Raw genomic sequence first — 70464 nt, forward strand, 5'->3', positions numbered from 1 at the left:
AGACTATCTTTTAGATAGTGTGCAAACACATAAAATTAATGAAACTTCAAAAGAAATGTATTTAATTGTGGAGATTTTATTCATGAGGCATTAGCTATTTAATTCTGTAGTTTAATTCAATGAAATTAAAAGTACATGAGCAAACTTAGGGGTAATAATTGATTTTCTCTCCAAACACTTATTTACGTAACCAATTTTTCTTCCAAAGTTTGGATTATATTCTTCAACTATATATTACACTTTGGTTATATTTACTCAACGGTAATAAACATTGATGTAACTGTAATAAAATTTTAATGATGGATAAATGGTAATAAGCTTGAATCATAACTGTAATTAGATTCTTTCTTTGATTGCTTATATCGTAATATTATGAATTTTGCAAAATTTACTATTATTGTTACTGTTATCTTATAATCAAGCAGTATTGCTATCGGTATCGATAACAGTAAATATATCATAATTGAAAATTCTCTACCATATCGTTAACAATAACGATAGCTATAACATTAACGATATAACATAATTCTCAGACGTAATCAAATTGAGCACTTTGACCCATCAATCGAATTGTGTTATTTCATCAAAGATTTGAATGTGAGCTCCATGTAGGGGTGTTAAAAAAACCCGATAACCCAACCAAAACTGTAAGAGTTGGGTTGGGTTGAGTTAAAAAAATTGAGTCGGGTAGTCAGGTCGTGCAAGTAAGGGGTCGGATTGACCTAGCCCAACCTAATTATGTATATAATATATATAAAACTAAAACCTAAAATTAAATCTCCTTTTGAATGGACATATTGTTCACTTGTAATTTGAATGTATAACACACATATATATATGTTTATATGTCACCTTACATCTCAAATGACAATTTGTTTACCACGTATATTGAAAACAACATGAAAATTTGTCTAAATTATGAAAGGATGAAAAAGAAAAAAAAAAACAACCCAACAACCCGAACCCGGAGTTTTCTAGGTTGGGTTGGGTTGACCGTGCATATTGAACCGTTAAGGGTTTATTTTTTTATTTTTTTGTCAATCCGAATACTTTGGATTGAACCATAATTTTCCTCGAATCCAACTTATGTATACCTCTAGACGTATTAGGTCTCAAGAGGACCTTAGATTCAAATTGTAGGTTAATAAGATAGTTAAGAAGAAGTTGGCATAACATGTTGATTAGTGTTGAAGCAAATTGTGAGCTAACATCACAACAATGTTACCATCACATGGCGATATAGTATCCAAAAATCTCAATATTAAATTGATACATACATTAATGCAATGTAGGTTTAAAATGTAGAAAAAGATAAAAGGTGTTAGAAGGACACGTAGAGATGTTTGAAAATGAATGAAAAGAAAGGATGTGGTCTCCAAAGTGAACGTACAAAGTGTTGCCAACTAAATTAAATGCAAAGAGAGACCAAATTAACAACATATAATGAATATGACTCTTTCCCACACATCCATTTTTGCTCTATTCTACATTCCTCTTTTCTTAATCTCGTAATCATTTAAATTCATATAATTAGTTTTACAATAATTCGTTGCTATTAAAGATCGATTGTCTTTGTTTAACTAAAATAGTTCTTAAATTAAAATTTAGTTGGATATGCAACCCGAGTCTTCAATCAATAAAGTTTAATTATGTCAACTTCATAAATACAAAGTAAGTTTCCATCCAAAGTAATACCAACTGTACTACGATATAAAAATAGATTGTTAGATAAAAGAAAAACTCTGAAAGTCTACTATATTTGTGATATCAACTATTGAATCTATCACGGCTGGATTTTGATATATTTACAACTTTTAATATTATTAGCAATGGTATTTTTCATCTCATCTTTTGTTAGTATTACTTTTTCTTTATCATTCTTCCACTGCAAATAAAGATCCCTTGAAGGGTAGTTTTCAAACAATCAACTGATGACAAGTAAATTTGATAAAAATTATTCTTGGGAGAATTTCAAAATACATCAGATTTTGGAGAGCAACTAAACATAAAAAGAAAGGTCTATTTAATCGCATAAATGTACTTTTCAAAGAATCAATAGAAAGATACTTATAACAAAAGCAATTTTGAGAAGAAGAAGAAAAGTACTTTCTGGAGAGAGAAAATTGTGAAGACATAAAAAATATGAAATTATGAAGAAGAGCACTTTTAGCCAATATTAACTCAACATCATGGAAGAACAAAACAAGTGCATTTTTTCTTTCTCTTCCAATAAATAAAAATAATAATTAAAATAAAGAAAGAAATAAAATTTTATAATCCAAAGAAGGGTCATTGTCAAGAAATAGTGATTATTAAAATGGACGTAAGAATAACAACCAAAAATGTCAGCCACATGAGGTTTTCCCTTAGATGCAGATTTAAGGGGTGTTGGATTATAACCCTACCATGTGGCCTTTAATGGCAGCTCTATGAGGGTCCCTAAAATGACCCTTCAAATGTGGACAATTTAGTAATTTTGCTTGTCCCATCAACCTGTATAATACAAGGGGATCAATAACAAATGAACAACAGAGAGCATTGAATACAAAATCATCATCATCATCATCATTGTTTTAGTTTTCATTCAGAAATTTAAAAGAACCACAAAATGGTCATTCTCATTCTCAGGATCTTTCAATATTCAAACTAATCTATATAGCTGCAACTATGGACCAAGCTATGAGTTGAATAATGAAGAATGAACAAATTACTTTACCAAAAGAAACAATGTTTTTTTTTTTAATGACAGCAAATGCCAAATGGGACTATGAAACAGAATTCCAGCCGAGAGAGCTTCTCTTTCTATCACAAGAATAATTTTGTCTCACCCGTCGAGTTCCCCGAACGCGAATTAATGAAGAAAAGAACGAACAACGAACAAATGTGGGAAAAAAAATTTCTGTCAACAGGGTCAATCTATGAACAAGCCATATTTTCACTGGGAGGTTGAAGCATAGGTTGGCAAAAAAATTGGGTTAAAATGTGCTGCTACTTTCACTGACCGATATCGAGGGGCCTTCGGGCTTTATTTCTGTGCCTCTGCTACCAATATCAAGACCCTGCAATCGGGTAATAGGATCCTGCTGAAACATTTCTGTTAAGGCATGAGGCTGGTGCGATGCAACAAACAAAGCCTGATGTGGGTTTGGTAAATTAGAATGGAATGGTTGAACTTGGGGTCTTTGCATCGTCATCCTCTGTGGGTTGTGTCGCCCAGGTTGTGGTTGGTGTGAAAAGGAAGATTGGGGATATGAAACTTGAGGCATTCCAAAGTTATACGAATCCGTTGCTGTCATTACTTCTCCCGTCGCAATCTTGAGCCGCTCAACTTCTTTTTTCAAAGCTTCATTTAGAGCTGTATATTACAAAAAGTCATAAAAAAAAAAATTAGATTGCATTGTCTTTCGTTCAACCGTAAAGCAAGAATATCATTATAATGCACAATAAAAGCTGGTCCAACGGCAAGACTTTCTCATGCAACCTAAGGTGAAGATGAAGCATGGGGATGACAAGATTAATGTGCAAATATAGACATCAAACAGCTCTTAAATTCAAACATTTATTCAAGATCATCAAAATCTAGATAAGGCAGCTTCTAAGTAGGTGGATTTGAAACAGACCCTACTTGGACAAGTGAAAGTTATGAATAAAGAAAGAAAAACCAATAGCAGATGTGAAGAAGTGGATATCACATTATTCATGACACCTAAAAGCTAAGCAAAGAGGGTCAGGTCGGGTCAATAATAATACATAGACAGGGTATACGTGGATACGTACCATCGCGTAAATGAGCTTGCTGTTCCATAGCTTGTAAACGAAGTTTGAGCTCTGAGTTTTCAGTTGAAAGCCCAGTGGTATCTCTCTGAAAGAAAGAACATGAACAAAAGATGAAATGATCAAAGGAAAACTACTGTGAAGCCTGTTTTCATTCATATGCTCGTGACAAACTCCTAACCATGCTCACTTCACAAACATCACAATATATGAAAGTTAGATGACAAGTTATAACTTGGGGAACTAGGATTAGCACATGACTGTAACATGCTCGTCAATAAAGCTTTTAACAAAATGGGATGTTGAGTAGCAGTTAGAATTAAAAAAAATAGTAGTGGTAGTAATATAATTTTGTAATGTTATTCTTATTGTAATTTTGACAATATTCATGTCAGCACTCTAGTTCCTTTATGACGTGATTTTTGTGATCGAGTAAGATGAAGAAATGATACTTAGAAGGAGATATGGGGAAAAGGGAAGCCACCGTGAAGGTAGATTTTGGTGTTTATGAGGAGAAAGTGGAGGTCGAACTTAAAAAAAGACAAGGAAGAAGGAAAAAAGAAAGAAAAGGTAAGTGATGTGATGGATGGACTAAGAACTCTTTTGGAAACTCTACTAGGACACTATACAATCATACCTCAGTGTTACCACCTTTTTCACTTTTTCTATTTGCTAAGAAACCTTTAAGTAATTCCCATAATTGTATCCTCTTTCCTTTCCATGAAAAAGAAGGAAAGTCTCCGATCTCCATCATTACCTCCTCTAAAAGCATCAACAACCTTTTTAAGTGAAGGCCACTAAACAAAAAGGCAAAATATATGAAATAAAAGTGACTCTACAATCATATTTCAAATTTTAGAGAAAAAGTCAACTCTATAATCATATTGGAACTTTCGCCTATTGCTTTTTCAGGAAAAGCTAAAACCGTAATTGTCAATGTGAGTATACATTCAGCAAGTTTCAGATTAGCTGCCCTTGTCCATTTTATTGTGGAAAACAAAGGGTTTTCTTTCATAACCAGGGTATTAGAAGGTAATTATAAGAGACAAAAAGAGATAAATTATTGAGTTCTATCAATTACTGGAGGTCAACTGATAGCTATTTGATTTTTGAAAATTTAGCTGGCCCTGTTATCTAATTCTAAAATTATTAAGAAAGTCTAAGCCAAGTTTTGAAGACTAAAAATGTAGCTTTTAAAATTTATTTTCTTTTGGAATATGACTCATAATTTCAAATATATCTTTAAGAGATGAACTCATCATAAGAAAACATGTAGAATGTTTAAAAACAGAAAATTATAAATGAAATCTTTATCAACTTGAACCATCATGGGTTGGTCTAGTGGTAAAAAATGAGAATAGTTTCAAGAACTAAATAAGAGGCTATGAGTTCAATCCATCGTGGTTACCTACTTATGAATTAATTTCCTACGAATTTTCTTGACACCCAATGTTGTAGGGTCAGGCATGTTGTCTGGTGACATTAGTCAAGGCATGCGTAGGCTGATCCAAACACTCACGGATATAAAAAAAATAGTTATCAAACATAACCTAAGTTTTCCACCTGGGGGATAGAACCCTATATCCTAGAGGGCAACTCTAAACATCTCAAGCCCTCGCCCCTACACCCTAAAGGTTTTAGATCTAAAATTTTAGAAGAGGAAAGGTTACAAAATGTACACCAGCTCGAAACCCTTGCAGTTCTGTAAAGGGCTTTAGTTGAGAAGATGTCCCTAAGAATTTGGCTATTTCTCTCCAACCAAATAGCCCAAATAACCACACTAAATCATCGAAAAACCACATTAGAGCAGATAAACAAACCGAAAAGTAAAAATCGACACTAAAATGCTCATGCAAAAATAAAAAGCATCTGAGGTGAAGAATCAATAATAGCAAAAATGGCATAATATGGCCACAAGAATGTAGGTCAATAAATTGATTATAAGGACCAAATGTGTTCATAATCTATGAAAACTATAATTGTTACACAATAAAAATTGACACTAAACTTTGATGGGTTTTTCACCTTACATATTAAATTGTTACAAATTTGAAATATGTGACTTAAAATTTTACAAATTTACCAAATTGTTATAAACCAAAGTTTAAAGAATCAAACTATAATTTAGTAAAGTTCAAAGACTAAATAATTACCTTTTATAGAAGTTTATGGTCCAAAACTGTTTTTCAAAAAAAGAATATCTATGTTTAGTAAAGAGAACATGAAAAGTTGTAAAAATATAAATTTTAAATGATTAAAATAAAACTACAAAAGTTCAATTTTGTTTCAAGAATTTGGTAAGAAATTAAATTTCTCCATGATAGAAAAATAATTACATCTAACTTTTAAAAGAATATGTTCAACAATAATAATAGTAACAACAATGATAAATAAATAAAGCTTGGACAGGGGAGGGCTCCATTGCCTCCCCCAAATTCCAAAAGAAACTTTTCAGAAGTAATAGAGACGGAAAATCAATGTACAAAATCATAATTGAAAATTCATCTAACTTAAATGACAAGGGATATTGTTTTAAATAACAAAACTGCGTAAAATATTGACAAATATAGTAAAATGTTACCATCTATATGCAATGCAACAGCCTATAGATAAACACATATAGTAGTCTATCACCGTCTATCACAAATAGATTGCAATATTTTGCTATATTTATAAATAGTTTGGTTCATTTGGTTTAAAAGGGCTTTTGCGATATTTTGCTATATTTGTAAATAGTTTGGTTCATTTGGTTTAAAAGGGCTTTTGCGATACTTTGCTATATTTGTAAATAGTTTGGTTCATTTGGTTGAAAACAGCCCTTTTAATGCAATGAACATTGTTTATGGTGAAGAAATAGGTACAAAAATTCCAAACTCTCAAGTTTTTCTCCAACCAAAATTTATTTGTTCATTTCCAGAAGAAATTTTTATAGTAAAAAAAAAGTTACACACAGATGTAAGAAAATAACTTTCAGAAACAACAGCACTTTTAAAGATTAGTGTAGAGCTTTTCTTCTTTTATCTTTACTGATAATTTTGGGAGAATGTATTAAGTCCTCTTCCCACCCACCACTTTGCATAGGGACTGTTATGATTTCTCTACTTTTTTTCATCAATCTTTTAAAGTGGTTACTCCTATAACTTTAATGCAAATGTATTACATCTCTTACCAACAAAAGCTAAGAAATTTCATAGCAAGGGACATCTAGTGTTTCCACTGAAGTGTACGAGGCAAATAATGGCAAGAAAATAGCTTTCCCAATGTTATATCTACTTTCAGACTGTAAATATGTAATGTGACCTTGATCGTTGTAAGAACAAAAGATGAGATAGGTGAAAAATTAAAACCTGATACAATGTGAGCTGTGCAGAGAGAGTTGTTGCTTCGGTCTGAAGGCTTTGAACTTTTCTCTCAAGTTCCATTATGTAGCGAGCTTTCCTCTCTTTTGACCGAGCAGCAGACTGTCTATTTGCCAAAATCCTGCAAGTGAAGTACCAAGAACAGATTAAAACTAGTTGTAAAAGTTTTAGAAACAGAAAAAGACGACACAGACTGAGACAGCTGATTAAGAAGATATCGATTAACATAATACGTGTTTTTCCCTTTCCTTGATTGATAAGGTAGGGACCTGATTTAAAATTATTGAACTTGAAGAACCACTATGAGCTGGCCTAATGGTCATTAAGGAAAATGGAAATATGGTTAAAGATGCTTTGAAATTTTGAAGAATAGGTTCAAACCCCACATAATGGCCTACAATATCTGGTTGTCAAAAACCTAGTAAGATCTAATATCACAAGAATCTCTCATATTAACCAACTAAAACCAGTCTATACATATACATATAGCTAAATCCCCCCAACATTTAATCAATCATTAAAACTTCATCCAACCATCAGAATTGAACTAATTCCCATTTACTCAAATGAAAACACAAAGTACTGTCCTAGGAGAAAAGGCATTCCTTAACTCGATCTTCCAGCCATGAATCAAAAGTCCAATCAACAAGCAACACATTTCAAGAATGAGATTAACACAAAACACATTGCAATTGGAGAACCTAAACATAAATTGAAGCACATTAGAATAGAATAGTACAAAACCTCTTGGCACGTTTAGGATCAATAGTCCACAACTCAGCGAGCTTATCAGGATCCATGGCCTTCTTAGCCTCAATAGACTCCAAAATGGAAGACCCATCAGCAGAATTGCTATGACGATGCCTGGGGCGTGAGATTTTCTCCCCTTCAACATTCACCCCCCCAGTACCACCGGCAGCCATTGCAGGATTTGACGAAGACCCATTGTCGATTTTAGATCCGATCTTCTCGATGTCCATGAAAGTACACAAGAGATCATCCTCAAAGCCCAGATCTTCAAATCCAGAAGAAGGGGCGTCGAAAGGGTCGGAGACAAGATCGAGATCGTCAGGAATCCGGAAATGGACCTCGGAATGAGCTCGACGGTGGAAGGAACCGCGAAATGGGGGAGTGGGGTTGGAAGAGGAAGCCATTGGATTAGTGGGATTGGGGAGTTCCATGGATTAAAAGGCTTCCTCTTACAGAAATCGAGAGAATCTGTTGTTTATATTGTTCCCTTGTTGTTTTTGTTCTTCTTCTTCTTCTTGTTGATGGGTAAATCAAAGTAGCTCATGTTCATCCAAATCCATTGTGCTCGTGCTTTGTTTATGGGCGCAGAGAGAACTGTTTTGGTTTCTTACAAATTTTTTTTTTATAGAAAAGGAACAGACATAGAAGAACACGTTGCGGTTGGAAAATTTGGATTTGTAATTGTATAATCTTTATAACTTTAAATCCAAATCTAAATCTCTCTCTCATTCTTACAATTCAAAACTCAAACCAAATTACGTCTTCCTTAACTTCCTAGATTGCAAGTTTATGTCTTTTAACTTTTAACTTCAAAACAGCAACATCAAATCATTATCCCAATTTTTATTTCATCTTCTTTCATTTATCCATTTTTAACTTTATTCATTCTGTTGGGTCCAAATTCACTCATCAACCAATTTTAATGTATTAAATACAAAATTGTAACTTCCAATTACCCAATTAGACACCAATATAAATTTTAAGAACTAAGTTCATAATACAACATTTTTCATTTCTTTTCTTATTGAAAATAATATTCTTTTAAATTTTGAGTTGAACAATTATAGACGTGGAAATTCAAACCGGTAACGTCAGAGATAATAATAAAACCAAGCTCAATTTGATTCGTTATATAGATATTAAAAAAATAAAATGACGAGGCGTAGACTATCTATACAAATTTTATCAAATTGTAGAGACTATTTACGAAATTTTGCACAACTATAAAGATTATATTCTAACTTTTTATTTTTTAAAAAAGATCTAACCTTTTAAATAGAAAAATGCATCAAATCACGAAAACATTTAGAAAAAAAATAACTCATAACACCAATTTTTTTGCATATTACGAATATGACAAAATTAGTGATGACAGACGGTAATTATAGAACTATCAAAGAGTCATCACTTTTAAATTTGTTACTTTTGCAAATTTAGAAAATGTTGTAACATAGACTTTATTATCATAGATTTTTTTGTTTTGCTATTTTTGTAAAAAATCATTTTTAAATCACCATGTCTAAATGTTGAGGATAGAATTAACATTTTAGATTTATGTTTAATTTTCATCCCTAGTATTAAGAAGGTATTTATTTAGTTCTTAGGTTTATAAAAAAAAAATTATAGTAAATAACATAATTTAATTTAAGAAGTAAACTAAAATTATAGCCTAATGATAAAATATTTGTAAAAATAGCAAATGTTAACTAGTCAATTGATAACAAAAATTTAAATTGCAAATCTTATGAATGATAACTTCTATTAGCACATTTCTCAAATTGAAGCTATCACTATTAACATTTGTCAGTGATAGCAACTTATAACAACTATCATTCGTTATCTCTGGTAACTACTATCAACGATAACATTCAATTTAAGAAATCGGAAAGAAGCACTCATAATAGTGGCAAATAGCAAGTTATCACTATAGTAACTATCAATGATAACAACTAATAACAATTAATGGTGATAACAACCATTAGTGATAACATTTATCAGATATAACATCATTAATAACTTTCAATTTAAGATATTCCAGAAGAAGTGTCCAAAATGATAATTATTCTTGTGTTATATATGCAATTATTTTATATCGTTGTGTTGTATATTCTATGATTTTGGCTTAAATTCTATTTATGTGCGTCTTCTTTTATAAAAATAGATTCATGTGGTTCTTGAGTTTTTAAAATGTACCTTTTTAGGTCCCGAGTTTTAAAAATAGGTTTTAAAAAATAGAAAAATAATTTCTAAAAATCATATCCTCTCTAAAACTATTTTAAATTTTTTTAAAATTATATAATTATTTTTAAAAATCAAACAAAAACTAAAGTCTTTGCTATTTTTGAAATAATTGTTTATTTAAAAGGTAATTTTTCTTAAAATAATTGTTTGAAATGAAAAAATTGTTAAAAAATATTTGAAATATAGAAAAATGTAGTTTATTAGTGATAGATAATTATGGACTCTAATAGACATCTATTAATGTCTATTAATGATAGATGATGGTAATTTATTCAGCAGTAGACAATAATATTTTGCTATATTTATAAACATTTTTGTTCATTTTATTATATTTGATAACATCTCCTTCCATTCGGTGTAATATGAATAAATAATTAAAACGAACCTAATAAATGTGGATGGATAATTGTTGTTGGAGAGTTGAATAGTAAGAAAATAATAAATATAACCAAGATCAAACCCTCTTTGATCCTCTAGAGTTGCAGGTTAATGGGTATCATTTTGAAAATATAATATAGCAAATATAATATATTATTTTAGAATTTTGCAAATATGACAAAATTTTCATTTTTAAAGATACTCTTCATCTTAAATATTGTTATTATTCCTAAACTATCTTTCAATAACTTATTTCTCTGTTTTATTAATGTCCTAATCATCCTTTGTTTTTGCGTCTACTTTTCAAGACATTAATCATCCTTTCTTATATATATGCAATATAAAATATAATGGTTGTTATTCAGAGTAATTTAACTTCATTTGTGAATTTTCTTTACTTTCTTAGATGTGTATTTTGAGTTGAATCTGATTTCAAATGATTTTGTTTTATTTTTTTTACATTGATGTTGTTTTGATTTTACTTTGTTTCAATTTTGTATATCAGTGTTGTGATGTATTTATATTATATGTATTAGTTGGTTGATATACTTATTGTATGATTTTCATTTTTTCAAATTTTATACAATTCATTATAATATTATAAGTTTATGAATGCTATAACTCAGTGCATCGTTATAAAGTATATGAACAATATATTATTAAAGCATATCAACTTATCATTAAGGTGAATCATTATCAAGTATATGAACCAAGTTTACAAGTGTATATCAATAGTATATCAAGTGTATAAGTAGGACTTCAAACATATCAAGTATATTTGATCAATCAAATGTATAAGTAAAGAATACTAAGTGTATCTGTAGTACATCGGGTATATCAAACATATCATGTGCATCAAATGCATCAAATTTGTTGAGTGTACCAATAAATCATAATAAGTTTATTAGCGGTGCATCAAGTATATCAAACTTATAAGTGAAGCCTTTAAGTGTATAAATGCCTAAATGGTATAAAGTGTATAACAAAGAATCAAGTGTAATAAGGAGTAGGTATATCAAATGGTATCAAGTATATCAAAGAGTATCATGATACATTAAGCATATCAATGTCCAAAGGTTATCAACAAGGTCTAAAGATCATCAAGAAGTATCAAATGTGCATTAAGTGTATCAAGGGATATTAGGTCTATCAAGTGTATCAAATATATCAAATGTGTATCAGTGACAATGACATTTGTGACATTTTACATCTTGTACATGTAAATTGGACATTGTTTTTGTAATTTTTGCAAACAATAAATTTGTGTGCTGTGGATTTAATTATTATAACTTGTTTTGCTTTTTTTTTTTTTCTTTTTGCAAGTGTCCCTCATAACTTCTTTACTATAGTTTCATCTTTCTTAAATAAATATTTGAAATATTAGCTTAATTAAAAAAAAAATACTACTTAAGCATACATCTTCAACCAAGAGTTCAAATATTATTCAAAACCTAAGCTCACCACTTCAACAGTAACCACTGTTACAGTAATTAAGAAAAGAAAGAAAAAAAGCAAGCATTGTGCAAAAGAAGTTCAAAGGTGGGGTTTAGGGTTCATTTAGATAATTCAATGGCAAGATTGTTAGCCAATGATGATATGGTTGGTTGAGACACACCTCTAGTCCCACCCAAGTACCATTTCTTAATCATTTCAACCACATTTCCATTCTCAACTTTCATCTTTGACTCCTCTTTCTCATCACTTGAAAACTCTATCTGCAAATTCCATGTAACAAATATATATATATATATCAGATATACTCTTTTACAAACTATATGCACTATGGAAACAATTAATTGTTACTTGAATTTCATTCAACACAAATTGAAAGTTCAAACACATGTTTTAGATACTCCCCAGAATCGCACCTCAAAAGCCAACTATTTGGAGTTCCATTCTAGCTAACGCGGAACAAAATCATTCCATACTTCCTTGTCTACTAACAACTTATTAGACGCCTTTTAAACTTTAAAAGTCAATTAAACACCTCAAAATGTATGAACTAAACGGATAAATAATAATTTATATAATAGGAACGGGACTATTGATTAGATTTAATCAAACAAAACTCTAACATTTTCTAAATAACGTAACCAAATTTGTAATTAAAACAAAATTAAGAAAATAAACAAAAATAAAATGATAATCTCTTAGAGAAGTTAGTTACCTCAGCAATGGTTGAAGCTGGTGGGAAATGGAAGTTTATAACAGAATGTGTCTTCAGATATTTGGACTGAAAAAATTCAACAATTTTTTCCAACTGAGCTTCCTCTTCATCTTCATATTTGTCATCAGCTGCCAATCTATCCCTAACTGCACTCTCCAACTGCACTCCATATTGTGACCCTTTGATCTCTTTGATCACCACTACTCTTATAACCTTCTCCACTGGAGCTGTCACCATTTGAATTGAAGCATTTAAGGGTTAGAGTTTAGCTTTTCCCAGTTCAAGTTATGAGTTGAGATTTTGGGAGAAATATTCGATAATTAACTTGATACACAATGTCCTCTTGTTTTGAGTACAAAACCTCACAAGTTTGAAATCTTCTTATATCTATCTATTTTCTATACTTTCAAAAGTCGCAATATATATTTTCATTGAAAATTTAGAACGCTCCAAAAGTACTTTTAGAGTATAAATTTTCAGAATGGTAGATGAAATAAAGTGGTAACAGTGACGTAGAACAAAACATACAACATTTAATACATGTTCGAAATTCTAAAGGAATTATCTTATATTTATGAAAAATTAGGACTCATTTTACCATTTTTGAAATGATAAAAGATATTTTTTAAACAAGTGACAAAATTGAAAGGTGTTAGTTATATAATTTAAACTTAATTTAATATATGTTTTTGGAATCTATGAAGTTAATTTATAATAATTTTACATTTTGCTTTTAACTTTAAAGTATATTGACAAAATAGTATATTTAGATACGCTTTCATTTTTTTTTAAGTATGTTAGATGAAAATCAAATCTTTGACTTTGAAGCTCATAATATTCTTCCTCTGTCTACTCAACTACACTTATTATATATATATATATAGAACATGAGAAATTCAACGAGGTAGTATATGAACATGATAGATATGCAACATTATGATCTAAAAATGGAATATGTTCAAATGGATCTAAGTAGTCCTTGGCACACATGATGAGTAGTATATGAACATGATAGATATGAAACATTATCATCTAAGAATGAAATATGTTTGAACAAATGGTCAAGTTCTTCACATAATGGGACACAGTTAAATAGGATGATTAGGGAGATACCAGAAATAATAGCCTGAAAGAAGTCATCGTCTTCCTCCAAGTCCTTAGCAGCTTTTCCCTTCCATTGTTGCAAATGCTCCACAATTGAAGGCTCCAAATAAACTCCAATCGCAGTCAACTTTATTTCTAGAAAGTGAATCTCTATCTCTGTACTTCCTGTTACATACACACACACACATATATATATATATGTATATCCCATACACATCAATCAAAATTAAAACTATCACATTTCAACTAATGTTAGTTACTCACTGTATTAAGTTAAATATAAATTATTATTAATTAAATAAATTTATGAACAAGTTTGTGTTAAAACTTTTTGAATATTCATTGTTTTGCATAACACGATATCTTAACTTATAATATATGATAATATAGAAAGTATGTTAGTTTCTAAAGTTATACGAAAGTAACAATTTAGTTCCTAAGATTTTGATTTTGTGATGATTTAGTTGATCATATACTTTCAATTTCTTCAATTTTGTAATGATTTAGTCATTTGGATTTAAATTGTTACAAAATTTGAAATTAGAGTAACTAAATCAAAATACAAACCAAATTTTATTCATTAAATGGTTCATTATAAGAAAGATTTTTTTTTTTTACAAAAAGTGACATATATATTACATATTGTAATTTAGAGAAAGGAGAGAAAAAAAAGTGAAATGAAAGGAGGATGAACTCAACTCACCATGACCCAACAGAGATAACGGCTTGGCCTTAACGATCTGCTTTGGGAAATCAATGTCTGCTACCACTTCCACTTCACTTCCCACTGCTCACAAGGTTTTCCAAACACCCAACACAAAACAAAACCATCAGCCAATTCACACAAAATCAAACAAAACCCCAACAAATCCATCAATCACTTCGAATTTCAAAGGCCATAAACGCATAAAAATCCCCCAATCTGGGAGCAGAGAGATAAATTAGAGTGAAATCACATGCGAGTATTCTTTGAGACATTGACACAAACAGTGGATATTCATAAAAACAAGAACAAAAATTGCTGTGTCTTTAAGAGTAAAGGAAAGAAAACCATGCAATTCCGAAGGCCATAAACACATACAAAAGGCCCAATTTTGAGAGCGGAGAGACAAATTAGAATGAAATGGCATGTGGGTTTTCAATGAGACATTTACAGAAACAGTTGATAAGCATAAAAACGAGAACAAAAATTGGTGTGCATTTAATAGAGGAAAGGGGAAAGAAGAGGTTACTGATCGGCGAGGGAGAAGGAAAGGAAGACGTTGAGAGGGAGAGAGAAAATAGGGTCGCCGGTGAAGGAGATGGGATTTTAAGCTTGGTAATTGAGGCCATATATAGAGCTCTGTCATTTATCAATGCGGAGGCAGAGTAGGTTGGTAGAGAGGACGATACACACACAGCTGAAGAGTTTGGTTTGGTGCTTTAATTCTTGCTTTTCCCTTTCTAAAACTTTCAGTATCTCTACGTTTGTTTGTTTTATATGTAACCGTTTTTCTAATGGCTAAAAAAAATCTTTTAACTTTATACCTTCCAGATGTCCTAATCCCTTCACTCAAAATACCAAATGTCCCATTAAAAAAATTTCCGTTCAATCTTCTACCAACGATAGAAACACAAGATTACGAACTTTGCTCTCACCTTATGTGTCTCTCTCACTTCAACTTCAATTCATGATGTGATTGTTGGACAAAGTACGAAACTATGTATGAAAAGTTTGAAATATTGAAATCAAAGATATGTGCGAGAGAGTGTTACTAAGAGATAGTAAGAGGGATACTAGCAACAACCAGACATGGTGACTATGAGACATAAAGAAAGTGAAACATAGCATAGAAAGACTAATAAGTGGCGAGAGTTAGTGGGTTTGTAATACACTTATTTTTAGTATCCTTTCTAGTTTAATTAAATTTTTAAAAAAAATTAAAGATAAATATTACTAAAATTGCACAAATTTATTGAAAAATACTAAAAATTTTAACATCGTATGGAAACACATATTTTTTAGAACTAGAGAGGTTGTAGAAGTAAACTTGTAAATTAACCATTTATATATATTATATTATATGTTGAATAATTAATTGGTTGCATTGGAAAAACATCCCAAAGTTGTAATTCATTTAAATAAAGAATTTACGAATAATTATGGAGGTGTAGTTATTGTTGTCATATGGTTTGTTGGCAATGTTTTAAGCCTCAAGCTTTGTAATCTAAATCCACCGTTCATTTCACCTACCACTATTTCCTAATCTATGCTTTCACTTTCTCCTTTTTCTCTCCTTTTCAAAAACATTGTCATCCTTCTAAATTATAATCATGCAAGCCCTTCAATTTTCATGCTTTTTTATTACAGAAAAGATAATCTCAGCTGGTTGAAGATCTTGGTGATCTTTTTAGCAACTTAAACTAGCTTGAAAAGCTTACAAAACTCATCGTCTTGCCTTACATTGAAAGGTTTTGAAAATATCATAAGTTTTTTCTACGTCAAAAAGGTTTATAAAAGTTATAGGCTATAAAAGAGTCACATTAATTATGTGTTAAAATTGTCTTAGATAGAAACACTTTAAGCTTTAAGGTGCTGACTCGAATTAAATTTCTTTAGTTCTCTTAGTTGAGAGTGAAAAAAATTGTGAATGACCAAAAGATTCAAGAGGGTGTTTTTGTAACTGTGGTCGAGAGAGAAAAACATTCTTCGCATTACAAGAAATGTGACCTACGATGCCGTTGAAAAAAACAAACACAAATGTTTGATGTCGATGTCACAAAAGCAGATCTTTAATGACAATTTTAAACTGACATCAAAGATGAAGGATTAATGTCGATTTTAAACCGACATTAAAGATCTGTTCTTTTAAAACCCACATTAAAAATTCATTTTTTTAAAACCAACGTTAAAAGATATATTAAAGACAATAATTTTAATTTTCAATCTCTTTTCTCGTTTGTTCTCTAATTTGTGATTTATTGTTTAGAGTTATATATATATATATAGTAAAAGTAGAAAAAAAAAATGGAAGAGGCCCTCAAACCCTTACGCACAGTGTCTGAAACTTCTTATAGCTCAGTGTTGGAACATTGAGAATCATAATAGAAGAAACTGGCGAACCACGAAAAATCTTTCTGTAACCCTCAACTCGAGTAGAGAAGGACGGAGCTTCGTGCTTCAACGGAGCAGTAAAGACGCCATCGTATCTATGAGCATTTGAAAACTTGTTGTAAACGGTCGACGATGCTCGATACTCCATAGAGGAAGGCAGAAGGTTCAAGGTCTAATGAGATTTTTCAGTTCCTGATTTTCTTCTCCCTCCGGTCTTTCTCTCCAGCAGAGTGTACATAGTCAAAGAAGATCAGATAGTGAAGAAATTAAGCGAGAGAGAGAGAGAGAGAGAGAGTGAAAGTTGCTAAGAAAGCTAAGTGGGGGAAAATGAAATGTCGTCTGAAGGTGAAGAGGCCATGTATGTTGTTAGACTCATTACATTTGGATGGAAAGTGTTTTACTAGCTGTTTTCTCAAAGTAACTATTAGTTGTTATGAAGTTTTTAAAAAGTTTCTATTTGATATTGCTGAACAATGGTTTTTGATGCAATGGAACTCTCCACGTGAGATTTTTAGAGAAATTTAATTCGTTGAGTTGAGTTTATTGTGTTTGTGTTGATTTGATGTGATGTAATACGATCTCAAGTATTTAATGCTCTGAATCTCTCTTCGTTTAATGTGATCTATACTTGATTTGAGGAAGCAGGTGATGTGAGTCTTGGAAGTAACTTGTATTTCATAGAAACTTCAATATTCGTGATGTGGGTGTTGAAAGTAACTTGTATCTTCGTAGGAACTTCAATATTTGAAGATGTGTTTAGGAGTTGGAGAGTATGATACTTGAGAGAATTCTCTCTCTGAACCTTTGTGAAGTAAAAAATTTATGTCCTCACAAATGAAGAGAACTCGTCTATTTATAGAGTTTTTTTTATGGGCTTTATGGACTTAGGCCCTAGTTGGTCAATAAATAATTGGACCAAAATAATTAATTGGTTGTCATAATGAAAATATGTATGGTGTCATAAGAATTGACCAACTTCTTAAGTTTTAATTTGAGACACACGTGTCAACTTCTAATTAGTTTCAAATTCAATTATTTATATTTTTTTTTGTCATTAATTTAGTAAATGATGTGGCAAATTTGTAATTGGTCCAAAATTTCTTACTCAACTTGACAGTTTCAGCAAACCACTGCCAACCTTTCGAGACAAAATGAAAGGTCTTTCAACACTGCTAAAACGGGAAAATCCATTGGATTGGGGAGGTAGCTAGGTTTTTAATATGGTTAATTATTGGTGACTTCTGAAATGTTTTTAGCTGCTTGTTTGATGCACTTTTCTGCTTGATACTTGTTGATCTAAAATTGTTCTCGGGGTTGTAATAGGAATAGGGGAGCAGCTATATTCTTCATTTCTGATCAACTCCTTCTTCCTTGAGGTAATAGCATTGGAAACTTGTGTTTTTCTCTTTTGCTCTTATGTTTTATTTTTTCTTCTTCACTTGGTTAGACATGGTTATCTTTCTTTTATTATAAGCACTATTAGAAGCTGACTTGCTTATTTACAAATACATATGCACATCACATTCTTCTACTTGTATCCAACTTTTAAAGAAATTGTCTTGTTTCTTTATACATGTAGGTCTATGCTACTGGTTTCTTGCCTTCAGTGGGAAAGACACTCAATTTTCTGCTTCTTTCTTGGATGTATGCTACTATTGTTTTGAGTATGTAGTTCTTTTCCTTATAAGTTTTGACGTCTATTGACCATTCACTTGACGAATTATTCTATTTACCTTTTTCTTGAACTTGTAGATGCAAGTGAAACCTTTCACAAGTGAGTCTCCTTTAACTGAACTTTCTTTTTTGGTTTTGATAAGATTATATGACTTGATCAATTTATTTAGTTTTAATTGATATTCACCTATAACTTAAGAGATGATTAAGAAAGAATGGACGATATGAACTTGCTCTCCAACCAAAGGTTGCACACTCATTTTTGAATTAGAGGCCTCTATTTATATGCGAGGAGTGATCTTGACAAGACATCCTATGCTTCATTAATGCCTATGAAAAGTTGCATCGACGCCATGCAAATGTCCTTTTGTCCTTTTTTTGACATTCGTGCCGACCAAATTTGTCTGTTAGTGCATCAGATCGCCTAGCGTGATTGCGTGTTGTTGCGCTGGTTGGACGTGTTTCCTCGCATAGCATTCTATCGCCTAGCTCTACTTCTTTTTGTATAATTATCTAGAGATAAAAACACAATAAAATAGAGATGAAGAAGTTCTTTTGCAAGGCATGATACTAAGTTAATCAAATTACTTACTTATTATTTTTTTCTTTTATTCTAATGCAATAAGACTTCAATATTTTAGGTAAAAGGCTACAATAACTTGTATTTCTACAAGTTATCATTTATGTGCATATAATAATTAGCTCATTTTGCAAAATAAACATACATTAGTCACAATCATTCCTTTGTGCATAAACTCTCAAGTAATGTTTGAACACAAATCGATTCTTCATGAGCTCTCTCAATTCTAGCCATATCTTCTCGGAACCCTCATATGGTTTCCTCCTCTTAAAAATACACCTTATCTCACCATGCTTGAGAATACTTCTTAAAATGTGTTATAGAGATAGTTACCTTCTTCTCTTCAAAGAGATCATTACTACGAAAGATACGTTCTGTCTCAAGTTCCCATTGAAAAAATCTTCAGAATTGTATGGACCATGAAATTTTAGAAATTTAACTTTAATGTTTCCAAAACCTCAATCTCCATGGTGGTTTTCTCTTCTACCCTACGGTTTCCTATTGTAAAAACTGCCACTTCCTCTTGGGCCATGTCACTCCCCTCTCCTAGGCCCATCTATAATAGGGTCAGAGTCGAACTCATTTTGTTTTAAGTCTTCTTCCTCCTTAGAATCCTCTACAACTCGTCTCCTTGCTTCAGATCTTTCCTTAGCTTGAAACCTTTGTTCTAATATGTCTAACCTTCCACTGATTAAAGTCTCCTAACGTTGCATGACTTCATGATTGAGTTCTTCTTGTAACTGTCTTTGTAGAGCATCTTCATTGTTTGCCATTGTTGCAAAACAAAAACAAGTGAAAGAAAAAGGGGATCTCACAAATCACCACCTCTCATGTTTTCCTCGACAGGTGATGTTCACTCGTGTTTACACTCAATTTTTAACATTCCTTCACAAATACGAACTTTTCACTAGGGTGATAGCCAATATTTTGCAACCAAGTTTATAAGAGCAAGCCAACAACAAACCCAGAAAGAATGACTATAAAATGTCAAACTCAAGCAAAGAATCAGTTGAATGCTACCAAAACGAAAACTAAAAATAAAAAACCTAATGTTTGAGATTCAACAACTAGACAAGAAACAACACGAAAATATGATATCTAGAATTAAGAATCTAATAATCAAAATTGAAGGATCATGCTAAATGAACAGAGAAAGACAAACTAATAGACAAAAAAAAAAAAAACTAAGAACTAAGAATAAAAATTTACAATATTAATTTTACCCAAATTCAATCCAATTCATCAAATAAATGCACTTTAATAACTATTAATTTTCTTATGAAATTTTTGCAACTTAAAACGAGTGAAAATTGAGTTGAAAGTTGGGTTGGGTTATAAAGAATTTAAAAAATATATATTTTGGATTATAGGATTCAGTAACATGATCAACCTAACCCGATCCTGTATTATTGTTATTATTATTATATATTGAATAGATTTGAATGCAAACTTAAACTTTGAATATAATGCTTTTGAATGAATTTGAATGTAGATTTGAATTTTACATGAATTAATGTTTCATGTATTTGAGGATAAACACTTTATTGCTTGTTTGATTATAAATATTTACAAAATGGATGTAACTATTTAGGTGATTTATGTATATATGACATTTTGTTGAGCAAAAATTCAACTCTGAGTGGAAAAAGAAAAAAAAATGAAAAAATAGTCTAAATTAGGAAGATAGAAAAAGCAAACGAATGACCTAAGAAGAAAATTATGAGTTGAGTTGGTTGACTCTTTCAGAGTGAATCGACCTATTTAAGTTTTTGTCAATCCAAACATCTCAGTTTGATCCATAACTTAGCTCCAATTTGGTCCAACCCAACCTATATGGATTGTGGGTATGAAAATAATAAGTTGTAAAATGAATAGTATTTCAAAATTTAAACAAAGTATAAGAAATGAGATACTTGGTAAAAAATAAAAAATGAGAAAGAAAACAATTTAAAGAAAAGAAAGAAAGAAAGAAAGAAAGAAAGAAAGAAAAAAGGAAATGGAATCGGAATTGAAGATAATTTTAATTTGTGCCCTCCATTTGAGCGAATTTGTTTTGGCGATGGTGCAGTATTTTCAAAATCCATCCCGCTCTCTGCCCTTCACTTCAATTCAAATCGCCACGAACTTTCTTTTCCTCTTTTTTTAATTTGTAAATTTCAAATTTTGTAGATCTGCAGCTTAACACCAACAACAAAAAACCCTAACCCACAAACCATTTCAATCGGATTCTCACCTCTAACCCCTCTTCCTTTTTCAGATAAACTTGCAGATTTCGCGCCAATCCTTTCAAGTTCGCTCCTTTTTCTCCGATTCTTTCAATAAACCCATGTCTTTCTTTTGATTTTTCAACACCATTGTCTTGGATTTCTACTGCCTTTTTTACCTTATGGATGATCGGCGCGATTCCACAATCGTTTCAGACTTGTTTTTCTCCACACCCAGATCGAAAACCAAGGTTTGTTCTTTGTTAATTAACTAGTTCTATAGTGTTGAAGAGTTTTTTTTTTTTTGGTTCGGTCTTTCGTTTACACTTGTTTGAATTAGTTTCCCCTGTTTTAGACTTTAGGTGAGAAGAGGAGTAGTAGTAGTAATTTTGAAGAACAGTGTGGGTCTGATCTTAAGAGGATAAAGTTGCCAGATTCTGGATCCATGTGTGGTTCTCAAGGTAGGAACTTTGAATTTTGAATCTTGATTTTGGGGGTTTGTTTTCTTTAAATCTTCAAATTCTGTGAACGAAATATTCGCTTCTGTACATTGATGGTTTAGTGATTTGCTTGGACTGGACTGGCTATGGTGCTGTCCTAATATCTTTCTACTTCGTTTTTTAGTGCCTTTTTCTTGCTGGGAGTTCACGTTCAATGGCTTTTATAGCCTTTTGAATTGTTCTCTTATGTTTCACATCAAGATTGTATCTCTTATTCTCAAATTGGTGTGGCAGCAATAAATATCTGTCAGGAGAGTTGTTTGAAAACTGTTGAAGTTAGTGAGGAATGTCAGACGGTTGAAGAAGAGAGGTTACAAGCAATTGAATTGTCTAAGAAATTGGATGTTTTTGCCACTCTAGCTGAAAAGGCTGGGGACACTAATGCGTCATCGGGGGTGCTGGATCTTAATACTGAAATTTGTGTTGCTAGAAGTTCAGGTTCTGATAACATGGATTTGGTTAACATTTCTAAAAAACAACACAGGCTCAGGAATGATAATGGCAGTCATGTAGCTGCAAGAGGCATTGATTTAGATCTCAACATTGAAGATGTTTCTACTTCTGTAAACTTGGAAACTGCTCACCCTCCCAAGAACTACAATGAGTTGAAGTCACAGAAATCCTCTGAATGTGCTAGCTCTACAGGTCCATTGGGAGAGAAAGATCCACTGAGTATATGGAAGGAGATGAAGCAAAATGGATTTCTCTCGGCTTCTCACGGATTTATCTCGGCTTCCCATGGAGGCATACCGGCACCAAAGCAACGTGGGAGGAAAAGTAAAAACGACGCCTTTAAGAAAAAAATGGAGATTGCAAAAAGAGAGAAGAAGTTGGAGCTTGCAAAGAAAGAGCAGATTGATCGGTTCACAAAGATTGCTGCTCCAAGTGGTTTGCTTACTGAACTCAATCCTGGGATCATAAACCATGTAAGAAATCGGAAACAGGTTCATTCGATTATAGAGGCCATTGTAAGGTCTGAAAAGCAGGAAAACGAGCGCATAGCTAATAAGCTAGAAAAAAGACATGCTGCTAAAGCAGGAGCCAAAAGGGATCTTGAGAACACTCACGATCCAGACATAAATGTATATGGCTCTTCTCAAGGATATGGCTCTTCAAATAACATTTCTGCTGTCAGGCAAAAAAGAGGATGCTCCTTGACAAGATCATTGATAACGGAGGCTGAAGTTGTGGATCGTGGGCAAATCATGTTAGATCGAGCCACTGGTAAGAATTATGCTTCACAATTGAATACTACAAACGACAAAGAGACTCTTGCACTTGAGCTGTCATCATCACATGCTGTATCTGAGAATGCTTGTCCAGTGTCTAACGATGAAGAAGAAAATTTGACTTGTATTTCATCTCTTTCTCTTAAAGGTTAGCACCTTGAGTATATCTGATTAGTCTCCAACTGTTTCAAACATATCCTATGTCTCTATGTCATAACACGTGTATGATTGTTATTCAGCGGCTACTGTTGCATCTCAGTGGTTGGATTTAATACATCAGGACATCAAAGGGCGTCTTTCAGGTAACTTTCTTACTCTTTTGTATTCTGCTTTTGGCTGTGTGAAACTAACATGACGTATGCCTTCATGCAGCTCTGCGACGGAGTAAAAAAAGAGTTCGAGCAGTTATTTCAACAGAGTTGCCATTTCTAATATCTAAAGAATTTCCATCTAATGAAGAAAACGATCCATTTGTTTCGAAGAGTTCTCAGGAAGAAAGTTCGGTTGTTTCCTTGGCTGATATCCATCAAGCAAGATGGACAAAGCTGTTTGATCAGATGGATAAAGCTCTTGCTGAAGAAGAGAAACAATTAGTAAGTATTGTACTTGACATTGTACTGTTCGACTGTACAGTTGTTTTCACTTGCATAAAAATTCATGTTTCTGCTTGGAGATTTCAGACAATTTTTCCTTGGACAATTAATCCAATCAATAGGCCGATTATGCTATTTACAATCAATTCTACCTTTGAACTTCAGGAAAGTTGGTTGAACCAAGTAAAAGAAATGCAGATCCACTGTGATCAAGGGCTGTCTCATGCTCAGTCAAATGCAGCTTTCGGCTCACAGCAACTGGGAGAAAATGACTTGAGGTTAGTCTCTCTAAACTTAATTTCTAGCCACATGCCTCTTTAATTCTTATGCTATAAAATCATCTATCATCATTATGTGTACCAGTTTTCATTTGCAAATCTTTCTCATCTCTTTGTTCGACCTTAATTTCAGTTTAGTTGCTATGCTTATCAAAGGATTTTATGAGGATACCACCTGACTAGAAACGCTCAAGAACACAAGAAAATAGAACACGCTGATATAGTAATATTGCAAAATTAAGGGAAGTTAAGATATACCACTAGCCTTTTGAGAGGACCATCTTTTCCAATATCCCACAATGAAAATACCTACCAAAATGATATACATCTTGCTGCCCTCAATTCACTTCCTCTATTTATAACTAAAAACCCTAACAAACTCCTTAACTTAGTACTAATATGCCATTCCTTATAAACATACTAATAATCCTAATATATCGTAACAAGTGGTCAGCTTCGTTAGGATTTGTATCATTTAAACATTTACTGGACATCTCTATCACTAGTGAGAAATAGCACAAAGTCACCCCTTACCCAACCGAGCAATTGGTGAGTTCTCTCAGGACTCCCATGACCAAGGACCAAGGTCTGAGTATGGGATTTGGTATAGATCTCCTTTCCTTTGTTAGGTTCTCACTCACTCCATCCTCAAGGAGAAGACAGGCAGCTCGATTTCTCAGGGAGAGGAATATAGCAGCATTCTGCCAATAGACTTGTTGGAGCCTCTTGAAAAGTGCTTATATCCGCTCTCCTCCCTTCCTCTAGTGCTAATTGTTGATTTTATGGAATTAATCTATATTTCATTAATTACTTAATAGAGATACAAGCCTATATATAACCATAGAGAAATACACTTAAGGAAATAATATCAAATAATATCTCCAGAATAATATCTCCTAAGAATAATATCTCCTAAGAATAATATCTCCTAAGAATAATCTAATTATATTAATACTAATATCCCATTCTTGGTTCTCAAAGATATGTCTCTAACCCAAGTCTTATAAATCCCATTGCCATCCAATCAAAACAATGTTTTTAATTCACGTGTTTGTTACATCCACAAATAATGTAATACATTGCGTTTTCATTACTCCTTAGACATGTTAATTAAAGCATAAGGACAATAGTTACTAAATTGAAATCATTGATTCCTTGTAACACACACACCAAGCCTGTTTGAGATGGTTATAAAAAGATCATAAGTTTATGTAAATGTTTTTTTGTTTTTGTAGAACAAGAAAAATGAATAGCACAGAGAGAGCATTAGCTGTGGGGGCTGCTGCAGCTTCCATATATTCAACTTGCAACTTTCTCTTCTCAGAGAATGTATCCTGTTTCTGATTTTTTTTTTTTTTTTCTTTTTGGCTAATTTCTAGCTTTTGTAAGCCTTAAATGTGCAAAATGCTGCTGTGGTATAGTGAATAGGTTTTTTGTCCTCTTTAATCCTTCAAAGGCTGTTCTGAGAAGGAAAAAGAAAAATAGTGTACTTTTTGAGTTTGCAACATAAAAATCAAGAGGCATTAGTTTCACAGCCTTCAGAGACTATTGGCGTTCTTGTTTCTCTTTTTAATCCTTTTTTCCCCCACTGCACCTTTGCTAACTTATTGGATGGTATATTATTGAGGAATGCTTCCTTTTTTTACATATGAATTTATGTATGACTCGTTTACTCATTTTGAACACAATACCATAAGGGCTTGTTTGGCAGAGATTTTAGGTGGGAAATTGTCAGAAATGGCATGGATAAGAGTACCATTTTTAGAAAATTGTAGAGATGCAGATTTCACTAAAATATTAAAATCTAAACTAATTCTTCCAAACTTAAACCAATTTTTTTATACAATTTCTCAAATCGTTTATCTTAATTTATTTGTTTCATAATTATATAAAATTTAGCAAGATTACACTACAAAATTCCACAAATTTGGAAATACTGTATAATATTTGAAAAGGATTATGTTGATCTCGGTTCATCTTGTATAAATTTGTATCCAGAAAAACCAAAATTAGTACAATTTTGCTTGAGATGAATTTGATAGACTTCCCGTTAAGCACGTTTATAAGAGGAAGGGTAGAAAGGGGTTTTCACCTCAGGTCAGTGTCTTAGGTCTTATGTGGCAGAGGGAGAATGTTGGTATTTATGAGGATTGTTTGTGGTAGGGTTGGTTATCTTGATTGATGTGTTTTGTGAATGAATAGTAGTTCATTGTGGAGAGAACGACCCTCTTATTTGGTTGGGTACTAACTATAATTTTGTGCTTGAATATTATCAATATATATCTTTCCATATTTCTTGTTTCTGTTCTGAAGTGATTCTTCTTTGTAGGAGTTTGTAAATCCTTGTAGTGGTATTTAAGTTGTTCGAAAATCTGGGGTGGTGGAGCAAGATGATATAAAAACAATTTGAAGAAAGACGGAATGCGACTAAGACTAATACAGAAGATACCCATTTTGGAGAAGATCGTGGAGCAAATGCATGTGATACTAGTTGAGATGTATGAAGATTAGAGATAGCAAGGATTGTCAAAAGTCACAGAAACGAGCATCAAGATGAGGAAAATGAAAACAGATAAGGAATCAAAGATGAGGTAAGGAACTAAGAAGGAGGGTTCCTCCCAACTTAGAGAGACAAGGGTAGAACAAGATCGAATCAAGTTTAAGAAGCTAAAAGTGGTTGTGTCTAACGGAGAAGACTCAGATGGTTGGTTCTAAAGCGCATAACATTATTTCCAATTGCAACTGTTGAACGAGCAAGAAAAGCTGAAGATTGCCATTGTGAGCTTGGAGGGAAGGGGATTGAGTTGGTTTCGTTGGACTGAGACTCGACGAAAGTTTAAGTCATGGACCCAGTGTGCTTAATGTTTACCTGTAAAATAAGAAGAGAACGTATCAGAATATTTGTAGCATTTTAAGAAGTTGTCGGCACCACTGTCAGACATGGCAAAAGACGTGTTGCTAAACACCTTCACCAATGGGCTTGAACCAATAATACAAACGTAAATCTTTTTTATGTAGGCCATGAGCTTGGAAGATACAATGGAAGTGGCTTGTTTGACGAAGGACAAAATACAAATAGGTCGCACAACGTAAAGCTCATATGGAAAAGAGGGGAAACCGACTCACAAACCAGCAATAAAAAATTCTGATAACGTGACCACTTGCATGGTAACTTTAGTCGAAAAATTTCCCTCAAGTTAGGCACCCAGACTAACACCGACACTGCAAATTGATGAGACATGTTTTCGTAGGTGGACAAATTTTGAACTATAAGCTCGAAGGGACCTGGGCCTCTGCTAATGGTGCGACTAGCTGTTCAGCAAAGGGCATTGCTACAAGAATATGAAGTTACGTCTGTACGTGGTTACAAACGACCTAGAAGATACCAAAATAGAAGATGTTGAAACTATAACGACCAAACTTTTCAAACTAAGCTGAGATCATTATATTTAAAAAATAAATAACAACTTTGACATTTTCTTGAAAAGAGGAAAAACTAATTCTTTAATATTAAATAAGTGCAAAAATAATCGTTTGAAAATTCTAGTTTGACAAAAAACAGTAAAAATACTATGAAAACATGTTCCTAGTTCGAGCTCTAACTAATTTTTTTTAAAAAAAATAATAAATAATCATTAAGCTCAAAGTCAAGCTAATAGTCAGAGCACTGAATACATATAACGAAAAGCAGCAGAAACAAAAAGGGTCCTCATAGAGTATATCACAAGTCCTTCATGTTGCTCGCCAACTTTCCATTTCCTTTACTTTTGTCTAAAATATTAAACATAAAAAGAGTGAGCTTGAATATACTCAACAAAGGATCCACTACTAGTCGTGTTGTGTGATCTGTTAACTTCTCATTAGGGGTACCATAAAATCTCGTGAGCCTAAAGGAACACACATGATCTAGTGATCTTGTAGGGAGCACTCATCAGTCTAGTGATCTCGAAAGAGCATACAACTGTTTGGGTAGTGAAGTGATCCCGTCGGACCACACATGAAACATGGCATGATAGATTGGTGGTCCCATCGAACGCACACAGTCATAACTATGAAAGATGGTGATCCTGAGGAATACTATACATGTAGGTACACATCTTAATAATCAAAGTTAACAGATACCATAATCCAATAACATGTAACAATCATCATAACATGACTTGAAACATTAATCATAACAATCCATAATCATGTAATCCATCAAACATGCATAATCATCACGTAATATTCAGCGAACAGCTACAACACATTATGCATTTTTAGCCACCTTTATTTCATAATCAGTAAATACATGTAGGCTCTTAAATTCATATTCAAAAGTCTAGAAGTAGAATATCTTACTTGAGATTAGCTAAAAATTATTCCTTTGCTAACTGTCGAATTTTTTCAATCAAACAAATCCTAAACAATATGGAAAAATTTCATAACCTTAATCAATAAAATTACTAATGACTAGCATCCAAAAAGTTTTCCAATTTAACTTACTCAAAACTGAAGTTGAAACCAATTAAATTTTTGATGGAAAAGTTCCAAAATTAGTCCTTCCAAAATTACCAATAAAACCTTGGAGGAAAATAATCCAACTTAATCCAAAATTAATGTATTTTAGAACCAATAATTAATTTTTGATAGATAAAACCAAAACTCAACCAAACTCACCAAAAGTGGCTGAAAAAATTTAGAAAAATCGGCTTGACTTAGCTTGGAAGGAGGCTTGCATGTGGCTGGGAGAAAGAGGTTGACTTGATGTTGACTCTCGTGAGGAACTGGCATGCGCCTCAGTTGGGTTGGACGCATAATGAAGGAAAACTAGTATGCATACGAGTCTTTAGCCTGATGAAATGCGTGAAGAATCAACATGTGCCTCGTTGCTTAGGCTGCTAAGCTCAATATGCTCCTTAAAATGTATTAGCTAGCTTCTCACCACCATGTGGTCATTTTACCCCATGGTTGCCTTGGCTCATTATGTACACATAATTAGCTAGGTCATTTATAGGAATATGACTAATGATTTACTCTCAATCAAGCATACAATAAAATCACATAAAACATACTTTGAAACATATATTTCACCTTCATAAAACATGATTTTCAAAACATAAATATAAACGTGAAGCACATAAATCACATAGCATCAAAAACGTTAGAAGGAAGCTTAAAGTTAATCTTAATTTTAGAAAAATTACTCTTTGTACTAAGTTTTCCTTCTTTCTCTAAATGCCCAATTCAAAAGTCTTTTCTTTTTTCTTGCTTGAAGCTTTCTATGTAGCATAGCTCCTAATCCTTTCTCTTAGTAAAATCTCAGCTTATCCTTCTCTTTCGTTTAAAACTCCTACTTATACTAATCTTCATTTGAATTAATCATTCTTAAACTTTTATAAACTTGTCGGCTCCTACTTACTTTAATTCTAAGTCTTTGCATATTTAAACATCTGGATTCCAACTCCACCGAACATATAATTCATAGTGATCCTAGCCAGAATACACTCGAGATTAACTCAAGATCACCAATTAAATACTTTTCTATCCCAGTCTCGACCAACATAACCCCGAGTTTATCCCTAGATCCTTCCACTTTTCCCTTTTACCTTCAATCTCGATCTGACTTGTGCCTGAGATTGCTCGAGAACTGTCTACAATTCTCTCTTTTCTTCAAATCTCAGTCCAACAAGCATCGAGATTGTCCAAAGACGATACTTTTGTCCTAAATCTTTTCCAAGATTCCACATGACTGCCTGGGATCCTTAATAATTTCCTTTTTGCTTCCAATCTCAACCGAGTACTACACTGAGATGGCCCAAGGTCCATCCTTAAAACCCTTTTGTTTTTTAATCTTGATCTGCCATAGCCTGAAAATGCACCAAGATTTGCTTTCTGCTTTCTTTCTTGTTCGAGATTACCTTGGAATTTCTTTTTCTTTAAGCTCGGGTCCTTAACGGCAACTAGGGTTTTTTTTTTCATTTTCCTTTTTTCTATTAATGAAAAACCAACCTCTTCTCTTTCCTAACAAATCCAATCACATAAATACCTCTCTCAATAAATATTTATCTTTTCTTAAATAATTTAATGTTATATTTCACCAATAATTAATTTCTAACAAATATAATTTAGAAAAATTATCAAAAATAAAACATTTGACAAAATATTTACACTTTATAGATAAATCAAGTATAATAAATTTTAAATTTTAGTGGTTTTGTTCTATGGAGTGTAAGTAGTTTGCCAGTTTTTTTTCTGTTTTGAAAAAAACACTTATCTTTTCCATTTTCAATATTAATTATATATATAATTATATTTATAAATATATATAATTAACCATAATTTTACCAAAAACTTAAATCCTCTAATTAATAAAATATTCATCCAAACAAATATTTAATTAATTTTCATTTCAACAAAACCAAATAATTAACGAAAAATTAAGATAATTAAATTCAAAATTACTTTAATTTTTTGGGGCATTACATAAACGAAAAAGGGGGTGATGCATGTGAGCCTAGTAGTCAAAATTGTCTCTGAATTTGGTGGTGGGACTAATTAATTTTCATTTCAACAAAACCAAATAATCACGAACAATTGTAGGGCCACCCACAATTTCATCTCACTAAGGCTTGTCAAAAATCTCAACATCCTTGTGGCAGAAACGACAAATTATGGTGTTATCTTGGGATCCGAGAAAGTGGTCCAAGGTAAAGGGATGTGCAAGGGTGTCATGTGGCGTTGTCAGCGATGACTATCGTGGAAGACTTCCTTTGGAGTTGGAAAACTTGGATATGGTCTTGGGAAAATGTTGTGGTTGCGAAAAAAAAAGGGACAATGATAGTGGATTGGAAAGAGTTCATCTTGACTTTCACAGTAGAGGACACCAAGGTTGTTTTAAAAGGAGATCCTTTGTTGTCTCGAATGAAAGTGTCATTGAAAATGCTAGTAAAAGTATGGCAAGCAAATGATCAAGGATTTTTCATTGACTGCCAAGCTATGGAAATACCAAAAGTTGTTCATTAGGTGATGGTTACAGAAATGGTGGAGGACCTCCTACTAAAATTTGACCTTTTACAGAAAGTATGAGAACTTTTCTAGCATACTCGATGAGTTGGCTCCAATGTGCTAAATGGACCAACAAATCCAAGTAAAAGAAGGAGCATACCCCATTAATGTGAGATTCTACTGATACCCGCACGACCAAAAGAATGAGATGAGATATTGGTTGATGATATGATGACGACTCGTAAGACACATTTTTTTATTTGAGTATAGGAAGTAAAATTCAGTTAAGTATTAAGGAGGTTGGAGTTTGAATAAATCCGCAGAAAGGATTAAGTGATCAAATCATTTATGGTTAAGTATAAGTTTCACAATTAAGAAGTTAATTCGCGAGGAAGTTTTGAGAAAAAAAGGATTTGTAGTAGAATCTATAAGTCTAAACGCTCTAAAAATTCTAAGTGAGTAAAAGTTGGTTAGTTCGCTAGAAAGGTTTCTTGTGGTAAAAATATAATCACACGATAAGGTTATTCGCGATAAGTGTTAAGTGGTTAAAGTTATTTGCGGTATGAGATTAGGCGAGAAGTAAGGTCTGACAGAGAAAATATCAAATCTGATTTGACTAGGGTTAACCTGTAAGATTAAGAAGTTAAGCATGGTTGGGTTGAGTATTAAATTTATATGTGTAAAGTTTTAAGCAGGAGCTCGAAAATTGAGAAGAGTTTAAGCATGACCAAGATAGTTTAAAGGCTCTATAAATAGATAACTTGGTCATTAAGTAAGTACAAAAGATTTTATTTTATTTTTTAAAAAAAAAGTTAAAATGTTGATGTTTTGCTTTGGCAAGAAGAAGAAAAACAAAATGTTAAGTACGACGGTTTGTTTTTCGAGAAGATTCCATGAGAAGAGAAGGAAGATAAGGATTTTTGTTAAAGTGTGGTGAGTGGTTTTCTTCTTAAAAGTTTTGTGATTCTGCTTTACTATTTTGAAAGATTATTTCAAATGAGAAATTGTTTCAAAAAGAGATTTCTATGAAAGGTTTATATGTGTTCAAGCATGATTTATAATGTTAAAGTTTGATTTGATGATTATGATTTCAATGCTATTAAATGGTGTTCAAACCATTAGTTGATTCCTTGAAATGATGCTAACTTTTATGTGCACATAAAGAGTCAAGGCCACCATGGAGTGTACGGACTACATAGTGATATGAAGTTGGCTTGTGCGTTGAAAGGAGCGTATAAAGCTTAGTGGCCTGAGCAACAAGAACGAATCTATATGTTGTTGGATGTTGTTGATACAATAGTCAAACACGAGGTAATGAAACCAAATGTAGAGAACGATTCAGAATCCTTAGCGAAAGGAATAACTATTAACTAATGTGTGTTTATGTAAAATTGTTATGTTATAAATGTGTTTGTTAAGCATAAAGAAAGGTTTATGCGAGATGAAATGATTTGATGTTATTTATGTGAAATGGTGTTTATGAAAATTTATTGCGAAAATGATTTCATAAAACCTCACTAAGTCTTTTAGACTTACGTTTTAAAATTTTCATCTTCCAAGATGAGGCATTTAGCCAAAGTAGAGAAGAAGGTTGAAGGAGTTGCGACGAGATGACTCCAGATGTTTTGCAAATAGTTAAGCATTGATTATTTGGTCAAAGTGTTGTAATTATGTATCAAATGTCTGTTATTAATAAAGTATACATTTTGGTAGGTATTTATTATACTTGGCGTTTAGGTTAACCACTGTTACATTTTGAGTTTTGTTGATAGTATAAAAGGAGTTGAGAATAAGATTTGACGACAAAAAAATTTGAAGTTTGTAACAAACTCGCATCCTATTTCTACTACTTCAACATTATCATCGCAATACGGTTTCAGGTGTGACACAATTGAAATTATACACACCCAAGCATAGCCCATTTTCTACCCCGGTGATCCTGGACAAGAAGAAGGATAGAAGTTGACATTTTTGTTTCGATTATAGGGCGTTGAACAAAGCTATTGTACCTAATAAGTTTCTCATTCCCATGATTGATAAGTTGCAAGATGAATTCCATGGAGCTTACTTTTTTTCTAAGACCAATCTCAAGTCAGGTTACATTAAATTTGAGTACGTGATGAGGATGTACGAAAAATTTCTTTCTAGATTCATAAGGGACTCTAAAAGTTCTTAATAATGTTGTTCGGATTAACCAACGCACTGACCACCTTCCAAGCTGTAATAAACCATGTTTTTAAGCCTTATTTGCGTAAATGTTTATTAGTATTTTTTAGGACATATTTGTGTACAACAATTAGATGTGATAGCCCATATGGAGCACCTCTCTATGGTTTTTCAATTGTTACGGGAGCATAGTCTATATGCAAATCAAAAGAAGTGTCAATTTGCGAAAGACTGAATAGAATACTAGGCTATTAGGTTTCAGAGAAAGGAGTTAAGGATCAAGAGAAAATTCAAAGAATGGTAGGTGGCCTCTTCCGCAGTTAGTAAGGAGTTAAAGAGGATTTTTTAGGTTCACCGAGTATTGTCGGCGATTTGTAGCCAACTACGAGTTTATTGTGGCCCCTCTAACTCAATTAACCAAGAAGAATGATTTTTCAGTGGTTCGAATAGGCTATGAAGGCGTTTAACAGTATGAAAACAAGAACAGTCACACTGCCCATCTTGGCCCTTCTTGATTTCAGTATACCTTTTGAAATTGAGACAAATGCTTTCAGATTCAAGTTAGGAGCGTGTTATCTCAAAACAAGAGGCAATTGCTTATTTTAGTCAGAAGTTATTGGTGACAGCCAAGGAGAAATTTGTGTATGAGCGTGAACTCATGGCGATTGTCTTATCGGTGAAAAAATGGCAACACTATCTGCTAGGACATCTGTTCACACTTCACAATATATATAGACCAGAAAGCCTTAAGACATCCTTGAGCCGAGGGAAGTTCTCTCTGGAGTGTAGAATGGGTAACGAAACTGATGAGGTATGACTTTGAAATTTTTTATACTACAGGCCTGGAAAATAAAGCAGCAAATGCTCTCTCGCGCATATCGATAATCTTAGTACCTTCACTACTCGATGTTAATGTAGTAGAGAAAAAGGTTTAAGCAGATAATAGATTGAAGGAGATTTATAATTAAGTGGTGAAAGACCCAAATTGTATTCCAAAATATACGGTGAGACAAGGGAGATTGTTATACAAAGGAAGGTTGGTTGGTCACAAAATCCTAGAGCTTAATTTAAAAAATCCTCCATACTTTTCATGACTCAATAATTAGAGGGCAATTTGGACAGATGCACACTTACAAACGTATTGCTGTGGAGTTCTTTTGGGAAGAGATGAGTCATGACATTAAAAAATATGTAGATCAACGAGTAGTATGCCAAAGAAACAAAGTTCAAGTTCTATTTTCAGTGGGACTACTCTAAACCTTACTTATTTTGGATCGTAGATGAGAGGACATATCAATAAACATCGTGGACTACTCTAAACCTTACTTATTATGTATTTGGAAAAGATCGGGCAATGGGAGCTCGTGCGAAGACATTTGCCGATGTCGGATCGAACATTCCTCCTAGGTTCGAGGAATTTGTGCACCTAGATCTCAATGATATGGAAATTCCTTCTAGACAGCCATGGATTTAACATGTCCCCCAACGACATCCCACGACCTAGTCGAGAAAGTGATAGCAGAATGTGTTCGAGCAACTCAAAGTGAAAGCAAGGAGGGCAGAATTCGAAAACAGTTGATGTCATTAATGATGCCATAGCTTGCCAAACCAACCAGCTGAGGCTCATTGCAGAGTAGCCGCAATTGACGCTCTAGGATGAAAGCAAGGTCCTATAGAGAGGTCGTTCGTGCATTGCGTGTCATACCTCTCACTAGGTTGGAAATGATGCAATGTAATCGAATACCGATGAACAATTTAGCGAACATGAAGGGTTTCCTCGAATTGGCAGATGATGAGAAGCTTGACTATTGCACGGTGATCGTACAAGGCTCCAGCTGATTGTTTCTTTTACTTGCACGGAGTATTATTATGGTTTTTTTTTATGACTCACATGTTAACTGTTTTTTATTGATGTTTTGTAATGATATTGCAAGTAATGTGTTTTTTGTTCCAATTATTCATGTAGTAAAATTAATGCGACATAATTTAACTTTTAGTTATATATATATACATATATACATATGTGCATATTTGCACTCCTTATTCCACTTTTATGTGTTGCGTCACAATAGATAATTGAAATTGTGAATGTAATCAAACGTAACAACTAATCAACAACATGGTCAATATGGACGTTACCAATCCACAAATTAAATCAATTACTTCAGACGACGTTGGATGATTTGGTAAAAAAAAAAATTATTCACTTTCACTATTGGATTTTAAATATGAATTTGATATAAAAAAAATTAAGTAATAAATCTATCACATCACTACCAACATAACACTTCCCTCAACCATATATTATCATAACTCTACCCACATAACACTTCCCTAAAGCACATCTTATTATAAAACTATCATAACACTACCTAAATAACTCTTTCCCCAAACACATCTTATCATAACACTACCCACATTACTCTTCCCTCAAACACCTTTTATCATAAAACTAGTTTTATCATAATCCTAATTCTTCCATAACTCAACTCATTCCCTCAAATGTGAATAACACGTGCAATAAACTTTAAGTTTAAAAATAAATAAATAAAACATTAAAAGTGAAAATTGTGAACGAGTCCACAACCTCCTTATTTGGCATAGGGCTGAAACGTGATGTCCTTGCACATAAATATTGTACTGTTGATTTTTTTTTTTAACTGCATAGCTAAGTTTTTTAATTATATTGTTGTGATGTAATATATATATATATATATTCAAAGTTCTTGAAACTGAAAAAGAAAAATAAGGAAAGTAGATTATAAGCGTTAGCTGAGAGGCAAATGAATGGAGGAAGTGAAAGTTGAAAAATGATCTAATCCTCCAAACCACACACTATCAAAATTCCATTACAATAAGTCTCAAAATTTAGGTGAACCTCTTTACTTAAATACAATGAATGGAGGAAGTGAAACTTAAATACAATGCTAATCACCTGATATAGAAAAACTAAACTATTTATTTTCCTATCTCATAACTCAATTCTATCTCTCCTCAAACTCAACTATTGAAAGGGTATGCTTTAAGTATATTTACAACACCTACGAATCAACTCCCTTTCTTTGTGTTACATACAACATAATGAGCCTCGAAAAACTAGGCTCCTATTGCATCTCTAGTTCCAAGTTCCTATAATCTACATTGCAAGGCTAGAGCCAATTTGGCATCATCTTCCTTGTTATCATCTTTGATGTTGCATCATTTTGAACCTTTGCAAGTGAGCGGTACTGCAACTTTACACTCTCTGCATTGTCTAGCGTTTTCACCACATACCTGTCGTGGTAAGAGAAGTGGATGCATTATTGTAAACTAAGTCTTTATTATAGATCAAAGCTATGCAAAAGAACTTTAAATCTTATTTTTGTCATTAAGACCCCCCGTTTCATAACCGTTTAGTTTTTTATTTCTTAAAATTGTGTTTGTTGTCTCACCATGTTTTACAATGATATTCATCGTTCACAGAGAAAGATTTGAATTCATAACTAAATTTAAAAAACAAAAATTCTTTTTTTTTTCGAAAGGTAGAAGATGGAACCATCAACCTTTGAAATCGTAACTAATGTCTTATCTCCACAACAATGACTCTCAAGTTCTATTTTTAGTTTTAAAAAACTTGGCTTGGATTTTGAAAACATCTTTGAAGATTAGATAACTAAGTTATGGCTATTCTTAACCTTCAAATGCTATGTTTTAGTTCTTAAGATGCAAATACTATGTCATAATTCTAAACTTAGCATAGAAGACTAAGTTTTTTGTCATTAATTTTACATGGCTTCCAACACTTTCTATAGGCAAAAACGATCATCAGAATTAAACACAAAAGATTAATGGGAAACAACATGCTACTTCCTTCTTGTAATCGATAGAATGAAGAACAAAAATATTGAGAATCAGAACAGAAAATGACAAACCATCCATTCAAGCACTGTGTTGTAACAACAGCCTCACGTCCCACAAAACGTTGCGGCGTCCTCTTGTTCCCCTGATCCATTTTAGCTGCAATATTAGTTTCTCCATGCTATAATATAAGGAGCTAAATAAGAGTATAGTTTTCTACTCACCTTAATAATTACCCTATCTGTCACCGCAAAGGGAAACTGAACACCTCGACCTCTTTGAGTATCCATGAGCGTCAAATCACCATAACCACCCTTTTCCTACATTGGCAAAAACACAGTAACGATTATTGAAAACCCAGAAGCAGTTCTACCATGATAATGTCCTTCACTCTGAAGCAAAAGTGTGATGAAAATAAATGCATGAGTAAAAGTTGACATAATTGAACTGGCTATCGCCGTGGATGGATAGAAAAGACTTGGAGAGATAGGGAAAACAAAAATCTCATGGAATCTATTTCCATCCTCCTTCCAATGTATATCTCACATTAACAGGCTTTCAGTAATATGGTCCAAGGTACAAAACACATACCTGCTCAAACCTCTCCCTTCTCCGTTTCGGTGAGTGGTAAAATAATAATTCTTCTTCGCGGCGGAATGCTTGGACTGCAGCTTGAAGAGCTGAAGATGAAAATATCATGACATGAAAAGTTCACACAGTTTTAAAAATAATCTTCAAAGAAAACTATATCAATCTATACTTCCTTTTTCTGAGGGTTTAGTTTGGGAACTCTCAACAGTGTGAGACTAAGGCAAGCAGAAAAGGGCGACTAACAACAAAGAAAATTCTTACATGTTTTGCTAACTTCGAGGAGCAGTTACAACATAACACGAGAACAATTAAACGTCACTATAAATCATCAAGCATTTTTGGAAACAGTAACAAAGAGATGTTAAATATTAGAAGTGGAGAATTTTCTACTCACATAAGTTTTGGGCAATAGAGTCTTCAGAAACTGACTGAGAGCACGAGTAACAAGATTTCTGGAAAAACAACAAGAGAAATGAAGAAACTCGGTGAAACTGAGGTCATCAAAATACTTGACTGATCAATATCAACAGAGCAGGAGAAGGAGCAGACATACAGCAATGCACCTTAAGGTGCACACAAGTTGGGTAAAATAAATGCTTGCAACAGAAAGTGAGCATTCATAATAAAAAATTAAGAAAATGCATGACAAACTCACTAAGACTAAAATCTGGTTATCTAGTCAAATTACTTGCTTTCCCCCAGCCAAGAGACAGCGCACCAAGTTTTACATCATGGTACACTGAAAAAACAAGTTTGTAAGTTCAGTGGTGCGAAAATGGAGTTTTAAACTTATAGATGTCAACCATTTTCATGTTAAAATATTAAGAGTTCAAGCACAGCTGATGTATAAGGGTAGCAAACACATTTTTATACCAAAATTGTATCATCTCTTATTTTAAAATTTCTGCAAACTCTTATCTTCATAAGTCTCACTGAAAACAAATGACTTGAAAAGGGGCTCTAGTGATCAAGAATGAAAGAACTACTTGATTGATAGTAAAAGCTAGTACTCTTGGAAGGAACAACAATAGTTGTAATAGCTAGTATTTGAAATGTTGAAAAACCTCAGCCAAGTTTCAGTATATTTAAAATGTTTTGAAGTTTCTATGCTTGCAATGCAATCTGCACAAAGTATTAGAATGCAAGACAGAATAATTTCAATGCACCGTTTATTTTTTAAGACAATCAGAAAAATGATAGATAATGTGACAAAAAGAATTTAACAGTATAGATGATCAGTATTCTTGCCAGTAACTCACTAATCTAAGAACATGTTGTATTCCACCACTCCCAAAGGAATGCCCACACGGCAATATCATTGCATCGTCCATGAGAGCACCCCTGATTTCAAGAAAAACAAACCTAAGCAAATATATAACCAGAAACAATTAAGCTAATCCAACTAATCCTACTCTTAATCAATTGAAGATTCGATCATGATAACCTAATTTACCATATTCCTATTAATCAGAATACGAACTAAAAGATGCAAAGAAAAAAAAGGTAAGAACAAATCATATTTCCTTCATGAAAACACACTGAATCACGGGTGCAACTAGAAAGTTTTAACTTCTATATGATTAACAGGCTCAACCAAATAATAATGGAACATAATGGAAACACTAAAAACTCACGTCACAGGGTCAGTGAGAATTGCTCTCAAAGACTCTCTAGGCTCTCCTGAAAACGAAACATCCCTTCTCCCAAAACCACATCCATTTTCGATACTCAAATCCTTCTGCTCAGAAGCAGAGCCTTCATTGCTTTGCAAATACTGAGAATAATAAGCTTCACTATCAGGCTCTGCAGCTGTAACCGCATTTGGATAATTCCCTAGCCTTCCCTGCGGATTGTTTTCACTCTGAGTTACTCCGGAAGACCCAGCCAAAGCATCTTTGACTAACAAAGTCCCACATAAAACCCATAAGAAAATTTAACAAAAAAAATCCCAAATTGGGAGCAGAATATCCACAAAAAAAAAGCATTCTAGAATCATAGTTTCCAATTAGGCAATGAAAATTCGAAGTACAAACTTCTTACCAAAAGAAGAATGCTGCTTACGCTTCCCATTTCCCAATTTGTCTGTCCCATTCTTCAACCCCCCACTACTCTGATCACTTCTATCATTGTTACTGCAAATGGGGTTAGCAGTTTTACTACACTTATTAACATCATCCAAAGAAACAAGCCCTTTAACACCATCATCGCCATCATCGACTTCATCTTCATCGTCGTCGTCGTCCTCCTCCTCCTCCTCCTCATCCGATCCTTCCTCACTTCCAGTTCTCGCAGTCCCATTCCAATTCCGGTTGTGACCGAACACATTCCGGCGGAAATCCTCACCCTGTTGGGAAAAGAATCGGTCACGGTCGACGGCAGGGAAGAGCTTGTCGTCCATGAAACCGCAGAGTTCGCGGGTTTTGGGAGGTGGGTCGGGGAGGCGACGATGGGGGGTGGAGGAGCAATTGAAAGGGAGGGATTCGTCTTGGAAGACGAGGTGGGAGTTGAGGCCATTGATGTCTTCGGAGGACATTTGTGGGTTCTGGGGGTTGGAATTGGAATTGGAAATAGAGTGTTATGGAGAATGAGGCATGGTGGGTTTTGAGAGAGAAGGATTAAGGAAGGTGGGGGAATTGGGGAAAATGGAAGAGAAGAAGATGAAGGACAATTGGGAAATGGAGAATTTTGAGAGTGAGGAATGAGGATGTGAAAAGAGGGCAGTTTCTCTTTCTGGGTCTGTTTGCTCAGATGTACGTGTGTTCTTTGGTACAATTGGCAACAGTCTTTTTTTAGAAATGTGAAGAAGTTGCTGCCAATGCCATTCATCATAATAATTATTATTTTATTTTTCTAATTTTCCTTTTGTTTATTGGTGTTAGCAACAAATACCCGTCAATTAAATTTAGCTAAATTGTGATAATTATAATTTGAACTTTCTCATAATTATAATTCCATTGTTTTGGATAATTAAGTTTTACGGAAGTCCAACATGTGCATTGGCCCAAGTTCAAGCTCAACAGACAAATGGACCTAAGTTCAAGTTCAATAGACAAATGAGCCCAAGCCCAAACACAATTGAAGTCCATGAAAAATTTCTATAAATAGAAACTCTTTTATTCAATTTGAAAATCTTTGGTTGAAGTAAGAATTGAAGCTCTAGAGAATTGAAGTTTCAAACTTCTAAAAACTCTCAAGACATGCAAATTCCTACAACCTAAGATCATCGTCTTCGAAAAAATTCAAGTCCTCTCAAGACATGCAAATTCCTACAACCTAAGATCATCGTCTTCGAAAAGATTGAAGACTTGAAAGATCAAACTTTTCTTGAATTCCAAAAGATTGAGTCTCAAATAGACTTGTAACTACAACTTGGATACAAGCGAAGATAGAATGGTTGAACTTGAAAAGTTAAGGCGATTGAAGAAATGGATTATGAGATTGCATCTCTCAAGAATCACATTGAGAGTCGTGATGCTGCTGAATCAAGTCATACACATACTATCAAGAATACTGACAAAGGGAATGAAGTTATGCAAGAAAGTCAACCACAAAATTCGATCTCAATTGTATCACTGTCTATTTAGCAGTTGTAGGAAATGATTGCAAACTCCATCAAAACTCAATATGGTGGACCTACTCGAACTTTCTCTTTGTATTCCAAGCCATATACGAAGAGGATCGACAATCTGAGAATGCCGAATGGATACCAACCACCTAAATTCCAACAATTTGATGGAAAAGACAACCTAAAACAACATGTTGCTCATTTCATCAAAACATACGAAACTGTTGGTACGTGAGAAGATTTGTTGATAAAACAGTTCCTCCAAACTCTCAAAGGAAACGCCTTCGATTGGTACACCGACCTTGAGCCTGAATCCATTGATAGTTGGGTGCAGCTTGAGAGGGACGTTCTCAACCGCTTCTACAGCACTTGACGTATTGTTAGTATGATAGAGCTAACTGTCACCAAGCAACGAAAGGGTGAGCCGATCATTGATTATATTAACTGCTGGAGAGCATTAATCTTAACTGCAAAAATAGATTAACTGAACTGTCAGCAGTGGAAACATGCACACAAGGAATGCATTGGGGGCTCATGCACGCACATCTTACTGGGAATAAAACAACTCACCTTTGAAGAGTTAGCAACTAGAGCTCATGATATGGAGCTAAGTATTGCTAATAGAGGGAACAATGATCTACTAGTCTAAGAAATTAGAAAATAAAAGAAAGAAGTGAAAGCACACAGAAGGTATCGAATGGTGATACAAATGAGGCTATGGTCGTGAGCACTGCCCCTTTAAAGTTTGTCTCCACAAGGAAAAGAAAGTGGAAAAATGCCAAGATGAAGGCGCAAAAAGGTGTTCAATGTTGAAAGAGTGACAAGAAAAAGTTTACCCATTTCGAACTCATGGTTAAAGGGCTCTAATTTTCTTTTTCAAGCATTTTTCTAGAAAAGATGTTTGAAACTTCAGTTAATTATTCATAGATTTCTACATTTTTCATGAGTTCGATAGGATTCCAGTGCATGATTTTTATGTTGTGTTTGTTTATGGGCAATATTTTGTTGTTTTTGTCATAATTGAGTGCAAGTTATTGAGCGGAGTAGATTGTTACTAGTATGTGTCTTTAATTGTAACTTTTGAGAACCATCTACCACTCGAATGGAATTTTAATTGGGCTTTAATCACATAGCTTCGTCCTTCGTTTCTCATTGAAAGCTTCGTTACTGACTATTTTTTTGCTTGCATGTTGCATTGTCTTCGTTGTTTCCTATCTTTCAATCTTCTTACTTTTACTATAAGAATTAGGCACTTATGCTTTAGAATTATAAAGTTATACTCCAAATTAATTTTGTTTCCAATAGGAATATGGCTTCACATACATACCCACTTTGTTCATATAGCAATTAAAGAGGGACAAATCACATTAGCACCATCAGAAACCGAGTACATAAGTAGTGAGTTTATCATAAACTTGGTTGATAAAAAGTAGGTTAAAAAAATCTAGACACAAAAGTAGTGAGTTATTCAGAAACTCGAATATTAAAAAAAAAAAACCTTAGTTGAAAAAAGAATGTTGAGTTGAGTAATAGGTGATCTGAGTTATACTTCCATGTATTGATCTCTGATTGAAAACTATTCCAACTTGGGATTGAGACCTTCATATAATAGGAGGATTTAGATTAGAGGACATAATAAATTCTATGGAGTTCACATTCTATTCTCAAGAAAAGTGTGATCACTCCTTATGGCTCAATAAAGCATGAGAAGAGGGGGAGTTTTTGTTAGTGCATAATTGCGAACAAAACCATTACTACTGTAATGAAAGTTTCAATGGGACTTGGATTTGGCAGCGCATAGTTACCTTTCTGCTCATATATAGAGATCGAGGATGAGCACTCAGTTGAGCTGTGCAAATAGATATTGTAATTTATAAAACATTTCTTTTGACCGATCATATACCGAAGATAAATAAAGTTGGAAGGCAAAGAAATGAAGGAAAATCTGCACAAAATCTCTACACTGTACACATGTTGGAAAAGTTGAAAAGGAAAAGAGAAGCAAAATAACCAACAGAATGTGACAAAGAGACAAAGAAGGGTAAAAGGAAAGTTGTAATGATACTTGAGCTGATGGTATGGAGTATATTAAAATACTGATAAATCAAATCATACGCTGTTTATTTGTAACCAAAATATAATTTTAGTCATCTTTTCTATGTGTGTATGACAAAAAAATAATAGTGAAAAATTAAGATTCAAGCTATGTTTATTAAATGGAGATCAAAAGTTAACCACATTTAGTAAAATATATATATATTTCGAGTAGTGAAAAACGAAGATTCTAACTAAATTTAACAAAATTTAAGAAAATAAGTTGTAGGAAAACGTGTATTTCATTATACGACAGTGTAGAGATTAAAGGGGTGTTTACAAAAAATATTAGAGCTCATGTCACATCATTTTTTAAATTGCAAAAAGTAGCAAATTTCAAAGCCAACAATTTCAATTTAGTAGAAAAGTTGAGTTGTTATAATATTATTATTAATGTGACTCATATACATTATATGTCATTTTATCTTTTTGGGGTCCATTAGGTAAAAAGTTAATGTCCTAATTAAATACTATGATGGGTGGTATCTATGAATAGAACCTCAGGGATTGATCCTCTCACGACCTCATTCAAGTAATACACTCTTTCCATCAAGAAAATTAATTATGTCATGGGAAGCCAAGTGAGAGAAACACAATCTTTTATAAGTTATTCATGTATGAAGGTATGTGATTCTTTATCTAAGTTTAATTTATAAAATCATCTAGTTCAAAAATCTGGACACTTATTATTATATACAATATATGTTAGGATTTTATTGTATAATCGGGAAACTAAAGTTTACCCTCAATGTTTTTGTGTATTCACTTTGGGTTTCTCTCAGGCTTCTCTCTAGCTCTTGTTTTTGTATTTCTAGCTTCATGTATTATATTTTTATCTATTAATGAAGTGAGAATAATAATGGTGTCACAAATGTATCCACTTAGTAGGAAATGTCGTGGTATTTGCATTTTTTTTTAAATAGATAGTAATATGAAATGCTTGTGTAACATATCACAAGTTTAAGATAAAATGGGATCATCATAAATTGATGGGTTTAATTTAGTGTCTAATTTTTGGATTTTAGAGATAATTTAAAACAATTGAGTAAATAATTAATTTTATGTAGATTATTTAAATTATTAAATATTGGAGAATTGCTACAAAATAAAAAAATAAAAAAAATTGATAGCACCTATATAAATTATAGTAAAATTTTAGATTTTGTTAATGATTTGAATATATTTTGGTTTAGTTTGCTATATTTGAAGGTGTTATTAAATATTCTCAAGAATTTAATTTAGGAGCATTTTAAAATATTATCAAAAAATTAAAATTATTTGAAAAAGTAAATTTTTTTAAAATAGTAGATTTTACAAAATATTTATAACCTATAGGACTGATAGTTATTGATATGCTATAGTAAAAGAAGACTACTATGATAGAATCCAAAATTTTCCTGTAACTTGTAAATATTTTAATTTATTTTACTATTTTTAAAAATACCCCTTTAAAAAATATAAAAAATTATTCTCTTTAGTGAATTTAAGTTTTTTTAAAGAAAATTTTAAAAGTGATAAAATAAATTAAAATATTTAAAGTTATAGCAAAATTTTAGATTCTATCAATAATAGAAAACTAATAAACTTCTATCATTGTCTATTATTGATATAATATGAAATTTTGCTATATGTTATAAATATTTTGTTAAATTTGTTATTTTTGACAATTCTTCCTTTTTTTAATGCTATATTTTCCTCTACGAGAATTTTGTTTATCTCAAAGTATTGAATTTTTCGTTTTATGAACCAAATTTAAGATAATGTAAGAAGTTAGCGGTTGATTAAAATTTATTTGATTGACGAATTTAGAGTTATTTTTTTAAGGTTTAAAAATTTTGGATTATCCTAATTAATTTGGGATGGCCAAGATAAAAAAATATATAAATAAATAAATAAAGCCAATAATTTTCACATTGAATTTATGATTCAAAATAGAAAATACAATGTATTGAATATTTATATACAATCCTCAATTCATAAATCCCCAATAATGAATAAATTTGTAAACTCAATGTTATACAACACAAGGTGGTGGCTTTTGAACCCCAAAAGTAGCAATCTTTGCATTTGAACATGAAGAAACAATGGTCGTATTTCTCAAGTTGGTGCCTCCATAACTCAAGTTAATGTCCCTCAACTCCACCCCTTCGCATGGAAACAACTTGCTACACTCCAACAACACTGCCACATTCGTTGTCGATGTTCCCCGAATGTTCTTGAACTGTACATTGCTAACCTTCCAATTTGATTCCTGCATGCACATGTAAGTTTAGTAACATGTTGTCGTTAAATCACTATTAAACTCTAAAGATTAAGATCATCATTTTCTTTTAATAAGATATACAAGAAGAAGAAACATTAGAGAGTGCATCTGAACATCTCAATTTTAGATTAACATTTTCTTAACCCTCTCATTTTGTGGTCTTGACATCTCGACTGAATTAAACTAATTAACATGGTTAGTTTTTATTGTTATTATTTACCTTCTTCTTTTTAGTGCTGTAGGTTTGATCGATAATTATAGGATTTTTTACGTTGTACATTACAATGTCTTCAAAGATAATTCTCGAGGCTAACCCCGAGATACGGCTAGCCCATGTCTTGATTCTGGCACCATTGGTGGCATTGAAAATGGTGCAGTTCTTTACTAGAACGTCGTAGACACCCTTTTCTTTCGAGTACTTGCCCAAGCTGCCCACACTGAAAAAAAATGAATAATGGAAAGCTTTTAGATGTTTTCCTTTGTGTCTATTTAATCTTTAATTTCTTTTTTAAAAAATGCACTATTTACCTAAGGCCATGTCCAGGGCCGCAAGTGACATTGGTGACGGTGATATTTTCAGTACTATGGCCAATGGAGACACAATCATCACCGGTGCCAATGACACTGTTGGCAATGGTGACCAATTTTGAGGTGCTAAGATGCGTTCCATCGGTGTTGGGACTATTATGTGGAGCTATAATTTTCATGTTAGTAGCAGTGAAATTGTAGCAATAGAATACAGAAGTGTGAAACCCCATGCTATTTATCGAAGTGAGGCCATCAACAATCGTGTGATTTAATCTCGTAAATTTAATCGACTGCAAAAAAAAATCAAAGAATTAATCACCATCGTTGAAAAGACATTTTCGAATATAGCATAATAAATAAAAATATTTAAAGTAAAATTTCATATTGAATTTTGCTATATATTCTAAATAATTTTAATAGTTTTTGTAATTTAAAATAATTTTTATTTTTAAATATGTTTTGTCTCTTGCAGGTTTTTTTTAGATACGTATTAGACACAAATCGAAAAGTTTAGAGTGTAAAGCACTTGTAATTTAAAATGAAAGGCAAAAATATATAGTTACGATTGGAAGAAGTTGGCATAAGTTGTTTTTCTTGCAGTCGTTGTAGGGCCAAACTGAGAGGCCTTGGCCATCAAAGACGCCGGAGCCGGTGAGGATGAAACCAGTAATATCTTCAATGGAGAACCATTCTGGAGATGAATATGCACTAATATCGGTCGTGGCCTTTACAGTTCCTTGATTTTCGAGGGTGATCGGATAACTTTTGCACGGACCAGCGAAAGTCACCGGCCCCACTAGAAATGTGCCTTGTGGGATCAAGAACTTCGCCGGACCGACTGTGTTCCGACAAGCTGCAATCCATGTTGTCATGAATGCCTATCAAATGGAAAATAAAAAAATAATTACAACTCTTTTTGCCAAAAAATGTTGAAATAATTGTACCATCCATATCTACCAAAAAAGAATAGAAGAAAAATTGAGATCGGTTTAGAATAATATAACGGTAGAATTTAATAGCAAAAAATATATACAATTTTCTATAGTCATCAATTTAAAGATAATTAACTAGTTAAATTAAAAGGTTTGAAGTTAGTGTATGTTGATATTTCTCACTTGTGCATCATCAGTCTTTCCATCAGCTTTAGCTCCATGTTTTGTAACATCAAAAACTGACCCACCATTCTCATTTAGATCAACATTTGCGTTAATGTCATTCACCGTGCCGCCAATATCGGGAAGAGTATTAAAGCCAAGATGCCGAGGTGCTTCTGCAGGACGAAGAAACTGCTTATTTGTTGTTGGTACGATCCCCTTGAGAAGATTTTGAGTGCCGGTGATGTCATTGAAAATGACAGCACAGGATTGCCAAGCAAATTCTAAGAGAATGATTTGAATGAGGCTAAGATTTCTTGTCATTCTGATGGTAAGTGTCTTAAATAATTTGGATTCAATGGCAAATTTGAGTGTTTTTTTTCTTGGATTTTTCTCTCCAATCATTAGAAGTATTTATATATGCATGTTTAATGGAAAAACTAAATTTAGACGAGTAACAAAGTTTAGTTAGTTTAGAGAATTATTTCAAATTTAGAATATTCGATTAATATATAAGTTGTTTTTTTAAAACAATAATTCAATTCCTTGGACATGAGTTCAACAATTTGGGATGAAGCTCATAAGTTTCGTAATGTGGAAGATTGTTGTAAAGATCATAATACGTAATTAACATATTTTCATATTTATAATGTATTAGTCAGTAATTTTTTACTCATGATTTTCATTTCTAGAGAGATCTTTTACTCAGACTATGTGTATAAATCGAATGAGCTAAAAGATATATATATATATATATAATGAATTTGATAGTATGACTATAAAATAATCAAATTTTAGATTGATGAGTATGACTTTTTTATATGTATCAATTACATATTGAATATTTAAATGGATTGGAATTTTGGACATCGAGATTTATGTCCAGATTATAAATATAATTCATTAACCGTTATTAATAAAATGGTATTATTGTAATAAATTTAACAAGTCGGTATACGTAGAGACGTGGATCATACATGTTCTGGTAACACTATAGATATTGAGCATTTGTGCTAATTCTATATTTCTACCATATTCAAAAAGTACAATTATTTTAAAAAAAAATCAAATAATTATAATTTAGTTATTGTTTTGAAATGAATAATTAAATTTAAAGATTCATAATATACTCTATCATGGTAGCATAATTAATTACAAAACATTAATTAAAAATTGAAAGACCTAATTATTTTTAGTCTTCCAATTTTACATTCTCCTTTGAGTCCTCGTTAATTTAAATATGATGAAGGTCTGTTTTTGTAGCATTGGCTCACAAAATCTTCCTTTGAAGTTATTGGAACACTAATTTCTTGCATCCTAACTTTTTGTTATTAATCATGAATAGAAAAAAAAAAGATATTACCTAAACATTTGAAAAGAATTTTTTCTTTTTTGAAAAATTAAATTAAAATAATTAATATGAAATAGAAGAACGTAAATAGGTAGGAGATGAAGGGATATTGAAATCTTATAGAAATGTTAATGATTTAATTAGAGAGAAAAAGTTAAAATTATTAATACACAAGTATTCATTAATAATTGATTTTAAATTAAATAATAAATAAAAGCAAATAACAAACAAATCTAATAAAAATGGTAAAATTGAAAACAAAAAGTTTCTTGTCAGGTGGAATAATCAATGAAAGAAGAAAATTGTACTATACATCATTAGATCAAGTGAGAAAGAAGGAAATTGTGTGCATTATATTATTTTGTTTAGAGCGTTTTTTCTCCGGAATGAATTGGACGATCTTGCTTAATGAATTGGGCATTATATTATTTTTTGTTACAAAATGTACCATCAATTAATAAAGATTAAAGATTGAAGATCGAAGAAAATGTGGATAAGATTTGATGAACACAATTATAAATATATTTTGTTTTTGGAATAAAAATAAGGCTCGATCACCAATGATAAAATGATCGGTACATATATATTGATAACACCAAAGGCCAAGAACTTTATGAATTTTAATACTTAAAATCACATCACAAGTTTGATTTTGATATAGTATTGTTAGATCCTTCCTTCTCAAGAGAGATCTTCTTTCCTTTTGTTCCTCATCATTCAATGCAATTCAATGTGGAGCTTATCTGTAAAAAAAGAAAAAAGAAAAATAAATAAAATTAATATGAAAAGATAAAACTCTATTTAGAATCAAAATTTACAAAAATATATAAAATCGATAAAAAAAAAATTAATGCATTTCTTGTATATTGATCAAAAGATAGAGAAAGATAGAGAGAAGAGAGAGTACCAGCAGCTTCTTTTTCATCACAATCCTCGTCACATTTAACTTCACAATAGCTTTGACCACTGCCGTACCTAAGGCATTCCTTCTCACAAGTTTCAAAGCAAGACTTGTACTTGGCATCGAACTTGGCCTCATATTTGGCTACATCCTCTTTATTGGCATTGGCAAATTGCAAAGCAGCTACCACAACAATGCACATCAAGAACAATGCAATCATTTTGTTGGCCATTTTTTTTTTATTTATATTTTCTTGGCTTTGGTGTGTGTTATTATTGCCTTTTGGTGATGTTTCAAGTCTTGCTTTTGTGAGTGGATGAAGGTTTGGAAAGGATGAGAAGGCTTTTTATAGGGTTTTAGTAAACCTAAATTTAGATATCAATAGTAAGATACACCTAAAAATGGATTTGCCCATAAAAATATGCTTTGTTGTAGAACAACAATATTGCATATGCCATCCATTCATAACTAACATTGAACTAGCAATAATAGAAAACCAAAAAATAGAATTTCCTTTTTTTTCTTTCCAATTTCCAAAAGAATTAAGCATGTGAAAAGGAAAAATTGATATAAAAAATAGCATCCCATCCCAACTTTAAAGTAATTAAACAAAGGTCTACAATTTCTCGATATAAACAAATAATAGAGTTTAATACTATAAAGAGAGGAGAGAAAATATCGATCTAATTCACATTAAATTAATATTTGAACTCATCAAACATTTTACTCTTATAAATTAATTTTGAATCATATCCAAATTTAAATTTAAATTTAAAGTTTAATTAAGATATAAATTTTTTATTATAATCAATCATCATACAGAAACTATCATATTTTAAACCACAGTTAATATATAATAACCTTAATATCCTTTATGAGTTACGAAGTGGACCTAATGAACCTACAAATTAGAAGCTACAATGATATGAGATTAGTTGGCTAAACTGATTGATCACATTAATCAATATTTGTTAACTGCGTGTACACTCCACCAAAAACTCACAGCTGAACTCTAAAACCAAGTTAGCCCTTCACGAATGTCTGTAAAACCAACTATGACTAATTACCATTTTACTCATGGGTAAATTAGTCCTTAAGTATCAATGCTCCTCTAATGAACAACTCGTTCATGTTTCAACCAATAAACATAAACTCCTCTTGTGTCATAGAGAAGGTAGAGCTCTTTGCTCAAGTCACGAAGACATCATTTAAGAGAACACTTATCTACTTATTCTAAAGTCAGTCTTGACCCCAAATTTGGCCACTCTCACACCCACACAAATCAAATAACAATCTCTCATCATAATACACTCAAGATTAAGACTAAGTTACCTAGGTTATTCTAATAAAATAATAAAATAGAAACATCACTAGTTAACATACTTACATCTAGTGGTTACTATATCATGGTACAGTCTTATGCAAACTCACTGAATATGATACTCTCACTCGCTTGTCACCTACACAAACGTGTTGGATTATTGCATTTCTATCAAACACTAAGTGGGTCGTATCCGTAGTGTTACCATGATATAATATACCTAAACATTATTCTTAGACCATTTAAGTTGTATATTAAACATTGATTCTTGTATGTCTCTACATACCTACAGTTCTAGATCAATAGAACAATTTAGGATGTTAAGTTCTAGATCAATAGAACAATTTAGGATGTTAGTTTATTGGATTTAGGTTATTATAACAAAACTAATAAAATAATCGATAACACTTATTGAAGTTACAATAATTACATTTTATTAAGAACGATTAGTGGATTACATTAACTATCTACGAGCTTTATGACATATAGAATCCAATAACGTTACACTAACAACACTTGTCTAAATGTAGATTCTAAAAGAATGAAAATGAGAGTTGGTGAAAAAGGATGTAGGGTAAAAAGAAAAAGCAGAACGTAAATTTCTCCCATAAAGGTATAGTTGAAAATTTAGAGAGGAAATAGGAAGTTCTTTTTTGCATAGGAAAAGTGTAGTTAAATAGGCACAATAATCAAAGACAGTATAAATATTATAAATTGAAGTTCAAATATGTTCAAAATTGTATATTCTTCCCTCACATTCTAAATGAAAATCAGAAATAGTATAATAATATTGAATGAAATGTAAACATATCTGTCTTCAATAGTCAAAGAATTCCAAAAGGGAGAGTCCATGTGGTTGATAATTGAATTATTTGTATTCAAATGCCTATTGGGTACCTAATATTCTATCCTATTCCTAACCTCATCTTTTTTAATTAACCCAACAAAATGGCAACAAAATCTTACTATAGCTGCCAATTCATACAACTCATTGCTTAATTCAACCCTCTAAACAAAACAATTCCCTTTTTCAAATAAAATAATTATTTTAGAAAAACCCTTTTGATTCTGTCTTCAAATATCAATTCCTTTAGCTTTTATAATAAACTTTCTTTTGACTTTTTTTCACAAATTATTGATTCATATATAATTTGTAATAATGATTTGTCTCTTTATCGTAAAAAAAATACTATTAAGATTCTTATACATCTAGATTTTTATATGTCTAGGTCAAGTTCGTTGATAAATTATGAAAACAAAGTTATTAAATTATTAAAATTAACATATAAGTTTAATGAAATTTTTCAGGGTAAGGAGTAAATTGTTATAAATTTAATAATGTAAGGTCCAAATTATTACATGTTAAACTTCAATAATCTCTTGCAAATTTAATGAAAACAAAATTTGTTAACTAATTCATTACAGTTTAAAGACAAGAAAATGGTTTTTAACAAAAAGAAAAAGGAAAAAAACTCTAATGTAATCATGGTGGTTGACTTATTGTCAAATATTTAGGCAAAATTCAAACCTATTATAAAGATCGACATTTAATCAAAAAAAAAAAAAATTATAGCAAAAAGCCCAATTTAGGAAATAAACTAAAGTAATATCACAAAGATAAAATATTTGAAAAAATAGTAAAGGTTGACCAATCAACTTGTAAGCTTTTTAAAATGGTACTTTTAAGTGGCTATCACATGGGTTATTGTTAATAACGCAATTTAAATAATAATTGTTAATTGAATTATACTCATATAACTCCTCAAGGATAGTTTTCAATTTGAGAAAACCACACCGTAACTCATAGTAGCTATGAATGATAACAATTATTTATCAAATTTTGTGCTATCTATGCAATTATTTATGCAACTCACCCTAATCTTAGGCATCTTCCTAACAAAGAGACGTAATAGACACCAATCTAAAGGTTCATAAATATTCAGTTTGATTATTAAAACCGAATCAAATCAAAAACGGTAGTTTCCTTGTAATTCAAGTCAAACCAACGCTTCACTAAAAATCAAGTGTGTGGATTTTATGTTCACCACTGCATGAATCAACATCTTATAAGTATTCTTTTTCCTTTTAGTTAACTGATTTATATTTGAAATTTTTTATAAAAGAGAACATTTATATAAAAGTTTGGGGTGTGGAGGGAATTGAAAACAACGAAGAAGAGACAAACAAATCGAATATAAAATTTGGAGGCAATTAAGATAATGAAAAAACACTATTGTTTTATCTTCAATTCCAAGGCAAATAAATTTTATAAAATTCTTTTCTTTTTTTTCAATTTCCATGTACTTTTTACATATTTTTATTTAAATTTCACTCACCTGTTTTGATTTCATTCTTTTGTTTTCAAGTGGGTTTGAGAATCTTTTCCCTCTGACCTTCTCCCTTGTACTTTTTAACTAATGAAGACAAGTCAAACCTTGTCCTTACCCCAACAGAAAGCTGCCAAGAACAGCAAATGCTGAGAAGCAAAAGAAAGGAAAAAAAGTTAAAGTTTCAAGAATATAATAATAATAGTAAGATAATCTACTGAAGTTGCCTCAGCTTTTATCATACAAAAATTCAGATGATATAATTAGGGGCTAAAGAGCTAATGGAAGAGAAGTATAACTAAATAGGAAGCTTGGTGAAAGTGAATCCAATGACTTTTTGGAAGGAAATAAAATTACAAGAAACAAGCAAAAAAGAACTACACTAAGCCAAAAAAAAAAAAAAAAAAGAAAAAAAAACACCAAGTCCATTGGCATCATCAGATAAAGCACACTGGATTATTTTTCACCGTTCGAACCGGATGCGTGACCGTGTCCCGGGTTAATATGCATTGTATTCTTGGTTGAGTTTTATCCCAATTCTTCTTGTAATTCAGATGGACATTTGATCATCTCCAAAATCTTAACCATTTCTCTCATGTCGGGTCGGTTTGATGGCACGTGGGATGTGCATATCAAGCCTAATTTTAACACTGGAACAGCCTCTTCCATTGGGAAGCTCCCTCTCAGATTCCTGTCAACGCATTCTTCGGCTCTTCCTTCTTCCACTGCTTCTCTGACCATGTCGCTGAGGACTGCAACGTCGTCTTCCATGTACTCAACAGGTCTTTTCCCTGTAACCACCTCTAGAATTAATATCCCGAAGCCATACACATCGCATTTTTCAGTTATCTTCACTGTTCTGCAAGTAAATTCAGGTGCCATGTAACCAAGCGCACTTTGGATCTTGCTACTTAAAACATAACGGTCTAACATTGGCAGCAATCTAGCTAGACCATAATCTCCCACCTTAGGTTGACCATTACGGTCAATAAGAATGTTGCTGGATTTTATGTTATAGTGGATTGTGTTTGATTGATGTAAGTGAGCAAGACCTTTGGCTGTACCAAGAATTATGTCAAATCTCTCATTCCATGACAGGACATTGTCATCCGACGCTTCATGGAGCAACCTATACAAGCTACCTCCGGAGACAAATTCGTATATAAGGAGTTGTAGTGACGGAGTCCAATAATAACCTTCGAGTGCCACGAGATTTTGGTGCCTGACAATGCCAAACTTCCTAACTTCCCTCTCGAAATCCTCTTGGGACTTGACAAGGCTAGAAACTGTAAGCTTCTTGATTGCAACTGAGTGTCCATCCCGCAGAATAGTATGGTAAACTGCTCCAAATCCACCACGTCCAAGCTCACAATCCTTGTTCAGTAAGGCATGAGCTCCTGTGCTAAAGTCAAGTTCTCCTGATAACACCACAAGCTTTCCAGAATTTGCATCGGGACTGGAGGAATTACTGAAATCATCCCCAACAGATAATGCAAGTGCAGCTGCAGACGAAGAAGACGTGGGTGATTGAACGCGAAGGTTGAGGATGGTGATCGAGATTACACCAATGATTATAAAAGCAGCGGCACCAATGGCAACCAGGGCAGAAATGCTGAGGATATTTCTATTTCTTTTGTGATTATTACTTGGTGGCAGCGAGCTGGAAATGGAATCTGATGTCGAGTTGGGATTAAGAACAATAGGTTTCGGAAGGACAGACGGGCAAGATTTATTAACAACAGAGCCACAAAGGGATGGATTCCCAGTAACGGATGAAGGGGAGATTGTGTTAAAGAATCCACCACCTGGCAGCTCACCCTTAAAGTTGTTGTGAGATATATTGAACACAAGAAGGTTTGGAAGATTAGACAACTGCTTTGGAAGGGTTCCATTGAGATTGTTAAAGGATAAATCGACATTTTGAAGATAAGAGAGTTTAGCTAGTGCTGCTGGTATTGGTCCAGTTATGTTATTGTGTGATATGAACCTGCCAAGTTTAACAAAGATAAATGTTACCAGAAATATTAGATAAACTGGGTCATATTAAATGCTAAGCAAACACCAAGTTCTTCTTTTCAGATAAGAAACATTTCATTGAATAGATGAAATAAAAGGAACACAAAAGCACCAATAGATGATTACAAAAGAGATTTTCCATTGGAAACTAAATAAGAAAGATTGAAGTGCTTACAAGGATGCCTAGTTTTGCACCAAGACAGAATCAAATCCATAAAATTATAAACTGAAAAGGAGACTCTAAAAAGACGTTTATTGTGCTCGTCCTATAATGTCTAGAAGAAAGCTCAAAACAAATACTAAAAGGGTGCCCAGCCTTTCAAATACTAAAAACAAAATGAAAGGAACTAACTAAAGTTTTAAAGACTAACTACAACCCAATCCAATCAAACGATAACGGTTTTGATGCGTCATAAACATCCAGCAAATGCCAAGTTTCTTTGACATAAATTACAATGCCATAAATGGTTTCTGAATCATATAAGCAAATTTGAAAGAACAATTGCAAGAAACTAGTTTAAGGTAAAAATGGTTTATTGTAAATGCATTGTTAGAAAATGCAAATGGAAATTCAATCAAACAAAAGTAGACAAGTGAGCGAGGAAAGTACGCTTACAGAGTTGTAAGGGAAGAACAGTGAGCAATTGAAAAGGGAATTTCACCCCTTAGAAAATTCCCATCCAGCTTCAGCTCAATTAGGGACACAGCTCCTCCAATTGCAACAGGAATGGTTTCGTTCAACTGATTTCCACTCAAATCAAGAATGCTTAAAGCTTTCAAATCTCCAATAGTTTTTGGAAGAGAACCAACAAAATAATTCCCAGACAGGCTCAGAATCTGCAGCTTGCGTAAACTTCCGATCTCAGGAAGATTGCCCATGATTAAATTATGGCTCAAATCTAACGCCAAAAGGCTTTGGCACTTCATAACAGATTCTGGAAAGCTATCAGTAAAGCCATTTGAAGAGAGATTCAAAACTTTTAGATATTGAAGATTCTCTATTGTAGTTGGAATACGACCAGTAAAATTGTTCCGTGAAAAGTCCAGAGTTTCAAGGCTTTTCATTTCCCCTACCCACTCTGGAACATCTCCATCAAACAAATTCCTGCCTAAAATCAGATTACTACACAAAACAAGTTTCTGCATGGTCTGAGGAAGATTCCCAGAGAATGAATTCTCACTAAGATCAATGGACCTCAGAAGCAAACAGCTCCCAATACCATCAGGAATATGTCCAGAGAATTGATTCTTGCTCAAGTTAAGAGTCCGCAGATTATACAAATTCTCAATTACCTTTGGAATTTCACCCAACAGAGCATTATCAGACAAGTCCAAAGATCGAAGCCCACTGAAAGACCAAATTCCAGAAGGCAAAGAACCCGAAAACTGATTCGAGGAAAAGTTAACTGAAATAAGACTCCCGCACAAGCTCAAACTATCAGGAATTTTTCCAGAAAATTTGTTGTTAGCCAAAGAAACGACTCTCAATGACCTACATTGACGAAAAAAATCATCCGAAACAACACCGGAGAAATTATTCCCACTCAAATCAATCACCTGAAGATTGTCCACTCGAGCAAAATTAGGGCTTATATTTCCAGTAAGATTGTTATTCGAGAGCGATAATCTCTGCAGAAATTCCAACTGGAAAAGCCCTCGGCCAAGCCGACCCGAGAGAGAGAAGCCATTGAGGTTGAGCTCGATGACTCGTTTGGATCTGGGACTACATTGAACACCAGTCCAATTGCAGGGACTATCGTCATCTTCGTTCCAACTCGCGAGTTTCAGCTTGGGATCTTGAACAGCAGCTTTAAACACAATCAGACCCAAAACGTCGCCGTTTAAAGATAGGTTTACACATCGAGCACAAAGTGGAGCCAAAACGAACAAGATGAAAAACTCAATCAGTCGTTTCATCTTCAAAAATGCTCGCATTGTTCATTAACTCCGAAGACAAAACCAACACAAAGAAGCCATAGCAGGAAATATACAGGTACTGAACAAAAAACCACAGTTACAGAGACCTCAAAATGGCTCAGACAAAGAATAAAATAACTGAAACTTAGCTAGTTTCACTCAACACATGTCGCATACATACAAACAAGATGCTAGAAGTAGAAAACGAAAAGGACTGTAGAGAATGTTTAGAAATGGGAGAAATTCCAAAATTCTACAGAACAGCAAAAGCCAGAAAAGAAGCACATCAAAACAAAAATCCGCCGGAGGTTACGAAGATTGTTGAAGAGAAAAGGCAGAGCGCCGTTAAAGTGAGTTGCAGAGGGAAGATTAATTAAGATTAAGAAAAAGGATTAGGGTGAGGAAGACTGAGAAAAGAGTATTTTGAAAGAGTTGGAGGAAGGAGTTTAGAAGTGGGGGGGAAGAGAGGGAGGAGTGTGGTGGGAACAATGGGGGTCGACGCCGTCGCAGTCGCAGTCGCCGGTGTGGTTTGTTTTGAAAAGTGAAGAGAGATAAGAGTTTGTTTAGAAGAAGGGGGGAATTTTGGGGGTTTTTAATAAGTGGAAACGAGAAACCACGTAGGTAGGTTGAGACAATTAAATAGACCGTATGGGCACGTGGCTTAGATCTATTACTCTTCCTAGTTGGATGCTGACCTGGATTTTTCTTCATGAGGTTTTTTCTTCCTTTTCTTTTATCAATAATGTGAGGCTCAACCATGAATTAAAATTAAATAACTTTTTCTTAAAATATCACTTGGGTATCTCTATCCTTCCCTTATCTTATTATACTTTCCGGTTAAAGAGTTGAGCCGATAATTATTAGACGAGAGAATACTTATGAGAGTTGACATGAATCACATTAAGATAATAAATTTCTTCAATTGTTGGTGTACTCGCATGGTAGATTAGTTCTTTTTATCTAATCACCTCAATTACATATAAGTTACCGAATATCCTTAAATGTTTAATTTTAATTGTAAGCTACATTTTGCTCAAAATAATTAGGGCATATATGGGAGATCAAAATTAAACCAGTTTTGATGGTAAAGAGATCAAAATAATATTAACTTATTATTTATTCATGTAGGAAGGGGTATTGCAATTTGAATTCTCTAACAAGATTCTTACTTTAAATATCATTAAATTTGTTTTTCTCTTGTGTATTTACTAAATTGAAATATATATATATGTCAAAATTTTGAGAAAAATATCTCTATTAACATATTTCTAAAAATTTATGAATTTTGATAATGTTATTTGGTGCGTATGTATTGATCAAACCTTTTTTTATAAATTTATTTTATTGAAACGATTAGAAGACTCTCTAACTTCTAAAAATTGAACAAGGATTAGAGATTGAACCACATAACAAGTTTCTTCAAAAATTTCGTGCAAATATCCATAACTTTACTCTGGCAATTATTGTTCTTGGGCATTTAGTGAATTGTTCCTTCTTCTAGCTTTGAAGAAGTTGTTATTAAGCAATCGTCTTGTTTTCCTAGTTGGTTCTCCTCTACTTTTGTTTAAGGGGTTATCTTATTAACTTTGGGGTTTCTTGATGTTAGTGGGTGGATTTTGAAATCAGAAGTAAAATGATCAACAAATAGAAAATGAGAGGATAAGAACAAGATCGAAAGAGAGAAATATGGTCAGTCTCGACTTACCCATAAAAAATGTTTCAATCTTAATAAGCCAACATAAGTTTAATCAATCTCAACTTAAAAGAAATTTGTGCAGATGTGTTCTAGTGGAAAACCTTGATCATATAAGGTATAGGAGGAAGGTCAAAACCTATAAATAAGACAGAATAGAAAATGAACTATAAGTAAATTCTCAAACAAGTATTAGATACTCTCTTCTCCTTTCAACCTTCTGACTTAAGCATCAAAGTGATTAATTGAGGCTCACACCACAGCGGTGTCCAAGTTTCTCCTTGTTTAATAGTGAACACTCTTTCCCTAAAATACAAATTTACCATTGTTGCCCAATTTGACATCAACACACTATATATTCTTCTTTTTCTTAGCCCAAAAGGAAAAGAAAAACTCCTTGTTGAGGTGGATTCAAGGAACTAGGGTCAAAGGCGTAAAAAAAAAAAAGAAGATTCAAGAAGTGGGCCCAAAATTGGATCGAAGATGGTCAACCTGAGCTTCCTATGCCAACGCCCAAGAGGCCGAGAGCCCAACATAGGCTAGGCTTAAGAGGATTAAACCCTAGAAATTCATAGTAAGAATGTAGTTCCAATCGACCTAAATCCAAAACAAACGTCTATAACAACCAGTCCAATAAAAAATCGTAATCTAATAAGAAGGAGATGAGGATATACATTAAGCCTATAAATAAGGCCGATGAATGCATTAAAGAGGTAAGTCCTAAGAACAGTATCTAAGACTCTCTCTTTCTTTCTTCCAATCAGGTAACTTAAAGTATCGATGTGTTGTGACCTACACCATACCAGTGTCTAGTTTTCCCTTTTGCTTTAGGAGAGATTCTTTCCCCTAAAATACAGATTTGTTGTTGGTGTCCCACAGAGATCAAGTACATCTTGTTTGATCAAATTTTAGCATCAACAGTTAGGGCCATATATAGGAGAAGAATACTCAGAAACAAGCATAAATAGATCTATAAAAGATGAGTTAGAGATTTCATAATGTAAATCACAAAGATGATGAGTTGGATCAAGACTACCATCACCAACGAGTCTGAAATAAGAAACTTCTCGACCTCAACCCGAGGGTCGACCCTCAAGAAATAAGTATAACAAGCTAAAATCCAAGGTGAAATGAATAAGACACAGTATGTAGTGATTGCTCAAGGTAATTGACCAACATGGGAGTTAACACAACAAAGAACCATAATTGATTGTTCTATGGCGGTCACAAAAATCGATCATAAAAAAAAAAAAATTGACTGGTTACAATTTTCAAAAAGCAACTGTCGGAGGTTGGTCAAAAGCAGTTGTGGAGAAAACGATAGACAAAATTGGTTGTAAAAAATCGGGTAAAAAAACTATAGTCTAAGGTTCATCGACGACAATCATTGGAGAAGATAGTCAAATGTTGGTTAGCTATAGTCGACGAAGATAGTTGACAAAGGTTGGTTGGCAGGGATAGCCAAAAGCGTTGTTTAGAGTGTTTCATATTATTTATAAAGATTAACCATTAAACACTAAAAATTTGTTTTTCTAAAAGTAAGTTTTAGGTGTTTATTTCAAACCACATTATTTTATAATTTATTTTTCTCAAAATCTATTTTAGGTTGTTGCAAAATACATTAATTTTTTTTAGATAACTTAATTTTTAATTTAATCATTGAAATACAATTCAAAACTCCTTAGTTTTTTAACTTTTTGATTTTGTAATAATCCATTTTATACTTCTCATATTCATAACAATTTTATAGTTTGAACTTTAATAAATAAGAATTTGTGCATTAAAAATAAGAAACATCAAACTTAAATTACTAATTTGGTATCACAAAAATAAAAATGTTACATTTGTGCATTAAAAAAACAATAAATGTTAACTTAAAGAATAAAAAAAATCCAACATTAAAAAAATGTCCTTTAATTTGGAAAATTGAATTACAATTGAATTGAAAATTTGGTATTTGATTATATAATTGAAGTTACAAAGCAACCCTTGCAGGAGGAGGAAGAAGAAGAAAAGCAAAGAGTGAGAGAGAGAGAGAGAAAGAGGGCAATAAATAAAAGGTGGAGAAAGTAGGTAATGAAAGTTAGTTGAGGGAATTAAAAGAAGGGTTTGGGGTTTGGGGGTGTGGGAGATGCAAATACTGAAAACTGATTTGTCATTTATTGTGGATTTTTGCTTTCAAATCCAAACACCTTTCTTTTATTTTATTCATTAAAGAAAAACAATTCAATTTTCTTACAATTCCATCAATGCACAAAGGCCCCCCCCCACCCCCATTGATTCCCCTTTCCAATTTAATGCAAAAGTCCCCACACCCTTTCTATTCTATTTCACCCTCCATCTCCCTTCATCGTTATCCCCATCCTTTAACTCCACACTGAATTCATCTACATAATCTCACTTTTTCTTTTTATAATTTCACTCCATCTCTCTTCCAAATTTCTTACTCTCTTTATTATTTCTTAAGTTTGTAACATGATTTCATTCTTTTATATTCATTTTAAAACTCTCTTTTTCTTACTTCTTAAATTTATGCTTCCTACCTCCCACTTCTTCTACTATGTAATTTTCACTTCTAAAAGAAACACATTTTGAAGTTTAAAACTTAAGTTGTCGTTGAAAACAAATAATTTAGTCCTAAAATAAAACCATAATTATTGATGAAAGAGAAACTTGTTAAGAAAATGGAAAGGTATGAATATTTTGAAACAAAATAAATTTATGGTGATTAATGCAATTGCCATATAAAATTGAAACAAAGCCCAAGAAATGGTTTAAGGAGCCATCCTTTTCAATGAACAAAACATAGAACATAGAACAATGATGTTTAATGACATTTGTAGCAATTATTTGAATTTCAAATATATTCCTTCTAAGTTTAAATAAATAAATGCCTTAAATGGAGCTAATCATATAGTTAGTGGGTATTTAAGATACCCTCTGCCATACCAATACTTAATGAACTTTCATAAATAAGTTCATTATTAAAAAAATAACTAAGAGATACCTCAAATTGCCAATAAATTAATATTCTTCGCCTCTCTTTACATGTAAAAAAGAAACCTTCAACCTTGATTGCTATAATTGTAGATGTAAATTTAGTAACACTATTCACTTGCGAATTAACTTTTTTTTACTTGATTTTCACTCTTATATTAATATAACTTATAAAGTCAATAAACTTTTATACTTAAATATTAAATATGAAATGAATTAAAGTAAAATGAAAATTTTGGATATGTTTGGATATTTGAATTACTCCAATCAACCTCTTATCATAATCAATAACACAAACATCCCTTCAAATTTGTTAGAAATAAATCAACTTACCCTAAAAATGCTTATCGATTAAAACATATCACTCAACTTTAAAAGATTGACGGTACAAATTTTGATTTAAGTTGTAATTTTGATATCATTGTTTAGATTAAGGACTAATTGAACTCAAATACTAAATAAAGTTTAAATTCAATTGATTAGGCTAAAGAGACAGCTCCATAGATCGATCAAATCCAAGTCTATGAAATCGACATGAGAACCTTATGAATAGATAAACTATATATTTTGTTAGATAACTTGGTGGAAACAGTATCTAAGTCTACAAATCAGAATATATGATATATATACCAAGTAGACAACAAAATATATCACATTAAATAAAATAGTACTCAAAACAGACAAGTGTATACATCACATAGTATTAAAAAGGAAGAGATACTAAAAATCGTAAAATGGAGAATGAAACAATGTGTTTTCTCCCTAAAAAAATTTACAATAAATGTATTTTCTCTCTCCAATAATATATATTTTCAATAAATGCACTTTTATCTCTCCACTTTAAAATGAAAAAAAAAAAAAATTAAATGCATTTTATTTCTCCACATTAAATATATTTTCTCCCTCAGTCAGTAAGGTTGCTTTATAAATATGAAAATATATAAACATAAATCGAATGTAAATAAAAGAAAAAGAGTAAAATTATCAACAAAAAAGAAAAGACTTTTTTTTTATAAAATATTTATGACAATGTAGGACCAAATTTTCTTTTAATGTAAAAATCTCATTATACTATATAGGTTTAAAGATCCCATTTTTAAATTTAGATAAATAGGATAGTTCAATTTTTAATTTTAAAAATTTAAATGTATAATTATATCTACACCATACTTTAAAGGTGAATTTTGCAATTTTTTCTTCAAATAAATAACATGTATTACAAATATAATAATTAAATATATAACACCATTAAAAAAAAATGTAAAATATAATAATATCTGTAAAAATTTATCAAATGATAAAAATTTATGAGTAGACCTATTGTAAATATTGATATAATATGATCGCGTATATATATATATATATATTTATTTGATGGAAAATTGGAATGGATGACTATTTTAGCAATAATAATTAAAGATATAACAATATTTTAAAAAAATTGTAAATATAGCAAAACTATCACTGATAGACTTGTATCACTGATAGACTTCATATAGTATATCAGTGACCAATATTTGCAACATAATCTATCAGCAATAGACTTATATCATTGATAGCATTTGACAAATTTTACTATATTTCTAAATTTTTTAAAATTGTGCTATATAATTAATTAATTGCTAAATTTGGAAGCTATCCCTCAAGCTGGTTTGGGCCTGGTTTGGGCCAATTGCTTGATGGGCTGTGGTTACGAAGCCCGTGGCGGAACACAAAGGACAGGACAGCGTTCAACAAAGTTTCTAAAATCTCAAAAAACCCTATCAGTGAATCATTGATTCGATTCTCTCATAGTGGACAAAATTCTCTTCATTCCATCACTAGAACCCAGAAATGGTTGCCAATGGAGGTTCTGCTTTGGATAGGAAGCAGTTAGTAGCATCAGCGCTGGCTAAACACTTCGCCTTAGATCATGTAACCTTTCTCTTTCAATCCATCCACTTAACTCTTTTGTTCTTTCATCATAATCCGTACATGTACCGCAACAATCTCTCTCTATTTCACTTCACTCCTCATTTCTTGTTATTGCCTGCACTAGTTTGTGAAATTTATTTTATTTTCTATGCACTCTGTTCTTTCCTGGTTATGATCATTGTATAGTTAGTGCAAGTCTTGGGAATTATCTCCATACGCGAATTTGCGGAGATATGTAAATATAGTTTGCGTTTATTGGTTCATTTGTCCCATGATTTTCACCTTCGACACCATTTCTTTGTGGCTTTTTTCTTCTTCATGTTGTGTGTTGTTATTGGAATTTTGTTGCTGAAGTTAACTGCTATTGAATTCAGAATGCATTGATTGGAGAAAATGCGGAATGCGATTTTAGGGCTTATGTACTAAACATCTTGAAAGCTTCAAGAAATGGTGCCTCTGTGGATGATAATATTGAGGTAAGCGTAAATATTTTTCCAAGTTTTCCTTGAAAGTGAAAAGAATTAAAGAGTACAAAAGAGTTGATAAGATTCTACCCAAGTGACCCAAATGAAATTGTTACAAAATGCTCCATTAAGAAAAACATAAGAAAGGGACCAATTTCTAGGCTCCTTAGAGATTCATCAATTACTAGAGTCGAAACATTAGTGTGCCTCTAGAGTTTTCTCAAGTGTTTTTTGAACATTGGAGCTACCCACCCTCCCATTCTTCTTTCAATCCAAACTTTACAAACAGTAGGAAAAGTACAGTTTCACTGTTGAGTATAAATTTTTGTTTTATTTGGATGCCTGATGAGGGAGGGAAATTGAAATTTTCGAACATGGATCCAATAAAGTGCTAGAAGATATTAAAGATATTTTTATAGTATGTTTAACCACATGACATATCAAATAATAAAGAATTAGAATTCTCACAAGCAGACTTGCACCGCACACACTAAGCAGGGAACAAAATGTACGTTGGAATTTTTGTTTTGCACTCTCTACTAAGTGTAGGTTCCCTGCTAGGAAATGGACCAACAAAAACTTCAATCATCCTCAAGCACTTAGCTCTTGGTGCATGCTTAGAGAAGATATTTCTTACACTCAGGACCTTCCCAATGCATCTATTATGAAGGGCAGCGATATATTCACTTGAGATTTTATGGTTTAGATGTTCCTTTGGGGACACCTGATGACGTTAAATTTTTTGTTTTAGATTAAATTTTTGTTTGTTCATTACTGTAAAGTGGTTATGGTGTTATATCTAAGAAGCAACCTTTTTGCAGGTGACAAAATGGATTACATTTGCAGATAGCTTTCCTGTAGATTCTAAGGCATGCTTTGACGTTCTCAAACAATTAAATGAAGAACTAGCTCCAAAGTCTGTACTTTTGGGTAAAGGATTGAAGCCATCTGAAGCTGATGTACTTGTGTTTTCAGTACTACACCCTTATGTGGTAAGCATTATTGCATTCCATGACAAGCTTTCTATTCTTAAAATCATTCTTTCCTTTCTTCACAGTCAGTTGGTCATCATTTCTTCATTTAATGTAGACAACTTTTATGTCCTGTTTTCATTTAATGTAGACATCCATCTTAAATCTATGTTGATCTTTTATGTTCAGTTCTTTGGATTCAAGAACTAGTTTGGTATAAGTTTGAAAAAATAACTTTTAGATTGAACAAAGTTGAGAATCAAGATTATAATGAGATGCAACCTGATTGATCACTGCTAGATTGGCCTTTCAAACGCAGAGATGGAAAAGTTGCCACATGTTTTAAGATGGATGGATTACATCCAGGTAGGCCTACTTCTTTAATGATTTGACTGCTTACCAATTGCATGCTGAGATTATTTGTGCTTTTGATTGTCAACTTTTGTTGCATACATGCCAAAATAGGAATTGTTATTGGCTTTTCTTAATTATTTATTCAATTAATGTATGCTTTGAATCCACTTTTATTGTGGCTTAAATATTATTCTGATTTAGTTCCATTACTCTGCCTATTAATACTTGTATAATTTTGTGTTTTAACAGAACAAAGAGAATTTTGGGGAGTTATTTCAGAAGATACTGCTACAGAAATGTGAATTTGATCCTCCAGTAAGTGCTCACTTAATTCTTTTGCATCTGCTAGTTTTTTGCACTTCAAAAAGCAAGGATGCTGAGTTCCCAACTCAGAAGTTGCGCTATGCCAGCTTGGAGCAGCAAAACAAAACTTTGTGAAGTGTATTTCCTTTTGGAAAATAAATTTTCCTTCAAAAAACTAAAACTTGGATTGATTTTTTCAAGTTTCACACATTCATGAAGTTTGTTCTCAAGAAATGTGCATTTCATTTATTAATAATATCGACATAATACTTATGATTGAAAAGTTGGGTTGAACAATTAAAAGTTTTATTAATTAAAGTTGCAGGGAAACAAAGTTGTTGCCAACAATGTTAATGAAGATTCAAATGCCAAGAAGTCTTCGCAAAGCACCAAGGTTTCAGAAAAGCCTCAAGTGAACCCAGACACTAAGAAAACTGATGCAGGGGTAAACCCTTGGTTCCTATACTGGCCTACTCTAGTCTACATTTTGATATTACAGGAAAATTTTATTCTGTTCTTTCTCTCTCTCCCCCCTGAACTTATCTCATCTTCTGAGAGAGATTATTTGTTGATGGAATGCTACTGTTCCAAATTTTGGTCAGAACTGGTGCTTTGACGGAACTGTGAAGGAAGATATTTTTTTATTGCTGAATAGTCTAGCTGTGGTTTTAAGAAAAATAAAGCCATCCTTTGTGAACTTTGGTTAGAGAGAAACCAGTGAATGTGAGCTGGGATGATGTTTTTAACTTAGCTCTGCTTTTATTCTAATCAACTTACTCTTTCACATTTTTTGGATAATCATACTTCTTTTGTGATAAACTCTAATTGGACTGGATTATTGTGAGCTCCTTGAGTCATTTTGATATTGAGCTTTTGGTTTCTTGATTTTAACTTAGTGATTCAGTGGAAAGTTTTGTTTTAGAGTAAAGAACGATAGGTAGAAGAAGAATATTTGCTTTTGAATTCAGATATGACTTGCTCGTAGCTGATAGTTCTCTTTTAGAGTTCAGTGTAGTTTTACTTCTTACGTGCTCAATTTTTGTGGTATGACTTTGATATCCTCTAACTTTTCCTTATTATCTAATTTTCACTCCTGCTTTTAACATTTTTGTTTTAAAATTTGTGGAACTGTTAGAAAAAAGAGAAGGAAAAAAAGGAAGCTGCTCCGGAAAAGAAGAAACCAGTTGAGACTGAAACAGCGGACAAAGAAAAGGAAGTTAGTGTTAGTTTGTTGAATATAAGAGTTGGCCTTATTCGCAAAGCATGGAAACATCCATCTGCTGACAGGTATGGCAAGCAATCTTCCTTTCATTGCTGCTTTCTGCACCACAATAACATTATTTACGTTGTCCTATTGAAGTTCGTTATTCTATCTGAAGCTTAAGTTTGTATCAATCATATTTTAATGATAACTTTTAATGGTTCAGTTTGTTGGTTGAGGAGATAGACGTTGGTGAGGCGAAAGTGCGGCAGGTTGTGAGTGGTCTGGCAAAATACTATAGTCCAGAGGAGTTAACTGTATGATTATATTTATGTCTTAGTTACTTGTGATGGATCGCTACACGTGCAGAGTTCAAAGTCTGATGTTATTCTATTAATATGTGCAGAACCGCCGTGTTGTTCTTATTACTAATGTAAAACCTGGAAAGCTACGAGATGTGATGTCAGAGGGATTGGTATGCTCTAATTTTCTTCTCATTAGAGTTGTTTGATCTTTTACAATCTGAATAGGGACAGTTTCAATTTGAGTGTGTTAGATACCTAGATTAGTATAGGGTTAGGGGTATAAGGGTAATTAGATATTTAGGCGGCTACTAACCGTAGTGGTTATAAATAAGAAGTTGGTGAGTGAAGAGGGGGAGTTGTTGAGTAGATAGGTTTTGAGTAGCATTCTCAATGGAGGGGGTCCCAAGTACCAAAAACTTGGATTATATTGTAGTTCTTAGTTAATTCTCAATATATGAAATATACTGATTTTTGTTAGGAAGTATCCTAACATGATGTTGTGTAGAAGTTGAGTCAACATCGTACTTATTCGAGTAATTATAAACCTCTCATGTTTTTTTGAGTCAATATCGTACTTATTCAATAGTTATAAACCTCTCAGGTGTTATGTGCATCTAATGAAGACCACACCGTCGTGGAACCTTTGCTTCCTCCAGAAGGAGCCAACATTGGTGAACAAATTTCATTTTCTGGGTAAGTTTTTTGAGAGATTACTCAATTTAGCTTCATTGTCAGGCTTGAACCTTTTATGAATCCCTGTGGAGATTAGATGTATATATTTTATACCCTAGATGATGTTTCAAGAATATTTTATTGGTCTTTTTCTTGGTGAATGAGTATTCCTTTTTCTTTTATGGAGGATGGAATGTAGATCCTCAAATCATATAAACATTGGTTGGTATTTATGTGATGTATGATTGATATTCTGAGTGTGTGTCACTTTTCTTTGTTGCTCTATAATTAATCTGTTTTTGATTTCGAATTGTGCTGATATGCGGTGTATTCATTATCTCGTAACTTGGTTTTAGGGTTGATGGAAAACCAGAAGATGTTCTTAACCCCAAAAAGAAGCAACTGGATAAGATTACACCGGTACGTCCACTCTTAACTAACACTCCTTTTCTACAAGCAACCTACCTCTTACATCAAACACAAATATGGTTGTTATTTTGATTGGATGCAGCATCTCTTCACCAACGACAAGGGGGAGGCAACGTTCAAAGGAATTCCTTTCATGACATCTGCAGGACCGTGCACATCGACGATCTCCAAGGGAAGTATCAAATGATAGAATGCATATTATTTATGAATGATATAGTAGAAGAGGAGGAACCCCTTATAACATTGTATACTATTTGGGAAACCAAAGAGAGTTTTGAAGACAAATGGTTATAGTTTTTGATGGTCTTAAAAATTGACATTTCCTGACATCTTCCAACTCTCACCTTCAGTTATGATGTAAAAGCCTTTGAATATGTTCACATTTTGATCAAAGTTTTGAGATTTCAAAAGACAAAATATTTATAGAGATTTGAATGGAAATCTTGAATTTTGGAAGTAATGTACAATATCTGAAGTCGAAGACAACCATAAGTTAATGATTTTTATGTGCTTTGTTTAAACCTAAAATATTCGTTAAACCATTGGCTAAATACATTAAGCTGTTTGTCGTTTGAGATTTATTTATTTATATATTTTTTTAAGATACTTTTAGAGTTTAATAATTCGAGGGGAATTATTATGGTTATAAAATATAGTAAAATAATTTAAAGAAACTATTTATAAAATATAGTAAAAAAATTTAAAGATACTATGACTATAAATAACTGTCACAGATTTTGTTCGTGATAGAAAATAACTGTCATCGTAGACCATTTTTCTTGTAGTGCCTAAAAGAATTCAAAACCCTTTCAGTTCTGAATGCAGATTCAGAGGCCACAGTAGACACCAGAATGACAAAAACATCTTGAGCAATTTTTGATAGAATTCGATATTTAACCCCTTTCAATTTCTACCAAGTTAGAACATCAAATTGATCGTTTAGCTCTTCACAAGGGTTAGATAAATACAGATCAACATCATTCCTTAATTCTAAAGTATTTTGTTCTTGTCTTCTTCTCTTGTAGCGTGATAATACTTTACAACCCGCGCCAGTTTCCACCATAATAGTCTCAAACTATCACTTCATTCTACTTGTTCACAAACATCTTGACCATTCAAATCATTATGAAAGGTAGAGCCATCAACTTGTGATTTGTAACAATTGTACAATCGCATCAAATAAGCTTCAATCTCATCAACAAGAACTTTAACCATAACATCATCATGTATACTTTCAAAGCAAAAGCCAACATAGTCCAATTTATATTAGGGGTCAAGCACCACAGCTAGAAATATAAGCTTGTTAATCTTCTCAATTGAACCTCAATACTTGTCATACTTTGACTTCATATTTATAGTTATATTACGTAAAATAGAATTATGTTCATTGCTCCAACCAATTAAAAGATCATTAATCCCTCATCTCATGAAAAAAAGAATTGACAGTCACATATAAAGAACCACTAATCTTGTTAGCGACATTATAAAACACTTTAAAAAACGTGACAAACACTTCAACATTTTTTCAATCAGAATTACTTGGTGGCCCATTCCTCTTCTTCCCATGTTTATCTTCTGAAAAATAGTCTTGATAATCCAACTCTTCTTCCTTTAATATTTGAAAAGCTTTTTCAAATTTAAGTGCATACTCAAGCATAAGATATGTAGAATTCCATCTTGTTGGAACATCCCAACAAACAAGAGCTTTGCAATCAATTTTCTCTTGCTTCACACAAGTTTAAAACTTTGTCAATCTTTTAGGGTATGATCTAAGATAAAGTACAACATTACGAACACATGCAATGAAATCATGCATTTCTCTCAATCTCTCATTTATAGTCAAATAAATTATGTGAGCACAACACCTCTTGTGTAACAAGTCTCCTTCCAAAATTAAGGTTCTCCAACTTCTAAGTCTTCTTAATGTACGAAATTGCTCCTTCATTCGAACTTGCATTATCAACAGTTATAGAAAAGACTTTATCAATCCTCCATTCCAATAAACAACTCACAATAAACTTTCCAATAGTATCATCCTTGTGGTTAGCAACTTGACAAAAGTTCAAAATATTTTTATGCAAAATCCAATATAAATCAATGAAGTGTGCAGTGAGTACCATTAGTTAAAATTTTGCAAAGAAGTCCATGTGTCAGTTGTCAAACATTGAGAATTGCTAACTAAGAATGATTTCAATTTCTTCTTTTCATCAATGTATAATTGATATATATCTTTAGCAATTGTGGCTCTTGAAGGAGGATTAAACTTAGGACAAGCCAC

At 32.6% G+C, this 70464-nt stretch overlaps 8 protein-coding genes across 11 annotated transcripts; 2 read left to right on the forward strand and 6 right to left on the reverse strand.

The window, feature by feature from the left end:
* Positions 1–2522: 2522 nt before the first annotated feature.
* LOC101209388 (bZIP transcription factor 18) lies at positions 2523–8574 on the reverse strand. The gene is made up of 4 exons (XM_004146388.3): positions 7878–8574; positions 7122–7254; positions 3778–3862; positions 2523–3355 (listed from the first exon to the last, which is right to left on the reverse strand). Exons 1-4 carry the CDS (start codon positions 8312–8314, stop codon positions 2976–2978), a joined length of 1035 nt encoding a protein of 344 aa, XP_004146436.1. The 5' UTR covers positions 8315–8574; the 3' UTR covers positions 2523–2975.
* A 3317-nt stretch (positions 8575–11891) lies between these two features.
* LOC101218716 (probable chalcone--flavonone isomerase 3) lies at positions 11892–15160 on the reverse strand. Of its 2 annotated transcripts, none has more exons than XM_011656745.2 (5): positions 15006–15160; positions 14477–14560; positions 13783–13938; positions 12670–12896; positions 11892–12217 (listed from the first exon to the last, which is right to left on the reverse strand). In XM_011656745.2, the coding sequence occupies exons 1-5, from the start codon at positions 15103–15105 to the stop codon at positions 12056–12058; spliced, it is 729 nt and encodes a 242-aa protein (XP_011655047.1). In that variant the 5' UTR covers positions 15106–15160; the 3' UTR covers positions 11892–12055. The 2 variants fall into 2 exon arrangements, with proteins under 2 accessions (XP_011655047.1, XP_011655048.1); XM_011656746.2 differs by lacking the exon at positions 15006–15160 and adding an exon at positions 14855–14991.
* A 5920-nt stretch (positions 15161–21080) lies between these two features.
* On the forward strand, positions 21081–26942 carry LOC101218481. 2 transcript variants are annotated; one of them, XM_031886074.1, is made up of 7 exons: positions 21081–21576; positions 21681–21786; positions 22060–23202; positions 23294–23356; positions 23427–23647; positions 23813–23925; positions 26255–26942. In XM_031886074.1, exons 1-7 carry the CDS (start codon positions 21508–21510, stop codon positions 26262–26264), a joined length of 1725 nt encoding a protein of 574 aa, XP_031741934.1. In that variant the 5' UTR covers positions 21081–21507; the 3' UTR covers positions 26265–26942. The 2 variants fall into 2 exon arrangements, with proteins under 2 accessions (XP_031741934.1, XP_004146473.1); XM_004146425.3 differs by lacking the exon at positions 26255–26942 and adding an exon at positions 25161–25572.
* An 8909-nt stretch (positions 26943–35851) lies between these two features.
* On the reverse strand, positions 35852–40271 carry LOC101218241 (U-box domain-containing protein 62). The gene is made up of 8 exons (XM_004146424.3): positions 39547–40271; positions 39141–39405; positions 38766–38847; positions 37901–37958; positions 37507–37595; positions 37140–37235; positions 36990–37060; positions 35852–36351 (listed from the first exon to the last, which is right to left on the reverse strand). The coding sequence occupies exons 1-8, from the start codon at positions 40037–40039 to the stop codon at positions 36228–36230; spliced, it is 1278 nt and encodes a 425-aa protein (XP_004146472.3). The 5' UTR covers positions 40040–40271; the 3' UTR covers positions 35852–36227.
* A 4908-nt stretch (positions 40272–45179) lies between these two features.
* LOC101221903 (exopolygalacturonase) lies at positions 45180–47374 on the reverse strand. The gene is made up of 5 exons (XM_031885421.1): positions 47072–47374; positions 46520–46834; positions 45957–46246; positions 45649–45865; positions 45180–45416 (listed from the first exon to the last, which is right to left on the reverse strand). The coding sequence occupies exons 1-5, from the start codon at positions 47372–47374 to the stop codon at positions 45180–45182; spliced, it is 1362 nt and encodes a 453-aa protein (XP_031741281.1).
* A 1531-nt stretch (positions 47375–48905) lies between these two features.
* On the reverse strand, positions 48906–49633 carry LOC101218003 (major pollen allergen Ole e 6). Its single transcript, XM_004146423.3, has 2 exons — positions 49309–49633; positions 48906–49144 (listed from the first exon to the last, which is right to left on the reverse strand). The coding sequence occupies exons 1-2, from the start codon at positions 49532–49534 to the stop codon at positions 49119–49121; spliced, it is 252 nt and encodes an 83-aa protein (XP_004146471.1). The 5' UTR covers positions 49535–49633; the 3' UTR covers positions 48906–49118.
* Positions 49634–53132: 3499 nt separating this feature from the next.
* Positions 53133–57489, reverse strand: LOC101217762 (probable LRR receptor-like serine/threonine-protein kinase IRK). Its single transcript, XM_004146422.3, has 2 exons — positions 55583–57489; positions 53133–54937 (listed from the first exon to the last, which is right to left on the reverse strand). The coding sequence occupies exons 1-2, from the start codon at positions 56899–56901 to the stop codon at positions 53479–53481; spliced, it is 2778 nt and encodes a 925-aa protein (XP_004146470.1). The 5' UTR covers positions 56902–57489; the 3' UTR covers positions 53133–53478.
* Positions 57490–63251: 5762 nt separating this feature from the next.
* Positions 63252–68646, forward strand: LOC101209139 (aminoacyl tRNA synthase complex-interacting multifunctional protein 1). Of its 2 annotated transcripts, none has more exons than XM_011656747.2 (12): positions 63252–63487; positions 63862–63963; positions 64773–64943; positions 65223–65288; positions 65526–65591; positions 65899–66024; positions 66715–66866; positions 67007–67097; positions 67187–67255; positions 67687–67778; positions 68114–68177; positions 68269–68646. In XM_011656747.2, exons 1-12 carry the CDS (start codon positions 63407–63409, stop codon positions 68371–68373), a joined length of 1185 nt encoding a protein of 394 aa, XP_011655049.1. In that variant the 5' UTR covers positions 63252–63406; the 3' UTR covers positions 68374–68646. The 2 variants fall into 2 exon arrangements, with proteins under 2 accessions (XP_011655049.1, XP_004146435.1); XM_004146387.3 differs by having other exon boundaries at positions 65905–66024.
* The last annotated feature ends 1818 nt before the right edge of the window (positions 68647–70464 follow it).

This window comes from Cucumis sativus, chromosome 5 (genome assembly GCF_000004075.3).
Source record: "Cucumis sativus cultivar 9930 chromosome 5, Cucumber_9930_V3, whole genome shotgun sequence".
Classification (NCBI taxonomy): Eukaryota; Viridiplantae; Streptophyta; class Magnoliopsida; order Cucurbitales; family Cucurbitaceae; genus Cucumis; species Cucumis sativus.

Bases quoted from the DNA above. Each gene is read 5' to 3' on its own strand.
- LOC101209388 (XM_004146388.3), bottom strand. From the start codon at position 8,314: ATGGAACTCCCCAATCCCACTAATCCAATGGCTTCCTCTTCCAACCCC. The intron at 3,863-7,121 runs GTTTTAATTTTT...TCTTTCTTTCAG, and splicing joins CACAGCTCACATTGTATCAG to AGAGATACCACTGGGCTTTC. The intron at 3,356-3,777 runs GTACGTATCCAC...TGTAATATACAG, and splicing joins GCAAGCTCATTTACGCGATG to CTCTAAATGAAGCTTTGAAA.
- LOC101218716 (XM_011656745.2), bottom strand. From the start codon at position 15,105: ATGGCCTCAATTACCAAGCTTAAAATCCCATCTCCTTCACCGGCGACC. The intron at 12,897-13,782 runs GTATCTCCCTAA...AAATGGTGACAG, and splicing joins CTTTCAGGCTATTATTTCTG to CTCCAGTGGAGAAGGTTATA. The intron at 12,218-12,669 runs GTAACTAACTTC...TGGAATTTGCAG, and splicing joins CAGCTTCAACCATTGCTGAG to ATAGAGTTTTCAAGTGATGA.
- LOC101218481 (XM_004146425.3), top strand. From the start codon at position 21,508: ATGGATGATCGGCGCGATTCCACAATCGTTTCAGACTTGTTTTTCTCC. The intron at 21,577-21,680 runs GTTTGTTCTTTG...CCCCTGTTTTAG, and splicing joins CACCCAGATCGAAAACCAAG to ACTTTAGGTGAGAAGAGGAG. The intron at 23,357-23,426 runs GTAACTTTCTTA...GCCTTCATGCAG, and splicing joins CATCAAAGGGCGTCTTTCAG to CTCTGCGACGGAGTAAAAAA.
- LOC101218241 (XM_004146424.3), bottom strand. From the start codon at position 40,039: ATGTCCTCCGAAGACATCAATGGCCTCAACTCCCACCTCGTCTTCCAA. The intron at 37,959-38,765 runs GTGAGTTACTGG...TTGTTTTTCCAG, and splicing joins TACAACATGTTCTTAGATTA to AAATCTTGTTACTCGTGCTC. The intron at 37,236-37,506 runs GTATGTGTTTTG...TTGCCAATGTAG, and splicing joins GAAGGGAGAGGTTTGAGCAG to GAAAAGGGTGGTTATGGTGA.
- LOC101221903 (XM_031885421.1), bottom strand. From the start codon at position 47,374: ATGACAAGAAATCTTAGCCTCATTCAAATCATTCTCTTAGAATTTGCT. The intron at 45,866-45,956 runs GTAAATAGTGCA...ATTTTTTTTCAG, and splicing joins GGCCCTGGACATGGCCTTAG to TGTGGGCAGCTTGGGCAAGT. The intron at 45,417-45,648 runs GTAAATAATAAC...ATGTGCATGCAG, and splicing joins ACAGCACTAAAAAGAAGAAG to GAATCAAATTGGAAGGTTAG.
- LOC101218003 (XM_004146423.3), bottom strand. From the start codon at position 49,534: ATGGCCAACAAAATGATTGCATTGTTCTTGATGTGCATTGTTGTGGTA. The intron at 49,145-49,308 runs GTACTCTCTCTT...CTTTTTTTACAG, and splicing joins TGATGAAAAAGAAGCTGCTG to ATAAGCTCCACATTGAATTG.
- LOC101217762 (XM_004146422.3), bottom strand. From the start codon at position 56,901: ATGCGAGCATTTTTGAAGATGAAACGACTGATTGAGTTTTTCATCTTG. The intron at 54,938-55,582 runs GTAAGCGTACTT...TAAACTTGGCAG, and splicing joins TGTTCTTCCCTTACAACTCT to GTTCATATCACACAATAACA.
- LOC101209139 (XM_011656747.2), top strand. From the start codon at position 63,407: ATGGTTGCCAATGGAGGTTCTGCTTTGGATAGGAAGCAGTTAGTAGCA. The intron at 64,944-65,222 runs GTAAGCATTATT...GATCACTGCTAG, and splicing joins CAGTACTACACCCTTATGTG to ATTGGCCTTTCAAACGCAGA. The intron at 66,867-67,006 runs GTATGGCAAGCA...TTAATGGTTCAG, and splicing joins AAACATCCATCTGCTGACAG to TTTGTTGGTTGAGGAGATAG.